General features: G+C 37.0%; 1 protein-coding gene and 1 non-coding gene across 4 annotated transcripts; both read right to left on the bottom strand.

The window, feature by feature from the left end:
- Positions 1 to 28,600: 28,600 nt before the first annotated feature.
- On the bottom strand, positions 28,601 to 52,365 carry Tmx1 (thioredoxin related transmembrane protein 1). 3 transcript variants are annotated; one of them, XM_058584528.1, is made up of 8 exons: positions 52,155 to 52,365; positions 49,167 to 49,282; positions 47,891 to 47,936; positions 45,887 to 46,015; positions 43,330 to 43,375; positions 43,143 to 43,244; positions 42,978 to 43,044; positions 28,601 to 28,851 (listed from the first exon to the last, which is right to left on the bottom strand). In XM_058584528.1, the coding sequence occupies exons 1-8, from the start codon at positions 52,304 to 52,306 to the stop codon at positions 28,616 to 28,618; spliced, it is 894 nt and encodes a 297-aa protein (XP_058440511.1). In that variant the 5' UTR covers positions 52,307 to 52,365; the 3' UTR covers positions 28,601 to 28,615. The 3 variants fall into 3 exon arrangements, with proteins under 3 accessions (XP_058440511.1, XP_058440512.1, XP_046317345.1); XM_058584529.1 differs by lacking the exon at positions 52,155 to 52,365 and adding an exon at positions 50,978 to 51,258; XM_046461389.2 differs by lacking the exon at positions 28,601 to 28,851 and adding an exon at positions 36,514 to 39,145 and having other exon boundaries at positions 52,155 to 52,361.
- LOC124104890 (small nucleolar RNA SNORA70) lies at positions 48,901 to 49,038 on the bottom strand. Its single transcript, XR_006855566.1, has one exon. It is a non-coding gene; the product is annotated as a small nucleolar RNA SNORA70 (small nucleolar RNA).
- Positions 52,366 to 72,089: the final 19,724 nt, after the last annotated feature.

Here is a 72,089-nt window from a genome sequence, read left to right as displayed (position 1 = left end):
CCAATTGCATGGCTCACTTCCAGACAGCAAACAAAAAGACTATTTACAGAGTTGTGGGCAGGGTTAAGGGAACCAAAAAGGGATGGTAAGGCACCCAGGGGCTAGCTACAGGTAAGGAGTTACAATCAGCACTGAATGGCCAAGGGTGGGGAACAGTCACTGGAAACCAGTGGGAACTATCTGAGAAGCCATGTGAATTGTAGCCTTAAAGTACACAGCAACTGCCAGTAGGGAAAGTGGGTAAATAAATTAACCTCTATCTTTTCAATAAGCCACAGTATTTTATGGTTGATTCCCATTTGCCAGACCCAATGGAATCAGAGCCCAGGTAGGGGTAAGAGGCAAAGAATATAGAAGGGCAAATGGAGACTAACCAACACAAAAAAAGTTTACAATATGATAAAGATGGTGAAAGGGAATAACAAAGGGAACCTGGTCCTGGATGATATCATTCAGCTAGGCTCAATAGAGGCAGCAACTTCCTACATTCATGTTTTAGATTTCATGTTTTATTATGTACATAAGTAACTCAATCAATCAATCAATCATTGGGTTAGGCACTACTGGTCAAGTTTTCTGTTATGTGCTGCCAAATCCACCCCATATTTACGTCACACCTCTAGCAAGCATCTAAACCAACACTAGATCTCAGGGCCAAGAGATTTTTTTCTATATTCCTCCATCATTATATCAGAGAAATCTGAATTAAATTTTTATCAACATACAGAATTCAGGAGAAGTGTGAAAGTGACAGGAAGAGGAAGAGAGGTACTTGATAAACTCTTGCAAAGCTAAAAACTATGTGACAATTTTATATATAAATATTGAACCACCTGGGGCACTCTACCACTAAGCTACATCCCCAGCCCTTTTTTATTCTGAAACAGGGTCTCTGGCCTTAAGCTTGTGATTCTCCTGCATTTGCCTCCTGAGTATCTGGGATTTTAAGCATGCACCATGGTGCCCGGCTGAAAATAATATCTTGAGGGCAGTTAGCAGGCTCAGTCTAAAAATTATGCTTCAGCGTGTTTACCCAACTTTTAGAAAGGGAGACAATGAAGAGAGGAGACGGTAAAGAGCACACAGATTTCCATTTTATTAAAGAATCTCCACTGGTCATTTGTAAACCATATAAAACTGATGCAAAAATTTTAAATTAAAGATACAATTTCTGTTTTGTGATGCTACCACAAAATGTCATGTTGATTCATCGATGCCTACAGATTCTATTAATATGGATTTACTGAGTTAGAAAAAATGCATGTATATGTAAACAAGGGTTGCTGATTCCAACATACTTCTAAAAATATCAACGAAATAAATGGTCTAGAATTCATTAAGTCAGAGAAGGCACAGAAGTATATGAAAACACACCCAGAAACTAGAATGTCCTTCCCAGGCCTGCTGGAGGACACAGCCTAGCTGAGCTCACAGAATACTCTGAACAGAATGGTTCAGGATCGGGGCTGGTGTGATAGGATAGCTATATTTCCTTCCCCTGCACAGAAGCCTTCTGAGATGCTGAGGAGTGTCTCATCTGGGTTCCTGCCAAAATCATCCTATCATTCTCAAGAGAGTAAAACAAAAGTCATCAGTGACTAATCACTAATGATAATCTGGTTTTTATAAAGCCACATTTTGCAAAGCAACTTTGAATTCTTGATGCAGCCTTGTCAAGTTGGCTCTATCCCCCATTTTACAGATGAGGAAATTAAGAAAACTTACTCAAGATCACCTATCAGTAGGTTGAAGGGAAAAATAGTAAGCCCTATAAGATCTTATCAGACCTCTCTAACCTCATTGTGACACTCTCCTTTAGATTTCCCCAGCTTCAGCCACCCTGGCCAGGTCCCAACACACCGCTTATCCACACCCTTTATAACCTCTTATTCTGAGCTCAGTTTAGTACTTGCTTAAGAAATCTTTGCCTTCATGCCCTACCCCAGACCAGCCGTTCTTTCATGAGCTCCCACAATGCTGTGTACCTCTTAGCACTTAGGACTGTCACTAACTAATCAACTGACTGAAAGAGTACTTAAAAAGATTAGATAATGAGTTGTTCACCCTCTGATACTAGCACCAAGGGGATTGGGGTTGCGTTGGGTGGGTTGGTATCTTTGACTACTCAACAATTTCCATTAGCTTTTCCTTACTGTCTACCCTAAATAAAACAGATGATGGGAATCATTTTGCCATATAAAATCATCTTCAAGACAAGTCTCTATGCCACTCCATCTCTTAAACCCAGATTGCAGCCCCAATCCCCTCTCCTGTAGAAACTTTGGAACTATGTTTTTAATTTCTTTCACTCTGATGAGCATGAAGGGTTTGTGGTAGCAAGGACTATGTCTTATCCACCCTAGAGCCCTAGAACCTAATACAATGCTTAGACTATGGTAAGCAACAGGGTAATGATAAGTAAATGAATGGATAAATGAATGAATAAAAGATTCAGGACTCCCAAGTTAGTGCTCTTCCACTATACCACTCTATTTCCTCCCAGACAGAAGTCTACAGATACTGCTGCTTTGGACTTTTTCTTGGAAAAGGGTTTGCACAAGCTCAGGCCCTGACAGAAAATTCTTGGTTATGGATTTAGCCCAGATACTGCATCCCACTCTCAATGATGTTTCAAGAAATGCGCTCCCTTGGCTGGAAGGAAATGGTGATGTGGAGGTGACAGAACTGAGCAGGAGCCTTCCAGCTTCTGATATTGAGGAACCAGGGTACCAGGACCTAGGTCAGTGTTAGTCTAGCTCCCACAGCACATCTCTGAGGAAGGAGAAGTAGGCCTAGGGCTTCTCTCTCAAGTCGGTCTCAAAAGATAAGGACAGGATCCAGATCATTTAATGATCCAGATCATTAAAACAAAAATAATCAGTAAGTAATCACTAATGATAATCTTGTTTTTATAAAGCCATATTTTGCAAAGCATCTTTGAATTCTTGATGCAGCCTTGTCAAGTTGGCTCTGTCCCCCATTTTACAGATGAGAAAATTAAGAAAATATGAAGGACAGAATGATCAAGGGTCCAGGTGTCCTTTTTATCCAATTTCTCAACATTTGAAATACCAAAACCCTTGGCAGCCTGTTTCTCAAAATCACCTGAGATGTGTTGATAGAAAAGCCAATTCTAGGACTCCGCCCCAAATCTACTGAATCAGAACCTCTGGGTGTGATCCAAGGAATCTGTTTTGAACAAGCTGTCCAACTAATTCCGATGCTTGCTAAATTTGGAGACATTCTTAACTTCCAAGTCATCTCTTAACAAACATTCAGAGGATAAGCATCAATTTAGGCTAGGCCAGGACTGGAGTAGAGGAATCCTAAGGAACTAATAAAGAATCCATTGGAACTGGACATTTTGCATTTTCAAATTATAGTATAACAGTCACCACCAGTGGCAAGTGGCTTAGGTAGCTGCGGCTACAGCCCTCCCTTCATCTTATTCTTATCACAGTCACAGTATATCTGACCCTGCCAGAGGGAGAGGAACACTAAAGGACTGGGACCTGGGTTTTGTCACTTAAAAAACAAAGTTCAAAGTGCCAGATTAAACCTGGATGACACAAGAATGCTGTGGTTTTTCTTTGTTTATTCTGAGGAACAGCAAGGACATTTTGGCAGCTAAATCCCCAAATGAAGACAAAATCACTAAGCCATTTCTGAGGTGTCTTGTCACTCACAAGTCTCTTTGTTGCCAATGAGTCTAACCCCAGCCTCTTATTACAGCAAAATGTTCACCCTAAGTGCCCATTTTCTGGGAGGGGCCAAGGGCCTAGTCACAACAAATCCAAATGCTCACCCTGATCACACAGATACAAATGCATAGACCCTTTCTTTCTTTAAAACATGGACACTTTTCACTGGGCACAGGGGTGTACACCTGTAATCCCAGCCACCTGGGAGGGTGAGGCAGGAGGATCACAAGTTCAAGGACCCCCTTAGCAACTTAGCCAGATCCTGTCTCAAAATTAAAAATGGCTGGGGATGTAGCTCAGTGGTGGAGTACCCTGGGTTTGATCTTTAGTGCTGGGGGGGGGAAAAAAATCTTGACATTTTAAATAAATATATTTGATAAACAAAATCCTCCCCTCTCCCTAATATTACCAAATAACACATACTACTCAAGATTTTTTATATTATATCAGCGGTACAGGATTTCCTGAAGCCCAATATATGGAACTGTACCCCCATGAGTCCTAATTAAGTACTACCATAAACACAATAGAAAATTAAAAACCTGAAATGTCTAGAATTTTTTTACCCAATCCTGAAGAAAGTCAAGGTGGGAACAGGTATGATGGATAAGGAAAAAAGTTTGTAAATATTCCTTTTACTCATGATCTGTTTGTTCATAGAAATTTGGTAGACATGTAGATATATGCAATAATTCTCTGATGCTTTTATTAATCTGAAGTAATTTTGTTATTTTAGGGACATTAATAATTAATTTATATAGAATTTAATATGCTCATGAAATAATCATGCTTGGTAAATTTAAAGGTATAATCTTGAAGACAATTAAATATTTACTGAATTTACTTTAAAATATTTTTTATGGAATGCTGAAACTACTAGACTTTTTAAAAATCTAGTTGTTTTTTAGTTTTATAATATTTATTTTATAACGCCCAAACTGAGCACTCTTTATTTAAGTAAAATTATATAGTAATTTTTTTAAAAAATCCTTTGTCTCAAGTTCATATGTCTAAGAGAACAGACTCATTCCCCTTCATACTCTTAGACTGGTTCATCTCCTGTTTGTTTGGCCGCAGGGGCAAGTAGGAGTATAGGCATACGGGATACTCCTACTCTCAGTGCCTGGACAACTACATGCCAACTCTGCACTGACTAAATCTCAAAAGAGGAGGCCCCCCACAAAGGAGGGGGGCTTCCACCTTTGCCTAACAGCGAAAACAGCAGTGCCTCCCTGAATGTTGTAAGACTGCATCTGCACCATTTTCCATTGATTCTAAGATATACCTTTTGCAAACAATGTCTTTAAGTATGGAACATGATGCCCTAACCGTGGACCTCCACCATCAGCCTCTGGTTGCTTTCAGGTTTCTTTAATTCACCAAGATGAATTAAATGACACCAGTTTCTGCTGTCATTGGCTGGGCTTGGGATGGCTAACATCATTATGGATCTCAATAACAGTTTCTTCTACCTGAGGGATAGCTTTTATTCTCCTGATTTCCAGAAAGTACTTTGGTTGTCAATTTGCAAAAATATGTACTGTCATGTTCACCCTTCTGATCATGTATATCTACTTCACTAATATCAAATTCAAGTCCTGCTGCTCTGTTTCTGGGCCTTTTTTGCACATATTTTTTTTTCATTGTGCTTTGAAGTCATAGCATAATCTTTTGGAGGACTGTTTAAATGGTAATTGAACTCCATTCCTACAGTCCTAACAATGCACTTAATTCAACTTAAGTGATGACAGTAGGAACTGCTATGATTAACTTTCAACATTAACAACTGCACCTCCACCAAGTGTAGCCAACACCACATCAAATGATCCCCAGAGATGTTGGGATATAGAAAATGAACATTCTAGAATCACTTAAATATGGTTCCAACTCCCTACCCCATCCTGCTTTCTCAATGTCCTAACAGACTACTGTTCATAAGTAAGATGAAGAGGAAAATGGTTTCAACTAAGAAGAGGATAATGTAAAATGAATAGTCCTCTCTCTTTTATAATATTCTGGCTCATTTCCATCATTCTGTCTTTAAGTGAGGAACTCAAAGTTACTCTCTTACCTACTCTATAGTATATCAGGTTTCTTTACTGTGACCTCAATGTCAATATCCCAGTCTCTTTTTTCTCCACTAGTAACCTGGAAATAAAAGCAAGTGACTGACTCTTATTTTATCTATCAAAGCTAGTACAATTTTTGAGTCAGGCCAATTTTTGCCCCTTACCGCCCCACCTTGGGCTCTACTTGCCTTTTTTATAGCCCTTGAGCAAGACCACTAGAGGCTCTTTTTACCACCTGACCCCTTGGGAAGGAGGGCTCCTCTTAAAGAGCTCGGGAGACCCCACCCTAGGGAAATCTCTGACCAGGGCTAAGGATATAAGGAGTTTCTGGTATTTGAGAGTTGACTGGTGGTCAGGATTTTCCAGTCTATTCTGAAAAAGCAACAGACTTTTTAAGTCAGGATGAGAAAGTGTCACTGAAGCACGGGAGACTGACAAATGGAATCACAGCCCTGACTTGGTGGAGCTAGATTCTCTGTATCACATAAGGACACAGACACCCTGGCTTCTTCCCCATATTAACTGAAGAAATGTGAATATGGAGCTTTTTATTCTATTCACCACATCCTCTCTTGGGAAAGGGAACAGTTCTGCTCTTGACTTTTCTTTCTGACCCTCAGGCCTAGGGCTGCAGAGGGTCTGTTGAAGCTGTGAAGTTGTAGCCATTTCTTGTTTGCTATCCTCTCCTTTGGATGTTAACAAAGGGATGCTGCTAGGGAGGCTCAGGCATTTGAAATACAACTATCCAAAGTAATAGTAATAATATAGAGTGCTTTTTAGTTAAAAGTGCTTTCACCTTTGCTTTTATTTTAATTTGATCTTCATTTGATTCCTCCCATCCCAATAATCCCATAAGTATTTATCAGGGTCCCCGTAGGAATCAGATGAATAAAAAGACACAAAGTGTTTAATTGAAATTTATTTAAAAATAGGACTAGTTACAGAGATAAATCAGTTAGAGTCTAATTAGGAAAACAGAAACTACATGATTATTTTAATAAAGTAAATTAAATATAAAGAATTAACTCAAAAGGGTTGGAGATCTTTATATGAGGTACCTAAAGTAATCACAGTAGCAACAGAAAATAGAATGGTGGGTACCAGGGGCTGGAAGAGGGGAGGAGGGGAGTTGCTGTCTCATGGGTAGATTTCCATTTTGCAAGATGAAAAAGCTGCAGATTGGTTACACAACAATGTGAATATGCTTTACTAGTGAATGGTGCACTTAAAAATGGTTTCAACAGTACATTTTAGTTATGTTTTTCAACACAATAAAAAGGGAAAAAAGGAGTGGGGGTTAGAGATTCAAATATGTAAAAGAGTTCATTCAAGTAACAAGTAACCCAGCAAAGAAAAGGGGATAAAACAACTGACACTACAGGCCAGGAACAAATGGAAGACCTCGGGGGACTGCAGATCTGGGACTCAGGTCTCCAAATAGGCACTGCTGACTACTATAGTGCTTGAGAACAAGCACCCTAGGGACAGTTCTAGATGCTAAAAACAAAACAGAACAACAGGAGGCTAGAATCTACTATGCTGTAGGGGAAGGGGCTGTTGCTTAGGGGACAATTACAGAAAGAACAAGCAAAGAGAAGAACTGAGCCTTCCTCCTGCCTCCAGCCTTGCATGCTCTTTGTAGCACCCTGCACTGGCAGATCTGAGAGCGGCTGCTGACAAAGAGAGAGGCCATTTGCAAAGTCCCTTGCACTAGTACTAAACAGCAGGCAGAGAGGGAGCTGAGCAAAATTATCTTAACAATGAACACACACACACACACACACACACAAATGTGGGCAGAATTAAGGGAATGGTCAAACAACCCACCACTAGGAATAGCAGGGTAGTTAGCACCCTTATGTCTAAGGGGCAAGAGGAAGAAATGATGTTACAAGAACCTTGTGAGGATCATCAAGACCTTGGCTGTCTGAGTGGATGGCCTAGCAGGAAAAGCAATGGCCGTCTGCCTAAATTATGGCCAAGCAAAATAAGAATTGGGCAAGGGTACAGGGAAAATTCCCTAACCACTCTCTTCTCCTACATGTTGATCTAAAACTGCCACAGCTTGGCTAAGCCAGACTGGAAGCCAGAGAACAATGTGTTTAATATTTATTTTTTTAAAAATAGAATGTACTATATAGCTTTATCTGCACCTTGATTTTCCTGCCTAAGGACAACAATAACATCAACAACAACAACAACAAAAATGAAATCCCTCTGTGTTAATAGGCATCAGCTCATTCCTTCTCAAAAGTTGAGCAATAACTGATACTGCCACTGATGCAAATCAACCAGGGCCGAGTTCTGTTTGCCAAGATGTGAAGTTTGAACACCTAAGCCCTAACCCTTCATAACTTGGCATGAAGAAAATCTGCTTTTATGTTAAGCATAAAAAATTTGTGATTTTTGTTAAATGTTTAACTGAAGAAATGCCCATAACCGATTTTCATAAATACCTAAAAGTTTAAACAGCAGATTAGATTTTTATCATTGGTTTCTTTTGCAAATTGTTGAGAAACTACTTCGTTTTCAGACTCCTCTAAAATGGGAATGATGGCAATACACATCTCAAAAGATTGTAGGAGGACAAAATGAGGGGAGAAAAAAAAAACAGGTAATAGCACGGCAGAAAGATGGGATTCATTTTCTATTACCTTCAGCTCTCCCTGGATCTGAGACTTCTTTAAAGTACTACCATCCCTGTTATCACTATCACACCATCACTATTATCATCCCCATCATCACCAAGATAACCGTCATCACCTATGTCCTCACTGTCATCATCACCAGCAACAAAATCATTGTCACCTCAGTATAACTAAGATCATTATCTCTTCATAGTCCTAAAGATCCTTGCCCTTGGGACCTTCAAAATTTTATGGAGCAATAAAACCTCTTGGAACAAAGTGAGTAATGGGATTCAAAGTCAGAGACAAGATTGGAATGCTGGCTTTGCCACTGTCTAATTGTGGGATCCTCCTGAGTTTCCAAGTTTTCTATTCAAAAGGAATATCTAGTTGCTTTCTTCTCTGATATGACGTATCCTCTCTGAGGATGTTTTTCTTTTGCCTTGAATAAACTTTGCTATACTTAAAAAAATAATTAAAAAAAACTATTATTCTCCTTTTCCCTCTCCAAATTCATCCTCTGCCTTTTGCTGTCCTATTTTGTGTACTGCAAGGATGACTTTTATAGACAGAATCACCTACTCTCCCTTATGTGTGTACATATTTGTATGAATATTGATAGAAGAGATGGAAACATGCATACCAAGCTTAAATTATGTGATTTAAGAGAGCAAGGGTGGTGACAATAGTGGAAACATTAGTTAAGGGGAAAAAAAAGTAGAATAAAATGAAAAAAATTTATATCTGAAAATATTATGCTAAGTAACAGAAATTATCAACAAAATCATACCTCTGTATGAAATTCTAAAACATACGAACTTATTTGTTGTGATAGATAGCAGATGAGCAGTTGCCTGGAGCCAAAAGTGGAAGGACAGATTGACCACATTAGGGTGTGAAGAAATTTTCAGGGATGATGGAAATATGTTATTCTGATTGTGGTAGTGGTTATAAGGTGAATACATATGTAAAAACTCAACTACTTGTACAATCAATTACCTGTACCTAAATGAGGATAATTCAGTATACGTAAATTATACCTCAATAATATTATATAAAAATATTCATGGCACAATATAAATGGGAGACATATATCACTGAATTCTAACTATGATATTACAACCTGAAAGTGCACGACATGGACCAGTGAGCACACAGTTTGCTATTTTACAAGCAACCATCAGAAAAGAAATGATTTGGTGAAATCTTCTGAAGACAGGACTTTCTCAGCAATACCAAAGACTTGATAAACTTGCTTTTTATAGAAATCATATATAAGAGTCTTAAGAGAAACAAGAGGAAATCATCCAAAACTGTCTATAGAATCCTGATGGGGGGGTCTCATTTTAAAGTCAAAAAATCTCCCTGCAATGGATTGTTGAGTTATAATAAGGCTTAAAGGGAAAAAGAGAGCACTCTCAATGACCTGTGGTCAAATAAGTTCACCATCCTTTCCAACTTCAATTCTTTTCTTTATAAACTAAAACTAATATGAATTTTCAAATGTCAAGTTTTCTTTTTTTTTATATATATTTTTTAATTATCGGCGGACACAACATCTTTGTTTGTATGTGGTGCTGAGGATCGAACCCGGGCCGCACGCATGCCAGGCGAGCGCACTACCGCTTGAGCCACATCCCCAGCCCCAAATGTCAAGTTTTCAAGACCTCAATTGTTGCTGAGAAATACTTTCAAAGACTTGAGAGGAAGCATTTATTAATTCAAACTTAAAATGTGCTTGTCTCATCTGCCTTGTACTAATCATTCAGGAAATTTAAGACAACATAATTAGCTCCCCAGATTCAAAGAGCCCATCCTCTTTAGGCCAGTCCAGTGGCTATCACCCTGGCTGCACTCCTGATGCATCCAACCCTTGGATGCAGTCTGGAGAACTGTGCAAGTTCTATAATGACTTGGGCACTCAGCTCATGCTGGGAACCATTCTGCAAGTGATATTTATATGCAGTCCAAGCAATCCAACACACACAGACCTCTCAGAGCACACTTTCTATTTTCTGGCATAAATGAAGTTTTGTGATATTCTTTTAGCATCATTCCAACTCCATTACCTCATATTTTAAAGAAATGCAAAGCAGCTTCTATTCCCAGCTGAGATTAAACACATCTGAAAAGGGAAAGAAGGAGAGATTGGATAGCATGGTACACCTTTCCATGTTTCCATCAAAAAGGCTTAGTCTGGAACACTGTTATTTTGTATCTTCTTTCTACTTCCTAAGCACTATTGGTTGAGTTACATAACAAACAGTACCTGAAAAGTAGTGTTCAGTAAATTAATGCAATAAAGGTGCAAAGAAATAAATGAACTCCTCACCTACTGGTGACAGACCCACTTAGATCTAGGCTTCTCAGGAGCTCCTCATTCATTTCTTCAAAAACAAACTGATTGCCTGCCAACCATGTACAAGTTCTGGTCTAGGTGATGGGGACACAGCAAGGAGTGAAACAGATGAGGCACTTTCCATTCTTGACTTACAGGCCAGTTAGAAGACACAAATAAAACACAATCAAAAGACAGTGCCAAGGAGGCCCAAGTCCATCCTGCCACCTGCAAACACCTACCAGAGATCATGCTAAGTCCAGACCCACCTCACTGACCTGCATGGGAGCCAGGGTCCACGGAAAGACTGGATCCATCCAGCTACCGGCAGAGCCCCGCCAGACATAGCCCATACCCACCTTGCTGACCTTCACAGGAGCCAGGGCCCAGGGTAAGCTTGGGTCCAACCTCCCCACCCCCCAGGACCACCATCTAGTAGCCCAGTCTAACCCACTTTCATCTGGAGACACTGCAGCCATCCCCATACCTTTCCCCATGTAGTAGCCTCTACCTTAGGACAACAGACAGGGCCTAGAAGCAGCTGCATCTTGGAACAGATATCCCAAAGCCAGTGTAAAGCTCACCCTTTCAGCCCCATCTCTGAAAGACATCGCATCCATTTTGGGGCACCTCCACTGCTATCTCGAGTTACCTCCTATTGCCACCACCACCTATAGTTGCAGGAGCATCCATCCTGGGACACCAGCAGGGTCTGGAAGCCCAACACCAAGGGGAGATACAGATAATCTACACAGATACTATAAGATTATATGGTAGAAACTATAATACCTCAAATCCACATTGCAAGTAAGGAAATCACATAGACAACATGAAAAAGCAAGGAAAGAGTTTCCCAAACCATCCAGGATACTACAATAACAGAACCCATGGATAGCGCAGTTGATGAAATGTCAGAGAAGGAGTTCAGAATGTTCATAATTAAAATGACCTGTGAAATAAAGAATGAGCTAAATGAGCAAACACAGGCAAAAATTGATCACTCCAACAAAGAGATAAGAGAGCAAATTCAGGCAACCAGTGAGGACACCAATAAACAGATAAGGGAGCAAATACAGGCATCCATTAATCACACCAACAAAGAGATAAGGGAGCAAATACAGACAGAAAAAAAAATACTTCAAGAAAGAGATAGAGATTCTGAGGAAAAAACAATTCAAAATCCCTGAAATGATGAAACAATAAGCTTAAATAAAAAACTCAATAGAAAGCATCACCAACAGACTAGATAACTTGGAAGACAGAATGCCAGAAAATAAAGACAAAGTATACAATCTGGAAAATAAAGTTGACCACACAGTGGAGATGGTAAGGAACCATAAGCAGAACATCTGAGAATTATGGGATAGCATCAAAAGACCAAATCTAAGATTTATTGGGATAGAGGAAGGCACAAAGATACAAACCAAAGGAATGCATAATCTCTTCAATGAGATAATATCAGAAAATTTCCCCAAAATGAAGAATGAATTGGAAAATCAAATACAAGAGGCTTACAGGACACCAAATGTACAAAATTACAACAGATCTACACCAAGGCACATTATAATGAAAAGGCCTAGCACACAGAATAAGGATAGAATCTTAAATGCTACAAGAGAGAGAAATCAGATCACATACAGGGGGAGACCAATTTGCATCTCAGTAGATTTTTCAACCCAGATCCTCAAAGCCAGGAGATCCTGGAACAGCATACACCAAGCTCTGAAAGAAAATGGATGCCAACTAAGAATCTTATATCCAGCAAAAATAAGCTTTAGATCTGATGATAAAATGAAAACCTTCCATGATAAACAAAAGTTACAAGAATTTACAACTAGAAAGCATGCACAACAGAATATCCTCAGCAAAATATTCCATGAAGAGGAATTGAAAAACAACAAAGAAAATCAGCAAATGGAAGTATTACATAAAAGGAAAAACTAATCAAAGGAGAAACCAAGTCAAGTTAACAACCAAAAATAAACAAAAATGGCTGGGAATACAAGTCATGTCTCAATAATAACCCTGAATGTTAATGGTCTAAACTCACCAATCAAAAGACATAGACTAGCAGATTGGATTAAAAAAAAAAAAAAAAGAGGGAGACCCAACAATATGCTGCCTCCACATCTTGCTAAATTGTCAAGGCTACCCTCAAATTTGCAATCCTCCTGCCTTAACCTCCTGAGTAGTTGGAATTACAGTCATGCCTCACCTTGCTTGGTTCACTGAATATGGCCTAGAGTAGTAGCTTCTCATGCTTCAATGATCTTTTTGTGGAATTGATGTTACTGGCTCCAAGTGGCTGGAGAGGCAGGCAAGAGAAACCTTCACACACTAAAAGGATTAGTATAGTACTTCCCAAGCCAAAAAAAAATCAGACTCATTCAGGTTGAAAGAAGCAAAAGTGATTTTTGCTTTTATAAACATATTTTCCCTAATAAAGCATGGTATCAAAAAAAAAAAATGCTGCCTCCAAGAGACTCATCTCATAGGAAAAGATATCCACAAACTGAAGGTGAAAGGTTGAGAAAAATCATACCACTCACATGGACTGCGAAAGCAAGAAGGAATTTCCATCCTTGTATCAAATAAAGTAGACTTTAAGCCAAAGTTAATCAAAAGGGATTAAGATTAACATTTCATACTGCTTAAGGGAACCACTAATCAATAAGACATAACAATAATAAATATATATGCCCCAAACAATGGAGTGTCTATGTTCATTAAACAAACTCTTCTCAAGTTCAAGAGTCAAATAGACCACAACACAATAATTCTGGGTGACTTGAACACAACTCTTTCACCACCGGATAAATCTTCCAAATAAAAGCTGAACAAAGAAACCATAGAACTCAATAATATAATCAATAACTTAGATTTAACTGATATATATGGAATATTTCATCCTTCAATAAGCGAATATACTTTCTTCTCAGCAGCACATGGATCCTTCTCTAAAATAGACCATATATTATGCTACAAAGCAACTCTTAGCAAATATAAAAATATAAAAAGGTAGAGATACTACCCTGCATTCTATCTGACAGTAATGGAATGAAATTAGAAATCAATGATAAAATAAAAAACAAAAGCTACTCCAATACCTGGAGACTAAATAATATGCTACTGAATAAACAATGTGTTGCAAAAGACATCAAGGAGGAGATTAAAAAATTCTTAGAAGTGAAAGAGAACACACATACAACATATCGAAATCTCTGGGACACTATGAAGGCAGTACTAAGAGGAAAGCTCATTGCATGGAGTTCATTCCTTAAAAGAAGAAAAAGTCAACAAATAAATGACCTATCATTACATCTCAAAGACCTAGAAAACGAAGAATAAATCAACACCAAAAGCAGTCGAAGGCAGGAAATAATTAAAGTCAGAGCTGAAATCAATGTAATTGAAACAAAAGAAACAATTGTATAAATTGACAAAACAAAAAGTTGGTTCTTTGAAAAAAATAAATAAAATTGACAGACCCTTAGCCATGCTAACGAAGATGAGAGAGAAAATTCAAATTAATAACATACATGATGATAAAGAAAATATTGCAACAGACACTACAGAAATACAGAAGATAATTAGAAATTATTTTGAAAACTTGTACTCCAATAAAATAGAAAACATCAAAGGCATCAACAAATTTCTAGAGTCATAGGATTTGCCCAAATTGAATCAGGAAAATATACACAATTTAAACATAGATTTTATAATAGAAGACACCATCAGAAGCCTGCCAACCAAGAAAAGCCCAGAACTGGATGGATACACAGCCGAATTCTACAAGACCTTTAAAGAAAAACTAATACCAATACTCTTCAATTTTTATAAGGAAATAGAAACAGAGGGAGCACATCCAAATTCATTCTATCAGGCCAATATCATCCTGATTCCAAAACTAAGCAAAGACATATCAAAGAAAGAAAACTTCAGACCAATATCTCTAATGAATATAGATGCCAAAATTCTCAATAAAATTTTGGCAAATCAAATACAAAAACATATAAAAAAGATTGTGTAGCATGATCAAGAGGGGTTCATCCCAGGGATGCCAGGTTGGTTCAATATACAGAAATCAATAAACATAATTCATCACATCAATAAACTTAAAGATAAGAAACGTGATCATCTCAATAAATGCAGAAAAAGCATTTGACAAAATACAGCACCCCTTCATGTTCAAAACACTAGAAAAACTAGGTATAATAGGAACTTATCTCAACATCATAAAAGCTATCTATGCTAAGTCCCAGGCCAACATCATTCTAAATGGAGAAAAATTGAAAGCATTCGCTCTAAAAACTGGAACAAGACATGGATGCCCTCTCTCACTACTTCTATTTAACATAGTTCTTAAAACACTGGCCAGAGCAATTAGAGAGATGAGAGAAATTAAAGGGATACACATAAGAAAAAAAGAACTCAAATTAGCACTATTTGCTGACAATGATTCTATACCTAGAAGACCCAAAACATTCCACCAGAAATCTCCTAGAACTAATAAATAAATTCAGCAAAGTAGCGGGATACAAAATCAACACCATAAATCAAAGGCATTTCTATATATCAGTGACAAATCCTATGAAAGGGAAATGAGGAAAACTATCCCCATTTACAATAGACTAAAAAATAAAATAAAATATTTGGGAATCAACTTAGTGAAAGAGGTGAAAGACCTCTACAACAAAAACTACAGAATACTAAAGAAAGAAATTAAAGACCTTAGAAGATGGAAAGATCTCCCTTGTTCTTGGATAGGAAGAATTAATATCGTCAAAATGACCATACTACCAAAACCACTATAGAGATTCAATGCAATCCCAATCAAAATCCCAATGACATTCTTCATAGAAATAGAAAAAGCAGTCATAAAATTCATCTGGATTAATAAGTGACCCAGAATAGCTAAAGCAATCCTTAGCAAGAAGAGTGAAGCAGGTGACATCACTATTCCAGACCTTCAACTATACTACAGAGCAATAGTAACAAAAACATCATAGTATTGGCACCAAAATAGACTGGTAGACCAATGGTACAGAGTAGAAGACACATAGACTAACCCACAAAATTACAATTATATTAGACAAAGGTGCCAAAACATATACTGGAGAAAAGATAGCCTCTTCAACAAATGGTACTGGAAAAACTGGAAATCCATATGCAACAAAATGAAATTAAACCTCTATCTCTCATCATTCTCAAAACTCAACTCAAAGTGGCTCAAGGACCTAGGAATTAAACCAGAGACACTGCATCTATTAGAAGAAAAAGTAGGCCCAATATCCATCATGTTGGATTAGACTCTTATAGAGTCTAATTTCCTTAATAAGACTCTTATAGTGCAAGAATTAATATCAAGAATCAATAAATGGGATGGATTCAAACTAAAAAGCTTCTTATCAGCAAAAGAAACAATCAGTGAGGTGAATAGAGAGCCTACAATTTAGGAACAAATTTTTACCACATGCATGTCAGATAGAGCACTAATCCCTACAATATATAAAGAACTCAAAAAGCTAAACACCAAAAAAAAAAAAAAATAGTCCAATCAATAAATGGGCCAAGGAACTGAACAGACATTTCTCAGAAGATGATATACAATTATTTAACAAATATATGAAAAAATGTTCAACATCTCTAGCAATTATAGAAATGCAAATCAAAACTACTCTAAGATTTCACCTCACTCCAGTCAGAATGGCAGCTATTAAGAATACAAACAACAATAAATGTTGGCAAGGATGTGGGGGAAAAGGCACACTCATACATTTTTGGTGGGACTGCAAATTGGTGCAGCCAATATGGAAAGCAGTATGGAGAATCCTTAGAAAACTGGGAATGGAATCACCATTTGACCCAGCTATCCCTCTCCTCAGTCTATACCCACAGGACTTAAAAACAGCATACTACAGGGACACAGCCACATCAATGTTTATAGCAGCACAATTCCCAATAGCTAAACTGTGGAAACAACCTAGATGCTCTTCAGTAGATGAATGGATAAAGAAAATGTGGTACATATACACAATAGAATATTATTCAGCATTTTGAATAAAATCATGGCATTTGCAGGTAAATGGATGGAGTTGGAGAATATAATGCTAAGTTAGCCAATCCCAAAAAACAAAATGCCAAATGTTTTCTCTGATTTAAGGATGCTGATTCATAAAGTGATAGTAGAGGGAGGCTGGGAGTACTGGATGAATTCTAGATAGGGCAAAGGGGAAAAGGGAAGGGAGGGGAAAGAAGCAGGCATGGGGATAGGAAAGACAATGGAATGAGACAGACATCATTATCCCAAGTACATGTATGAAGACAAAAAAAAAAAAAAAAAAAAAGTGCCAAGGGGCTGGGATATAGCTCAGTTGGTAGAGTGCTCTCCTCGAATGCACAAGGCCCTGGTTTAAATCCTCAGTACCACACACACACACAAAAAAAAAAAAAAAAAAAAAAAAGAAAAGAAAAAGAAAGAAAGAAAGAAAGAAAAGACAGTGCCAGATTATCCCAATTGTAATGCAAAACATTCCAAATACATTGTTAAAAAATAAGTGCTGGCAAGGATGCTGGAAAAGAGGAACTCATACACTGTCAGTGGGAATGTAAATTAGTATAGCCACTAGAGAAATCAGTATACAGGTTCCTCAAAAAACTAAAAATAGAACTACCATATGATTCAGCTATACCACTCCTTAGTATTTATCATAAAAAATTAAAGTCAGCATACCTTATAGATAGACGCATACCTACGTTTATTGTGGCACAATTCAAAATCATCAAGTTATAGACCCAGTCTAGGTGTTCATCAATAGATGAATCGATAAAAATGGATAAAGAAATGTGGTATATATACACAATTAAGTATTTATTCAACCATAAAGAAGAATGAAATTATGACATTTGCAGGAAAAGTAGATGAAACTGTGAAGTTAAATAAGCTAGACACAGCAAGACAAGTATCTTATGTTTCTTCTTATATGTGAAAGCTATAAGGAAAAAGATATCTAAAAGATAGGAGATGATTAGGGTAGAGGAAGGAGATTATGGGCTACAAAGGGGAGATATTGGGGGAATGAAACTGATCAAATTATATTGTATGCATGCACACGTATGCCACTAATGGAAGTCAGTATTCTGAATAATTAATATGTACCAATAAAAAAAGGTCTTCAAGAAAAAAATTGTTATAAAGAATAAAATGCAGACTCACAGAAAGACAAGTACTGCATAAATTCACTATTTATGAGACATCAAGAATAGCAAATACACAGAAATAGATAATAGAATGGTACTTACCAGGAGCTGGGGAGGGGGAAATAGGGAGATGCTATAAAACAGGTATAGAGTTTCAGTTATGCAAGGTGAGTACATACTAGAAATATGCTGTACAAGTGTGCCTACTATAAACAATACTGTATTGTACACTTAAAAATGTGTTAAGAGCATTATTCTTACCACAATTAAAACAATTTTAATTAAATAAATAAAAAGTGAAGGGCAGAAAGCAGGAGTCAGGATATAGGAGTGGACAGTGAGTTGGTGAGTAGTCAGGCAAGGCCTCCCTGAGGAGTTGACATTGGAGCTGACACTCACGGAAATGAAGGAAACAGCAATGCAGAGAAGCCAAGAGGGGCCTGCGAAGGAGTAATGTGAGAGCAGAGGTCTGTCAGGAAGCAGAAGACTCTCAAAGGGACTATGTACAAAAGTACAGAGAGCTTAAGCTAGCTACAGAGGTCCCTGGTGAAAGCTGTGGTCATTGGTAAAGGGATGCAGACAACCCCAGGTAACTAGCCAGGAAGAACGGGGAAGTTGACACCCTGAGTAAACATCTCCTCCCCTGTCTCTGTCTCTCCATCTCTTCCTCTCTCTCTCTCTCTCTCTGATCTACCAGTGCTTCCCCTTAGCCAATTCCAACAGGAGGCCAGGAGGCAAGAGTAAGCATCTATTGATGCAGTTCTTATCATCATCCTACTGACACACAGAACAAGATGAGAAAGAGAAGTGTCTGAAGAGCAAATAGAAGGATCAGCATAAACACCAAGTACAAAGGTACACGATGGGAAATAGCTCAGCTTGTTCCAGGAAGAGAAGGGCCATTGTGCTTCAAGGAGCTTCACAGACAAGGTACATGACGAGGGCAGAGAAGACACTGAACACTGATCACTTGTGGCCTTGTATGCCAGGGCAAGGTGCTAGTATATCATTCTGTGTACAGTGGAAAGTCTTTAGAATGTTGGGGTGGGAAATCTCAGATTCTCACACTTTAAAAGACCACTGTGCCTGCTGTGTGGAGGGTGTACCAGAGGAGCAGTAAAGGCGTAGCAGGAAGCAACCAGTATAGCGGAGGTATAGTGAACTCACCCTGGAATTCAAATGCACAAAGAAATGAGACGTCTGCTTTGTCTACAAAAGATCTGCTCTTATTCATTAGTTCCTATCCAATATAGGGAGATGTTTTAATCAGCTTTTCGCTGCTGTAACCAAAAGATCTGACAAGAACAACTTAGAGGAGGAAAAGTTTATTTTGGCTCACTGTTTCAGAGATTCAGTCCATGGTCACTGACTCCATAGCTTTGGGCCCAAGATGAAGCAGAACACTAAGGCAGAAGGGCATGGTGGAGTAAAGCATTTCAGGAAGCAGAGAGAGGTCTGCTCTTGAGTTTCAAAATATAAACCCCAAAGGCATGTCCCTTTCTTCAGCCACTACTACCCTACCACAATTACCACCCATTTAATCCATATCAGTGGATTAGTTCACTGATTAATTTACCTCATATCTAAACCATAAGAGAAAACAAAAGGGACAGGGGAAATCTTTAGAACAAAGCAATTTAAATCTGCCTCCGGTTAATTGTGCTTCATCACTAGATTTTGGCATCTTCCCTGCTCTGACAGCAGGACAGGGGCAAAAGAAATATGGATGACCTGATGTTAAAACACGGGGAAAGAGTCCTCAAAACTAGGCAGGGTCCTCTGGTTGTCCAGCAGCATCCATGTCCCCCTTGTTGTTTGTCCTTGGTGGTATCAGTAGGATGACAGCTGAAGCTGTGGCTAGTGTACATCTTGGTTTGTCCTCCCTCTCAGCTCAGTGGGTCCCTGGAGCTGCCTAATTCACCTCAGCTCTCACTGACTTTATGGGCCTAACTCAGCGCTTCTAGTCCCCCATCTCAACAGGCCCAGGTAGGCCCTGCTGGCTCTCAATTCTGCATCCATGTCTTGGGAAAAGAGAGGAAGACCTGGGGATAGACTGTTATTCTCCCAAACCACATCACTGAATTTATTTCATATGGTCACCCTCCAGCTTGGCCAAGAAAATTCCTCAGGGAACTTCCTGGTGTCCACTTCCCAGTACACAGACTGAAAAGCTAAGAAGCCCCTCTGCCCTATTTTCCTCCATGTACTTATCAGAGTCCACCCTCTCTCTAGGTAACCCAGAGGGAAGATCAGAATACCTAAATGACTTTCTATCTTCCCTGTCTGTCTCCCTCTGTCTTCTGTCTCCAAAAACCTATCCAGGTTGGAGAGTAGGTTTCATTATCACAGCACTTATCTCCTGAACTCCAATCTTATTATTGAGCATTGATGGTTGTTATGGGAAAATTTTATAACCTTTCAGGTTAATCCTTGCCATATAAATGGAAACTAAAAACATTTATGAAATCCTTTCTCTCCCTATAAAGACTAGCTTTCAAGCCTTTTGTCTTTTTGCAGAACCCATGTTTTAATATCTGGAGAAAAGTTTAACTTTTTGCCTTGTATTCTTTATCCACTCTTGGAGACAGATATATTCAGGAAAAAGAGAAAAGCATATTAAATTTTTCCAAAGATGGCCATCATTTCACCTGTCAAGACTCTATCTGAAAGTTCTGGGAGAAAAAACAACCAAAGCTTGCTATCTGGTAGAAGTGGAGTGGAGAGCAAGAGATGGGAGAGAAGGCACATTTAGGAAATATTTCAGAGGTAGAACTTCAGAATTGGCTGATGGACTGATCAGATGGTAGGGAGTGAAGAAAACAGGGGAGCCAAGAATGACTCATAAGTAAGCAGTAGATTAGCCAGAGGGTGGTCTACTTTACTGGAATAAGAACTCCTAAAGAAGAAACAGGTTTGATGTGGGAAACAATGATTCCCTTCTATCTAGTAAATTTGAGATTCCAATGAGACATCTAAGTACAAATGTCAAATAGGTCACTCAGAAGAGAGGTCATGGATGAAGATAAAAGTCTGGAATTCATCACCAAATAGATGGGTTCCTTGAGGCCCAACACACAGCACAAAGAGTGTTATCTGTGCAGAAAAAGCACCAGGCAGGAAGCCTCTGTAAGCCAGCCCATGGCAGGACAGGGAGGAAAAAACCCAACCAATCCCAACCTACCTCAAGACATGCTCCCTCCAATATAGCAGAGCATTTAAGATCCAGCCACTACAAACCCATCTCAAATTAGCAATATCCAAAAAGAAGAAATTGCATTTGGAAATGGGTCATCATCATTGTTTAAGCTTTTTTTTCCAGGGGAAGTTGTAAGTACTTATTTGATACCAGTATCATATAGAAAATACCCTGTGAAACAAGAACCCAATAAGAAACAGGGCTTTCTCTACCAGCCTTGACTCTGCTATCTACAAGGGGGCTTGTAACACAGACATATCAGCCCAGAAGTAACCTGGAGGGTAAGCTCTCCAGCTGTTCAAAATCACCTGTGGTGTGGGTTTTCGCCATGCACTCTAGCACATTTGTTGGGTAGGAAAAGGTGAAAAAGAACCCATAAGCTTCTCTACCTTAAGGCAGGTAAAGAGACAACCTAGAGAGGCGGACAGAAGAACAGGTCTGAGAACTGTAAGGACAAATACTATTCCCAGTGAAACAGCCCCACCTGCTGAACCAAATTTCCATTTGGAGTGAGGAGAAGGAAATAAGATTTGAGTCCTTTTTCAGGAATTGTTTTTACATAACAACTATAACCTTCTTACTCCCTCTAGAGGTCAACTGGATAAATAACATGTCTGTAAAAGAAATAGAAACCACAGCTTCATATTTTTCAAGGCACCTTTCTTTATCACTTTAAAATAAATATTAGAGCAGAAGGGCAAAATGAGAGCAAGACATTAAAAGTTATCTGTCACTTTCCACATACCCTGAAATTTGAAGCCAAGAAATTGGGAGGTGGGGAGGGTGCTCTGCAGGCAAGGCCAAACCTATAACATGAATGAAATGCTTAAGATTGACCTCATAAGATGGGAAAAGATGCTATACTGCATTAGTCTCCACTAATATATTTTTCCAAAAAGCTAATTGCTTATTCTGAAAATGAGAAGATGGTGTTGCTCTTCAGATCAATGTGGTCTTTCCAAAAGGACAATGTCTGGACTGTTTCAGGTTTTCTGAATTTGAATGAGGACACCATTGTTGCCAGGCAACTTTGTTCTCTAGATGTAGGTGCACATGAAAAATAAAGTACCTCATAATTTCAATGAATCTATTCTGGCAGTAATCATGATATCACAATTTGTCTACCTAGATCCAGCATCTGAATAAAAGAAACAAGTCCAGGAGCCAAGGACAATAAACTAATTAAGCCAGTGCTCATGAGGCCATTCTTCAGTGGTTCAAAGTAGCACTGAGACTAATTTTAGAAAGCTTCACTTCAGCCTAACAATTTTACAATAGAACAGACACTGATAACATTTGGACAGAAGGAGTAATATCTCATAGCTGTGGGTTCAATTTGGGTAACAGCCTTTTATAAATACATAGCCAGAAGGTAAATTTCTCTAGCATTCAAGATTATTGCTGCAACAATTAACTATTCTTTCAGAAGAACAAATACCAACCCAGAACATTATTTGTGGCCATAGGCAATGAACAGATAACATAAATTCCTCTGGTATTTTCCACATACTCTTAAAAAGTACACTATGACAAAGTACAAAATGAGCAAAAAGGAAATTTTAAAGGTGATTCAGTGCAATTTATTATATGATAAAAATGGCATCTCAAGTCACTGGGGCAAAAATGGACTTTCAACAAAGGATATTAGGACAAGCAAAAGGCCATTTAGAGAAAAAGATAAAATTAGATCTGTATTTCAACTGCACAAAAGAGTGAATTCCAAATGCATCAGAGGTCTAAGTGCAAAAATAAATAAAACTTTACAAGTGCTAGGAGAAAACATGAAAAAATGCCTCTTCAATCTCAGTATACAGACTAAGACTTAAACTACAGAGGCTTTCATTAAAGTCCTATAGGATGTAAAATATTGATAAAATTATCAATAAAAGACTGACAATTTGACCACATAGAAATAAAATACAATTCAGAAGAAAAAAAAAAAAACCTGACATAAACAAAAGCAAAAAGGACAACTGACAAAGCAGAAGTAAAATATATTTGCATTAGACATATCCCTTATATGTAAAAGCTCTTGAATACCAAGGGAGAAATTACCAAGAGCCCCAATATAAACAGATAATTTCCCCAAATTATATCAGTATCCCTAAAAATAGATAGATAGATTGGGGCGGGGGGAGACAGAGAGAGAAACGTTTTAGGTTTAAATTTATAAAAGAAAACAACACTGAGATACCATTTCTTATCTATTAGATTAGCAAAAATCGAAAATGATAATACATTCTTTTGACAAAGCTGTTGGGGAAATGTTTTTATTCATTGCTAGTAGGAATGAAGATTGGTACAATGTTTTCTGAAAGAAAATTTGACAGCATTTAATTAAACTAAACTAATGAGATGGTTGCTTACAGAAAATAAATGGGTACAGGACAGAAAAAAAACTAGGAAAGAGAAACAGGATAGTAATGACAATGGGAAAAAAAGAAACTTCCATACAACATTTCACATAGCCACCAAAATAAATAAACTTCAATAAAGCAGGTTTGGGGTAGTTGGATCTAACACATGGACTTAACTGTAGTACAGATGAATAATAGCCTCCTAAAAGATGGGCAGGAGAATAAGCAACTCAGTATTATGACTACTATGAAAGGAAGTGAAAACCCAAGGAACTGTGTGTGAGTATGTTTGGGGCTAAGATACACACATAGACTTCCAAGCTCTATCTTATGAAAAGACTAGCTCTAAGATCTTAGTTTCTAAATATCCTTCTCAGTAAATAGAACCAAAGATTATAAGAAAAATGGTTGATTCCAGGCCTGAGACAAGAAAATTGATGCCAGAAAGGAAATGCTCAGAATGCACAAAGGAATAGACACTAACCAGCAGAAGTTCCCTGTGGCTAAGCTAGAACCACTTTGAACAATACGGTGGAATGACAGCAAAGGACTGCACCCATAAGTGCAAACTGATAAAAATAAATTCACCTTCCAGTTAATAAATAAGGAAGGAATGATGAAAAGAGAAAATCATCATTAGGAAAATATATTGAATAACTGTTGCAAAGAACCATCAATGGACAAATGGGCAAAAGTAAAATGAGAAGCAGGATATTTTTAAGCATCTCTCTACAAGATACTTACTAATTACTAAATGAAATGTAATCACCTTACAGTATAGAAATATGGCATACAATATCTCAATAAAGTGATCAAAGTATATATCACCAATAACAAGACAAACTGAAACCAGGTACTCCTTGACATCATCACACACTGAAAAGGGCAAAAGATGCATGATCTCACTCTACTCATGAGAAAACATCAGACAAACCCCAGTAGAGGAATAATCTATAAAATAACTGACTAGTACTGTCCAAATATGTCAAGGTCACAAAAGACAAAGATTAAAGAGAGTACAGAGATGTGACAATTAATGTACTGTTGGATCCTGTTGGATTCTGCTAGAAGGAGGACATTGGTGAGAAAACTGTTGAAATCTGAATAATTTATAGATTAGTTAATAGTATAGCATCAATGTTAATTTCCTTATTATTCTGTTGAATAAATATAAGAAAATGTTGGGTTACAGGTATGTGGGAACTCTGTAAGATTTCTGCAAGTCTTTTCTGTAAGTCTATAAACATTTCAAAATAAACTGGTTCCATAAGGTGAAAATATCTCCATGTAGCACACTTCTGAAGGGGGTGATCATGTGGCATACCTTTTAATTATTATTGGACTTAAGTTCTGCAGATATTGATGTGTTAATTATGCAGGAAGATTATTAAACACAAAAAATCAAAATAATATATTTTTTAAATATCATAAAATAAAATATAGAGAACTGGAGTAGAGCACTTACCTCACATGCACAAGGCTCTGGGTTTGATTCCAAGAACCACAAAAACAATAATAAAATAAAATATAATCCATTTGTATAGCAGTCTAGGAAAAAATAAGAATAATATTGTGCTACTTATGATATTTCTACTTTCAGAGATATTATTCTAACTTTCAAGTCCATAAATAGTCACTGAATGTATAATATGTGCTCTAAACTGAGTTGGGTCCTATTAAGTTGTGAAAACTTTAATGGACATCTCTTATGCACCACAAATAAGAGGTATAAATCCTTTTGGTCCCACCTCTTGGAATTAATGCTTGTATGGCCAGCCTTAACCAAAAGAAGGCAAATACCAATGAATAAATATTTCCCTTTTCTGTTCCCCAGGCAAAGCAGTCTGAGACAATATTTAAAATAACACCCCCTCAAGAATGAACAACACTCATCCATAGGGACAACTCAATTCTACATCACACTACTTCCCCCACTTGCTGTTCCATTGCCCTGATGGCTTAGTCTAGCTTAATGGGATTACTTTCAGAGAAACTATGTGCTCACCAGCCTCAAAATACTGATAACAGAAATCTATAAATCTGCAAATGTGAACAATGTATCCCAGAGTAGATTGACTGTGAGGTAATCCTTGGGGGAATAATAGAATAAACCAAGAGAGCATTTTGTATTCATGGAGAAAGAACACCAGGAAATAAGTCAAGTTGGGTTGTCTTACTGCCACATGGAAAAAGACTGAAATGACTACATCTGCCCTGCCCAAGGACTTCTTATGTACGTGCACCCTCAAAGTAGTCAATTAGCAACAAAGATGAAAAATAAAAGCATTTTGATGAGAAGAAAATGGAGAGGTATATCAAGTTTGTTTATATCAAAGCCAAGTCCTACTTTTTTTTCTTTTAAAGAAAGAGTTCCCATGAGAAATGCTGGAAAGGCAGTATTTATAAAAAGAAAAAGAAAAGAAAGAGAAATCTAATAGAAGTCTAATGAGCACCAATCATCCACAGGAACAGAAGAGGAAAAAAAAAGAGAAGTCTAACAGAAACAAAATCAAAGCAAAACTTCAATTTGTCATTAAAAATAAATTCAACCCTATTGCTAATTTAACAAAATAGCTACCTACCTAATAATTTATACCAACAGTCACATTATTTTATATTTTGCACACAAAACTTTTTTTTGCTGTTTTTTTCTTCTCATACGTTTCCCCCCACTGCTTGTGTGTGTGTGTGTGTGTGTGTGTGTGTGTGTGTATGTTGACCCAAGACCTCATGCATATCTCTACCAATGAGCTATACATGTCCACAGGACCCCCATACTTCCTTTCTTTATGATGATGTTTGTTTGTTTAAAAGATCTAATAGCTGTTTCCCTTAAGAAGGAAAGAGAGGAATTATGAAGTAAGGCTGTTAACCAGTCTCCAAGTTCCTTGTTGCTGTGAAAAATCATCTGGAGATAGCCAAGCACTGAACATAGTATGTCTTCAATCTGGTCTTCAAGAAATAAAGCAAGGTTTTGAGGCTAACTGGACAAGAGGGCCCCTTCTAAGATGAATGACCCCTCCCAAGTATTGTAAACACACACAATTTTAGTGTAAATGGAAAGAATAAAAGTACTGTTTGACTCAAATGAGTTCACGTTAATCACCTTCACATTTAATACTACTGAGAAGGATGATGTTTAAGTTTCTAAATGCCAATCTCTTAAGGCATGTTTCCTCAATATGTCAAACCATATTGCTTCAATTTATCTTTTCAGTTTTTAAACTATGGGATGCAAGTTGTTAAGAAATGTAAGTCTCCTAAAATATTTTCTAAAATAGTAAATCCCACTTCAATAAGACCAAGATCATCACATCCAGTTACACAGCTTGTGCACTGCACAAACATATGCAGTCAAAGGAAACCTAAGGGCCAAGAAGGGTTGGGCCCCCAAAAATGCATGAAAGAAATTATATATATATATATAAATCTGTACATAATTTCAGGGGATTCAAGCCCTATGAATCCCAGATCCTGGGATAAGAAACACCTGCTGTTTCATTCTATCCAAATAACTGGGGTGTGCATTTTACCATATTGACTGAGAATTTCTTAGAGTCAATCATGCCTCAGGCATAAAACTAATTACAAAAAGACCTTCTTCAAGGTAAAAAGAAAATTTATTGTACCAACTTAATTAACTATATTGTACTCTGATACAAAACAAACTTTTATTTTCTCTACAATTTCTCTTCTCAGAAATGACGGAAAAGGTCACTCTAACATTGCCTTATAAATTTAAAGACAAACATTACAGAAAGCATATCCAGAAGCAAAGTCCTAACATTTGTAACTTTAAAATATTTGTATCATTTTAAATTTTCACTAAAATGAGAATTTATCCATTGTGACTACAAGTTATAACAGTTTAAATGAGTGAAATGACATAGGAACACATATACTCAGCTGCAAAATCTAACAGATTTAACAGTAATATTTGACATTAAAAGAGGAAAACAAAATTGCCACACGATTTCAGGATACAGCTATAAATTTAAATTTCAATTCTGTATTTGTGACATCATCACTTCTATGCTTCAGTGTAAAGAGGGCCCCAAAGTAACAACTGAATCATCTTTTATAATAAATAAATTGTTACTCTTTAACTTTCTCAAAATATCACTAAAGTAATGATAGTAAAGAGATTTTTTTTTAATTAAGTATAAATCCATAATATCAAAAGAATACTTCTGTTTCAGGCAATTTAGTGGAGTGGATAACTTGAGAAAAACTCCTTTGATAAATGCCTAAAAGTTTTGGGTAAATATATATATTTTAATGACTAAATTCACAGCTAGGGCCAGTTACCATGGAGCACACCTGTAATCCCAGCAACTGTGGAGGCAAAAATAAGACAATCCCAAGTTCAAAGCCAGGCTCAGCAACCTTGCAAGGGCCTAAGATATGTAGTGAGACCCATTCTTAAAATAAAAAATGAAAGGGGATGGGGAGGTAGCTCAGTAGTAAAGCATACCTGGGTTGAATCCCCAGTCTGGAAAAACAAACAAATAAAAAATCATTGAATTTTGAAACCCAATGAAGAGATTAAATAGAAGATTAGGCATGGTTAAAGAATAAATTTGAAAACAGTTCTGAAGAAATTATCCAGAATTAAGGAAACAATAATAAGGAAAAATTCTTTATAAAAGGGAATTTAGTGGAATTCATTAGGCCAAAAGGAGAATGTTTAATGTAACTAATTAAAGAATACAAGATAACAGAAAATATAGGAAAGAGGCAATAGTTAAAGATAAAATAGTTAAAAATTTCCCCAAATTAGTGAAAGGTAAAAATCCACAGATTCAAAAATCTTGAATAATCCTAAAAAGCTTAAATAAAGAGATGTACTTCTAGACACTTTAGAAAACAAAGGACAGATCCTAACAGCATCTGAAGGAAAGAAGGCAGATCGCATAGGAAGAAGTTAGTTCATAATTGGCTTCTAAACTTCAGAGGATCTGCTCTAGGAAAATATTAAATGGGGCCAAAGAGGCCCATGGTACAAGAAACATAGGTGAGCAAAATAAATGAAAAATACATAGGAAAACCTAAACTAATATTAGCTGCATAAGGCAACAACAATAATATCTATATTGTGGGGTTAAAATATAATAAACTAAAAAAAAATTAATAGCATATGATTTGAAAGATAGTTAAAAAGTTAATAACTTTAGAATTTGTTAAGTTAAACATGCTTGTTAGAACTTTTATGACAGGAGAGGCGGGGCGGAGCCTCTCGCAGCCAGAGGGCAACATTTTGGACTTCTTACCAGCTCTCCAGGCAAACAGCAGATCCTCGGAGGTAAGGACACGGGCACAGCAGCAGGACTCACCGCAGTAGGGCTTGGAAAATTCACATGCAGCTTAAAAAAATAAAAGAGATCCCATGGAAACTTCCTCAGCTTTCCCAATGGTAATATCTTGCAAAACTATTGTAGAATATTGTAGCCCAGACATCAAGAGCCAGAACATTTCTGTTACTGGATTCCTAGGACAGATTCATGACTGGCGATCCAACACATCAGATCTGACCACTCTTCCAAAAAATTAAACAAAACAAAACAAAAAAAAGAATTCATCTATGCCCTTATCAACTGAAGGGAGTCTCCTGGCTAGCCCAGCGCTTTCCCTGTTAGAAAGGCTGCATCCTGGCAGGTGAGTTGGGCCTCAGTAAAACCTGCAAGACCTCAGGACAGCTGGTGCCAAAGATGAGCAAGGAGTTTAACCAAACTGGAAAAAGAAAATGGGCCAAGAAAGAAAAGGAACAGGGGAAGAAAAGAGAAAGTAAAGATTTCAGGGAAGGAATGTGGAAGCTGGAGGGAACACTGTGGTAGGTCACCACTCATCAGCATGTGCCCCCTGGAATGATGATGAATGGAGGGCGGATGCTCTGGGGCTAGATGCAGCTGTTCAAAGCAATAAAAACACATGCAATGTCAGCTGGACTGTCAGGGAGAGCAGGGGCTATTTTTCTCCACCTCAGGGACCAGACAATTAACTTCTCCATGCATTACATACCCAGAAAGAGATCAACTTACCAATGTTGCCTAAGAACCAACTGGCCCACCTGAGCCCCATGAGCCTTCTCAAGGTGACCCAGGGACTGATCACACACCAAGCTGCCCCACCACATTTGCCTCCCCCACCTTCCTTGCAGTGACACTACCAATCTGACATATGGGCAGGAGGATTCCAATTGAGGATATCTGTCCTTGTGCTCCCACAGATCCCCAACAGGAGAGAGGAATGAGGCCAAAGGCCACCTGCTAAGAAGCATCCAGACTTCACTTCCTTACCTCTTGCACGGCCTCCTTAAGCCTGGGCAGAGTGTCCACCTGCTGCCCACTCCAAAGAGACTAAAAACAAGGGGGAACACACTATCTTTTTAGTATTTCTTTTAATATTTTTAAAGTTATAGACACAATACCTTTATTTATTTTTATGCGGTGCTGAGGATTGAACCCAGAACCTCACATGTGCAGGACAAGCACTCTACTGCTAAGCCACAACCCCAGCCCTTTTTAATAGATTTTTGTATGTGATTTGCCAGTATTTTGTTCAGAATTTTTGCATCTATGTTCATCAGGGATATTAGTCAGAAGTTTTCTTTCCTTGATGTGTCTTTGTTTGGTTTTGGTATCAGGGTGATATTAGCGTCATAGAATGAGTTTGGAAGGGTTCCCTCTTTCCTATTTCATGGAATAATTTGAGGAGGATTGGTATTAGTTCTTCTTTGAAGGCCTGGTAGAATTCAGTTGAGATTCCATCTGGCCCTGGGCTTTTCTTTGTTGTTAGGCTTTTGATAGCATCTTCAATTTTATTGCTTGAAATTGATGTTTAAATTTTCTATGTCCTCCTGATTCAATTTGTACAGGTCATACATCTTTAGAAATTTAAGAACATCTTCAAGATTTTCTATTTTATTAGAGTATAAATTTTGAAAATAGTTTATCGTCTGTATTCATTAGTGTCTGTTGTGATATTTGTTTTTTCATCTAGAGTTTTAGTAGTTTGAGTTTTCTTTTTCTCAAAGAACCAAAATTTTTAAATTGTTTCAATTTAATTGATTTTTCTTTTTCTCTTGGTTAGCTTGGCTAAGGGTTTATCAATTTTACTTGATTTCTCAAAGAACCAAAAATTTTTAAAATTGTTTCAATTTAATTGATTTCAGCTCTGATTTTAATTATTTCCTGTCTTCTATTGCTTTTGGAGTTGAATTGTTCTTTTTCTAGGGTTTCAAAATGTAATGTTATTTATTTCCTATTCTTTTAATGAATGAGCTCAATGCAATGAACTTTCCTCTGAGCACTGCCTTTATAGTGTTCAAGAGATCGATATGTTGTGTCACTATTCTCATTTATAAAGTAGATTTTTATTTCATCCCTATTTTCTTCTGCTATCCATTGTTCATTCAATAGCAAATTATTTAGTCTCTAGGTGTTTCTTTCTACTTTTTATTTTATTGTTGATTTCTAATTTCATTCCATTATTATCTGACAGAACGCAAGGTATTATCTCCATTTTTTTTTTTTTTATTTGCTAAGAGTTGTTTTGTGGCCTAAGTTATGGTCTATTTTAGAAGAGGATCCTTATGCTGCAAAGGTGTATTTAGACATTGATGGATGAAATATTCCATGTCTTTTAAGTCTAAATTATCAATTGTACTTTTTAGTTCTATAGCTTCTTTAGTTTTTGTTTGGAGGATATATCCAGTGGTGAGGGAGGCATGTTAAAAGTCACCAAGTATTAATTGTGTTGTGGTCTATTTGATTCTTGAAATTGAGAAGGGATTATTTGATATACAGAGATGCTCTATTGTTTAGGGAATAAATATTTACGATTGTTATCTTATTGATGTAAAATGCCCTTAAGCAGGATGAAAGGTCCTTCTTTGTCCCTTCTGATTAACTTTGACTTGAAATCCACTTTTTCTGATTTTAGAATAGAAACCCCTGCTTATGAGATCCACATGAATGTTTTTCCTCACCTTTTTAACATCTATCTGTGGATATCTTTACCTATGAGCTGAGTCTCTTGGAAAAAGTATATTGTTGGGTATTGGATTTTAACCCAATTTGTTGTGTCTTTTGATTAATGAGTTTCAGCCATTTACATTCTATATAATTATTGAGAAATGATTTTATTCCCTGTCACTTTTTCATTTTAAATTTGAATTAGTTTCTCCTTTGATTGACTATTATTCTAGTGTATTTACTCCTTTTGCTGGTTTTCATGTTTCTTTTTCATTCTTCTTCATGAAATATCTTATTGAGTATGTTTTTAGTGCAGGCTTTCTACTTGTAAATTCTTTTATCATGAAAGATTTTTATTTCATCAATTCTGAAGCTTAGTTCAGAATTAAGCAGGATAAATATTCTTGGCTGGAATCCATTTCATTTCAGAGTTTGATATATATTATTCCAAGACCTCCTAGCTTTGAGGGTCTTGATTGAGAAATCTGCTGCGATAAGAACTGGTTTCCTTCTAAATTGTGACCTGTCATTTTTCTCTGGCAGCCTTTAAAATTTATCCTTATTCTGTACATTAGGCACTTTCATAATAATGTGCCATGGTGTGGGTCTTCTATAACTGTATATTTGGGGTCCTATATGTCTCCTGTATATGATTTTCCATTTCATTCTTTAGGTTTGGAGAATTCTCTGATATTATTTCTTTGAAAAGACTGCATTCCTTTGGTTTGTAACTCCGAGCCAGGAACCTTTGGGAACACAGTAAGTCCACAAGGTAGAAACTCTACAGCCTCAGACCAATACTGTTAGATGGGTAGGCACACAAACAACATGAAGAAAAAAAAAATCACCCCAAGCAAATCAAGACACTTCAATAACAGAATCCATGGATGCCACAGTGGAAGAAATGTCAGAGAAGGACATTTGAATGTACATAGTTAAACTGATCTGCAAGGCACAGGGGGATTTAAGGAGTGAAATCATGGAGAAACTACAAGAAGTATTTTCAATAGAGATTCTAGGGGCAAGGGGAGTCAAGTAGAAAACCTCAAAATGAAGGAGACAATAAACCAAATTAAAAATTCCATGGAAGGTATCACCAACCGTCTAGACCACGTGGAAGACATGAGTTTCAGGCAAAGACGACAAAATATAATCTTGAAAATAAAGCTGACCATGGAGAAAGTTATTGAGTTTTTTTAATGAAGGTTCCATTATACAGGTAGAATGGATTAAATCACTGGCATGGGTGACTGAACTCAATCTCCAGCTTCTGTTTTCTTCCAAAGAAGTGAAACTTTAAGTCTCCACCTTCTAAACACACAGTTGGTTCCTTTGGCAACCAGCCCTCATCCTAGCTGGGATTTTTCAGCCACCACTCATCTCACTAATAAACAAAAAAGACATTCACTACTCATTACAGGGATGCCACATGTCTAAGAAGCTCTTGTATTAGGTACCAAGAAAGATATTATAACAAAAGATGGTTAATCCATTCTACCTGTATAACGGAACCTCCATAATAAAAGATGGCCCTATCATCCTATCACTAAGGAAATTACATGATTTAGGAATTATCTCAAGAACCAGGGTCAGAAACCAAATATATATATATATATATATATTTCATATTATGCCACAAAGGGGATAATCAAGAATGAAACCATCTGTACCCACGTGGCTTATTGTCCCTGTTATTAGCAACTTTATCATTCAGCCATCTTCATTCACAAGGCATTAGTATTCTAGGAAAGTTGCCCATGAAGCTAAAGGTGCAAATAATTTTATTATTCCAGAACTTTCTCATTTATCTGAACACTACTGAACTTACCCTAATCAAAGTAAATATTCCGTTCTCAGAACTATAGCTTTGAATGACTATTTAGTTTCACATTAAAACCCTAACCCCAAATTTTTCCTGTCATAAACAAGGATCCAAATCAATGCACCTTAAGCCAGGCTCCAAATAATATTACCTTTGTACCTGGATTTCCTAAATTTACTTGAATATAATATATATTTATTATATTCAAGTAAATATTTATATCACCATAAGTAATATTAGCAACCAATACCAGTCAGTCATCCTTATCCACTTAAAGTTAAGGATCAAAGGTAAAATACTCTTGTATCCATAAAGCAGGAATATAGTGTTTTCACAATACTTCACATTAAAAATAAGGCAAATTCATAGGAATCATGCAGAATGTTATTAATAAAATAACACGGTACAACCAGCAGAATCAGGGCTTTCTTTGTAACTCAAGATCAGTGGTAAACATAGCTAAATGAAAAAGTACATTCAACATATATTTATTAAGTGCTACATAGTGCCAAGATACTATGATCTTCATGAACTTGGGCACTTCTTGTTACTGTTTTATAACCAACATTTAAAAAAAAAAAATTACAGAACCTCAGTATATCCAACTGGTCCTTCTGTTCATAGTGCCAAGCATAAGATTCAAGCAAGCATGCATTGACAAGGAGCTTGAAAAAAAAAACATTTAAAAAAGTAATCATTCTTGACAAGTTTGCAAAATAAGACTTCAAAAATTATTTAAGTTATAATGCAAGTTACAGAGTACTTGGCATTAGGGTTGTTCAACTAGAATCCACTTGCATAAACATTAAATCAACAACCATTCCAGATGACATAAACATACCCCACCATTTCCTTCTTCCTCCCTACAAGGAAAAAATAACAAAGCCTTCTCAGCATCTTCAAACCTGTATTGCTCCCACTCTCAGAAGACTGAAGTTATTGTCTAAAATGATACATACATAAGAAATTTGGTCACAATGCATTAAAATCTAAACATACAAGGATTTTAAAAGCTGAACAAGTCTTTTATCCTGATTTCACACAGAACAGCTACACTTGAACACAACACACAATATTTTTGCTTCTCAGATTTCTCATGATTATGGGACATTAGTGTTATAAATTAAAAACAATTCAAAAAAGTTCCCCAAACTATATTCATTTAACCTTCCATTACCCAGTATGAGTGCAGGACATGTCTGACTTGGCCCATGAGTTAATTTTTTTCTCCTGATCTTGGAATGACCCAGTGAGATGTAAAGCATGGCTTGAAGTATTCTCAGATAATGAAATAGACATGAAACTGAACCAGGTTAAGGTAAATCAAGACACCATTGTTTACAAAGTCCAGAGAGGTGATAGCTATGTTCACATTTTAGTTTCAAGTAACTGAAGAGTCTTACTCAAAATGATTAGGTAATTTAGTATCTCAAGATGTCCAGAGGTAAGCTGTGCTATGCCAGGGCTTGCTAGCTTTCCTTTTACAAGATTATTCTGGCTCTGCCCTCCTGCTTATTGGCTTCATCCCCAGGCTACAGGATAGACACAAAATTCTATGTGTCACATTCAGGTAATACCAAATTTCACTATTATCTAAGCCTCATTTTCTTTGCCCCATCCCAGGGCCTTTTTAAGAAGCCCACAATATCTCAAATCTATTGAGTATTTCTATTACAGTATCGGTAGCCTGTGTCTTCATAATAGAAACTAAAGCCCAGTAGGCCAGAAAGGAGCCAGCTTCTCCTGAAGTATATGGATGGAGGGAGATGGCTTCTTCTGTGAAGGATGTGACATTAGTTCAGTGATTTAATGGTATGAGAATAAATACAAGCAGAAGATTCAAGACCAGGCTGGGAAGCTTAACAAGATTCCATGTCTCAAAAATAAGGCAAAGGGGCTGGTGATGTAGCTCAGTGGTATAGCACTCTGAGTTTAATCCCCAGTACTACAAAAATAAAATTTCCAAGAAATAAATAATTTCATTCTGGGGAAAAAGAAAGACATCCAAAGTTTAAGGGAAGTTTCTTAGGAATGCCCAGGTGGCATTAAGTTGAATCTTCCTAAGTACCTGAGCTATTAAATCCAAGTTCCTAGCATCCTGCCTACTAGTAATATTTTAATATGTTTTGCTAAAAACACTGAAGCCAGGAACGTTTTGAAGAACACACAAAAGCAACAGCAAAACTGACTTTGCTTAAGTTATTCTTCAAAATGAGGTATATTTCCATTGAATTTAAAATTATGACTCGATTATGTTTTAGATCAATCAAACTTCTTTCATCATTTCTTACATCATCATTTCTCATTTTTTCACTTCCAATACAGAATAAGGTTGAGTTGTAGTAACTATGAAAATAGGTTTAAAAGAAATGTCATGGCTAACTGGGTAGAAAGGAGATATAAGCTTATTTCATTAATGGCCAAAATACTACTACCATTTTCAGTAAATGAATGAAACTATTTTTAAATAGAATGTTAGACTTATTCATGTATATAACTTGACTTACATACTACCAAACTTCAAACTTACATTGTTGCTCTAGTTTTGTTATTTCAAATAAAAAAGGTGCTTGATATGTAATATCAACTTATCTAAATCTGCAAAATTTTCAATACAAATTTTTATTTAGAATTACATAATCATGAAGACTTTTCATTTAAATTCCAACTCACATTATCTTGTAAAATTTCAAATCAAAAGCAGTTCTACCTTATAAACTTTGAGAATAAAAAATTCTACCTTACAAACTTTCCTAATGAGTTAAAAGGTTCATTCAAAAATGTTTACCTCATCATATTCAAGTCAAGAACTATGCCTTTATGCATTAGCTTGAGGACACAAGTTGAGAAAAAAACTATCAAAACCATCATTTACTGTAGTAACTTTATGCAGGTAACCACCATCATAAAACTACAAATACTGAATAATTATGGTATTTCTGAATAGCATTTGTTGCTACAGTATGATAGATTTGAGAGAAAAATAGATTGCTGAGTTCTCATGCTCTTAGGGAAAGGTCAAGATTTGGAATCAGAACGGGATTCAAATTCTACCTATTTCTACCATATCTGTGAGCCTGTTCTCCCGAAAGACATGTGATAGTTGTTAGGGCTAACTGAATTAATAAAGAAAAACAAAACTCCATAAAGTACTCTTTGTTGGTATGGGTATTTAATTGTTAGTCAATTTCTTTTTAGTAGTGTGATTAAAATATCTGACAAGAATAACCTAGAGGAGAAAAAGTTTATTTTCAGGTCAGAGATTTCAGTCCATCATAGGCCAAATCCATTGCTCTAGGCATAAAGTCAGGTGAAATGCCATGACAGAAGAAAGCATCTCAGGACATGGCGGCGTAGAAGCAGAAAGCAAGGGAAGAGCCAGGGGACAACACAATCCTCAAAGACTTGCCCCCAGTGACTCAGTTCCTCTAGCCACACCGCACCTGCCCATAGTTACTACCCAGCACAGTAGTCCTTTCAAATCATTAATCCATCAAATGAATTAATTCACCATTTAAGTTACATCTTTCAGAATCTAACCATGACTGTCAGGGTAACACATCTTATCCAAATTATAATATTGATATACACTCGGGAATCTTCATTAAGACTCTTTTTTTAGTTTTACCAATAAACACTAGGCAATATGTGGAAGAATACTGCATTTTCTCTAGAGACCAGATTATATGATACTTCAGTGGTAAAGCTGAATGATTATGGAGTGAGTGAGCCAGGATATCATTGGCACTGCACATTACTCACTCCTGAACCACTTGTCAATGACTTCATATAGGTTTTGGAAGCCTGTAGTATCAACAGAAAAGCATTCAGATTTCTACAGTGACAATCTTCAACAACTGAGATCATATGTTTATGGAAATATCAAGACCCTACCTGTTTGCCTACATTTAGTTTTCTGTCATCACATTTTCTAGTTAAAAATCTGACAATGTCAGATACAAGAATGCTAAAAAAAGAATGATTAAGAAGCATCATTTTCTTCAATCATGTCAAATAACAGAAAAAGAACCCAGCCTTTGATTGCACATATAAAGTACATATACAGCAACGCACAGCAATTCATCTTAAACATTGTTAAATACAAAGAAATTAAGCATACTTTGAAATGTGCAACTAGAAATCATACTGGTCTTCAGGTTTAATGAAGTGCTTAGAAAAATTTATTTTGTGCTTAGAAATTTTTTCTAAGGCATCACAAATTACATATCCAGACCATTCAATGGCAGCATATTTAATATTTGAAGAGAAGCCTTTAAATAAAACTTGAACACTAAAGATACTGCAAGTGTAATGAATTCACACAGAAAGAGAACCTTAAAATTGACGATTTTACAGAAATAATCTATTACAAAATGGCTGAATTATTCATTCTGAGTATTTATGGGTGTTCCTATTCTTGTTATACAACCCTCCAATAAACCCTCTACTTGATGTAAGGTGAAAACTATGTATTCCTCTTGCTGACTTCCACCTGAGAAATACCACAGAATAGCAGTCAAGAACAATAGAATATGAAGTTTATCTTTTAAAAAGCATAAAAATGTTAAAATTTTAAAACACCAAGCAGAAACTAACTACAAAATCAATTAATTTTCTGAACATAGGACAAAGATACTCTGAAAATATACAGGAGAAGATGTTTTTTCCTGAGTAGAAAGCAAACTTTATTTTATATCAAATTAAGCTTTGCACTTCCCAAGTATAAAATACCAAAGTTTTTCTATCTCAAATGAAAATCAGGAATGTCCACCTTTACATTAATAACAAAAAGAAAAAAGAAAAAGAACAAAATCAAAATATTCAAGACAAGTCTCAACAATAATAATGTAAAATCTGGACTAAATGACTAAAATTTTAAATTATCAATATAGTTCAGTTTGACGGATTTCTCTTAGTAAACTTCAATTTGAAACAAAAAAGTACTATTTACCAACAGTAAATGTAACAGTGATACTGTTCATATTATCCAATTTGAGATGGGAAATTAAAAAATACAAACCATACAGTGACCAAAGGAATAACAACCAAAAAAGCAATTGACCTTATTAGGAATCAAGAGAATACCTACACTTATAAAAACTCCCTCAATCAGTAGCATATTCTGTATATAATCTGCAGAAAAGTATAATTAAAGCAAGGTAGTTTTTTATTAGTTGCATAATTTTTAAAATATGAGGAAATTTTGAACTATGTCTCTAAAAGACCACAGAATTATCACTGAAATATGTGTTTCTCAAGACAATGGGCAAAAAGTTCCCACTTATGGAAAATATGTTCTTTTTTTTTTCACACAGTGAAACTGAGAAAAATCATACCAAATGAGAAATCTTTTTCTCTAATCTTAAATACCCCAATAATGCAAACTTTGGAAAATGTAATTTTTTCAATTCAGACTGAAACAGGTTGTTATTAAACAAACATGTACAAATCTTATTGCTTGGCACCAGATTTTTTTAAATTAAACATTAATTAAACAACCATAATGTTCTTAAATCATATTATAAACTTTTATACCTGCTTTTATTTTCTTAATGAAAACTGTTCAATCCAACAATCTGGATTGAACCCTGTAATACATAAGCAAGTCACAGTTCACATAAAAACAAATGATCAAACCTCAGTTTTTTTAAAATCATGATATTAAGATATCCACAAAAATTAACTAGGATTTATCAGTGGACAATGATGGACCCACAGAGCGTTGTCTTATAGCATTCTGTGAAAAGTCTTTGTTTGTTCCTTCTTTACTTTCAGCTTCCTCTTCTGAAACATCTTCTTCATCAGCCTCTTGTTCCTCCTCCACTTTTTTCAAAGGTTGAGAAAATTCTGGTAATGACTTTTCTTAAAGACAAGGACCAGAGAAATCAATATACAATAATTCATATGCCTGTGACTGCTTTAGCATTTATTTACATCTGGATTTCCAAAAGGAATAAATTATTAGGAAAACAGTGAAGATTATAAACACTAGTAGAAAAATCCATTTTACATGCCAAATTCTTTCTAATTACCCATCTATTTATAAACTGAACTGAAAGTAATCAATAGGCACTAATACTGTGAATGTGGAAATTTTAAGAAAATATACTGCATTAAATAGATCTTATATTAATTCACTATTAATATTTTGGTATATAAGCATACTAAAACTTCAACACTATCCTGTTTGGGTTCCGGGGGTGGGGGGTGGGGGGGAATCAATCACAAATTTACAGTTAAAGATCATATTCTTTATGGGGTTGTGGCTCAGTGGTAGAGCGCTTACCTAGGATGTGTAAGGTGCTGGGTTAGATCCTCAGCACCACATTAAAATAAATAAAATAAAGGTATTGTGTACAACTACAACTAAATATATATATATATATTTTCTTTTTTTAAATCATATTCTTGTACATTTTGTAGACAAGATGTGCTTTCCCTTCCAAATGTGCCTTCCCTTCATCATCTTATTAAGGTATAATTACAAACAATAAAATATACACATTTAAGTGTACAGTTAATGAATATTTAAGTATGTGCACATACACACTTGCTATTTGTTACAGAGCCAATTGCTAGTTAAGCTCAGAGCACACCACATTACTAAGATGAAATTAGGCCTCAGTTTTATTATGTTCACTCATCCTAGACTGCTGAGAATTCTAGGCAACCCAGAACCAGGGGGAGGATTAATAAGTAGAGCAAATAAGTAGAATCCTAGGCAACCAGAACCAGGGGGAGGATTATTAAGTACAGCAAGAAATTCCTAATCATAAACAACCTATTATTTGGTCTGCCCTTTCTATGCTGGGTTAATAGACCATTGTGCTACATCACATCTTACATGGTTCCAGTAAGTACTACAGTTCATAACAGAGGTTTCCACCAAGAATGATACTGTCCCTCAAGGAACAATTTGTAATGTATGGAGATATCTCTGGTTGTCACACTTGGGGAGGGGAGCTGGGCAGGGAAATTAGCAACTACAGAGATACTGTTGAACATCCAACAATGTACAAAAGGTAGTCCATCACAATTAAAAATCATCTGCTCAAAGTGGAAAAGTACTGTCAAGCTTGAGAAACCATGGTTTACAGCCACTCTTCCAAGCAAGCTCTTTACAAGTGGAATGCACCAGGATTTCTCTAAAAGTTAGGTGAGTATGGAAGAAAGTGGGTTTCCTTCTTCCTCCATGATTGTGAGTGATGGCTTTCTTTGATCATCTTGTGCTACTTACTACACAGAACCAAGCTGAGACTGGAACAAGATATGGAGAATTGAACTACTAAGAAACACACAGCACCTTAATAACATCATCTGGGTCCCAAGGATCCAGTCAATTCTGTCCTTGGACTTTCTTGCTACATGACCAATAGGTATACTGAGTGGCTTTTTTTTCCCCCTGAGCAACTCAAAATCTTAGACAAACACTTACACTGGAAAACAACTCAAATCACGTGGCATTCTCCAGAAGGGGCATCATCACATTAAAGTCTAGATTAATATTTATCAATTATCTCAATAAAGGAAAACAAATTACCTAAGCCTATGCACAGTGAAGATTAAGCACTTATTATGCATCATCAGGATAATGTATCCCAAACCTATCTTTTTAAATGATTTGAAAAGATATTTAGAAAACCCATTACTTTATACTTTTTAATCTCTCCAGATTAAAATATATTTTAAGGCATAAGTTTTTCTAATAACTTTTTACTATGGACATTAGTAGAAAAAAAAACTTAAATAGTTTGATATGAATTAGTTGTCATTTTTTTAAATTTCTAAAAAATTATTTTCCTTGTAACTTCCTAAAAGTATCATCTCTGCCATTTCCTTTGGTTCATCTCAGAAAATTTTTAAAATTACACTTATTCAGTATACTGTCCTCTTGAGAACACTTACCTCCTTAAATGTATACCAAGTACATATCTCACAGTTTATTCCATAGAAGGGAGCCTACCAGAGTCACTATTTTTTTTAAAGAGTTTGTATGTCAATACAAGTTCTTTCATGGGCAAGGACCTACACAGCTTCCTATTGGTAGCCATTTTCTGCAAGACAGAATTTTTCAAAGAGTAGTCTTCAGACCAGCAGCATTAACTTCTCCGAGAATTTATCAGAAATACAAATTCCCAGCTTCATCACAGAACTTGATTCCAAAAACCAGGGCAGGGACCAACAATCTTTTTAAACAAGTTCTCCCGGTGAGTATATGCCTTCAAGTTTGCTCCAATTAATAAAACAACTCTGACTCCAATACTTATGGTCCCAGATACAGAAATTAATCTATGCAGACTACCAGAGCACTCTGTCAGCAGATGACTTTGATGGGGATGAGAATCTGGCAACTGTCCCAAAAATGATTCAGTCTACGTAATATGATTCAGCATGAACTTTGGTACATTTATGGGATCTAAAGTCAGTTGCACCCTATCTACCTACAGATTTTCTAACAGCTGTCAGAATAAAAATAGAGAATAGTAATCAATAAAACTAATAATAGAATTGGTGAATGAACATATTATATTCATTTCACTTCAAAAACCTTAAACCTGACAATGAATTTATCTTTTTAAATAATCTGTGCTTAACATTTCCCCCTGCAGATCAGAAGTCCCTGGCATATAAAATTATTATTTCTTCCATAACTGCCCCTTTCACTGTCAATACAACTATGTACAAAGGATAGGTACATCACTGTAAATGAAATATCCACTGATTTCATTTCAGGAGTTTTGACCTCAATAAATCCTAAGTCAAAAAGGCAGCAACATGCAGGCAATACCATGATGGTCACAAGTTTGATTTAAGTCTGCACTCACCTCTGTCATTTCTGTGTGACTTTGGGGGAAATCCTTCATCTCTCTGAACCTTATTTTCCTCAACCAAAAAATGGGAACCATATCACCTGAACAGTCAACTAACAAGTTGCTGAAAAGCCAATAGATAACAAAGTCCAAGTTCTTTACTAACTGAAAGTATGAGGGCTTCGACCACCAGCAAAATTTTCCAAGATCAAAAATAAAAGATTAAGAAGTATTTGTATTACAACAGGCAGCAAGAAATACTTTGAATAATATAAATTCATTTTACAATATAGTTCAGGTCAATGCCCATCCAAATCAGCTACAGGAATTGCATTTTCCAATATTCTACCAAAAGAATGAAATTTGGCTGAAACAAAGAAAAATCTTCAAATATGGTCACTATCATAATGAATGACTTTAACAGTGAAGTATATTCACCTAAAAATTGAATTTGGACTCAGGTATACTGAAACAGATCCATGAGTAACATGAAGTATTCAAATACACTGATATCAGATCAATGTCATTAAATAGCTACAAGCTAAATGCAATATTGAAATTCTCTATGAGTCAAGAAAATAACAATGTTCTAAAGCACACTCTCACACCAAGTACACATTTCCTCCCCCTTCATTTATATCACAACTGATAGAGACCACGTAGGAACTTAGGGACCAAACTTAGGAACCAAAGCTGACCAGGAACCTATTAAGTGTGTAATTGTGTTTACAGGAACAAATGGAATTATAGTGAATACAAATATAAACATTTTAGGGCTGGGGATATTGCTCAGAGGTAAAGAGTGTTTATTAGCATGTGCTAGGCCCTGGATTTGCACAGCAAAAAATAAACAAACAAACAAAAAAATGTTAAAATATACTTACTTAAAGGGTATGGCTGTGGTTTGTGCCGTTTTGAAGGACAAAGGCAATCTGCCACAAATATCATACACTGTAAAAATAAATAGAATCATAACATATAATACAACTAATGCAAATGTATCATTTTAAAATATTTTCTTTTTAGTGCTCTAAAAATGAAGTACTCACAAGTCCTAATAACAGTCCTGAAAGCAGAGTTGCTAAAGCAAAAAGTGTGTAAGATCCCCAAACTGGTAACCCAAGGTCTTCAATAAAATAGTTGTGGCAAGTCTGAAATCAAAAGGAAAAAAAAATGAACTAAAAATTGTTTGTTTAAAAACATGACAGTTTACAATAGAAATATTTTAATACATACCCTGATGTACATAGACAGCCGAAAGAGTGCTGACATACTACTCATCCTAAAATTAAAAAAAAAAAGAGATTCGAAAACTGAGTAAGATACACAACATTGTCTATATTTTCTATTTCTACTCCATAATTTCCCAACAACAGATATTACTGCTACTGTAAAGTAATCACTCACTCACTCTCTTTGTGACTGTAATAAGGTTTTTTGCTCAGAAAAAGTAAGTTTCTAAATTGCTGTCACCATCTAATCATCTCATAAACAAAATACTTGGTAATTTCTTTTTTTTTCTATTTATAATTTTGATGATGGCTTTTACTTTTCCTTTTTTCTTCCCCCAGTATTAGGGATTAAACCCGGGGCCTTGCATATGCCTAGGTAATAAGCACTCTAATGCTGCACTACATCCCCTATCCCTTTTTCTTTTGAGACAAGGTCTCACTAAACTGCTGAAGCTGGTCCCAAACTTGTGATCCTCCTGTCTTAGCCTCCCAAGTAGCAGGGATTACAGGTGTGCACAACTGCTTCCAGTTCAATATTCACTTTTAACTTTCATCTGATGGTTTCTCAAAATACTGACCAACTGACTCTGAGCTCTATTAAATCAGATGGAAATGGCAATTCTTATTCACCCTTAAAATACTTCAAAACATGAGCACAGAACAACGGGAACACTTGTTAAGATGATTTTTCCCAATTAAAAATCACCTCTCTCCAGGGATGTAACACAGTGGCAGACTACTTGCCCAGCACATACAAGACCCTGGATTTTATCCCCAGCACCTCCAAAACAAAATTACTTCTCTTATTATATCAAAAATTAAAATTTATAATAGCACAGTTTGACAACTTCCAATAATACATAAATGACTATGTAAGAAATAAACCATCATAAGTAAAAATAATTATTTTTACATAATTAAATGCAGGTAGTTTAGATGGGCAGTTTAAAAAAAATGCTTCAAAAAGAAGGGTTTGTGGGTTTCCAAAAATATTCCCTCTAGCAAAAAGCAGAAGTTGGTGTTGCCAAGGGCTTTTTCACACACAAGTGAAAGGATGGCTTAATTCAATGCCAGTTGAAACTGCCAACCTTACACTTGCAGTGCCCCCTGTACGCAGTCTCCAAATAATAAAAGCACAGCCTGCTACCTTTAGGATTCAACAGAAACTTACAAACAACTGCTTTTTCTACCAGAAAAAGGTAAGATTCACTTAAGAAGTTTAAAGAACAAAAATCAGTTACTAAGTTCCATTGTTTAATAGGCCAAGTGGGAAGCTAGGTGTAGCAGTGCAGGCCTATAACCCCAGAGACTTGGGAGGCTAAGACAGGAGGATCACAAGTTCGAGGCTAACTTCAGCAATTTAGCAAGACCCAGTCTCAAAATAAAAATAAAATCAGTTGGGGATTAGCTTAGTGGCAGACAGCCCCTGGGTTCAATCCCCAATATGGGGGGAAAAATACACAAGCACAAATAACAAGGAGCTAAAATTTCTGTGTGACCTCACGGTTGTCTGCACTAATTAAACTATATCAGGAATACTAGGTTCCACAATTGCACTGGACATGGTGGTTCAGTGAGAAGTTCTGACAACTAAAGAATAATCTGGCCAGGTGTCATGGTACATGCCTATAATTCCAGCAGCTCAGGAAGCTGACAGGAGGATCTTGAGTTCAAAGCCAGCCTCAGCAAAAAGCAAGGTGCTAAGCAACTCAGTGAGACTCTATCTCTAAATAAAATACAGAATAGGGGTGGGGATGTGACTCAGTGGTTGAATGCCCCTGAGTTCAATCCCCAATAGCACCCCCCACCAAAAAAGAATAATTTGGAAGCACAAAAGGAAAAGACACACTTCAATTTCAAAATACTGCTTAGAGTAGACTTTTCCCCCACTCCCAGAACCCAAAGCATTTTTTCTCTGATGGTTGGTGATCCAATACCCCATCTCCCAAGAGCAAGTATGTTGAGGAGACCAGAATAAGAAGAGAACACTGATGACCTCCACAAACCTCACCATTCCCAAATCTCTCGAATGACCAGTGAGGCCTTGTACTCCAACAATGTAGTAAGAAATATGCTTGCCACTCCCAATCCTAACTGGTATCTATCTCCCAACTAAATTTTAGCTCAGGGATTAATCATACCATTAGTTATTGTTCAAACAACTATTTATACAAATCAGATGGGCAGAATAATCAAGAAATTTAAAGATAAAATATGCAGGTAAATGTTTGAGTCTTTCAAATTACCACATGTCCAATTACACTGTCCAGTCTTTGGGGCACTATTAAGTTTTTAATGACACATATCAATCTAAGCATCTAAAAATATTTCTTAAAAAGGACTAAGCTTAATTTTGCAGAATAGCTCCACCTAGTTTAATAAGCACCAAGGTTATTTGTTTGATTTACAAGATCTAAGTAAAAATATCAAATACATAATGAATCTAAATATGCCTTAAGAGTCCAAGAAACAAACTATGTACATATATTTATTTATATGAAATATAATTATCTCTTTCAATTAATTCTGAAGTAAATAAGAGAAAAATCCCTTGTACTTACAGAACAGAACCTGGACCAAACCATGATGAAACAGGTTCAATATTCTTCCACTCTTTTTCGCTTATAAAGTTGATGAAGTCCTTCTTAGTCCTTGGACCCTGATAGCGCCTAAATTCACCATCTTTACAACTAAAGATCAGGATTAAATATTAGTAGCAAAAGGAAATAAATTTTGTATGTTTCCACTATTTCCTCACCTTATTTTAAACAATCCTAATATTCAAAAGCATTAGGAATGCAGAAGCAGCATATTAAATTATTACTGATGATATCACAGCCCAAATACAATCATAAACCTTAAGATTTTGTTGTTACTCTTCCAAGTATGAAAGTTATTATGAAGCACAGTAAGCAGAAAAATCTTAGAAAATTATTTTTATTTTAAAGGAATTGCCATATAAAAAGTTACTAAAATAGTGCCTAAAACATAAAAATTATTAGCTATTTTTAAACTGTAAGTTTAAAGTTGTTTTTTTTGGTTTCCCCTGGTATTTTCCATCATGGTCATCATTTCTGCCATCCTGTTTTAAATTACAGAGAGCATCTGGGACAGTGCTTTCCTCCCAGGGACTTCAGTGATTCTACTTAAAGGCAATTTTGCACTGGTCCTTCCATCTACATCCTCCTTCCCATTCCCAATGTATGTATGGTATTCTGTCAAATAGTCCTAAATGTTCTCCAGTCTTAATGCATCCTCAAGTGCAAAAACTCAATAGTTCCCCACTACCTACCACAGGGTTAAGAGATTCTTTATCCATCCAGATAAAAAGACCACAAAGAAGCTCCCACTCAAAAACACAAAAGTTTTAATAGAAAGCAAACTGTTCTTTGAAGGATGGGTAAGATTGCAACAGGCAGAAATTAGAGAAAAAGGCAAGGTAAATGCCATGGCTAAGAGAAAAAGGGCAGGAAATTCCAGACCAGTTCAGAGGTATTGAGAAGTAAAAAAGAAATAGGAATACTGATTATAGCCAATTAAGGGGCATGTGAGGAAAAGAAATGAGTGAAAAGGGAGGGACAGAAGTACTTATGGGATACAGAAAAAAAATAGATACAAAGGGAGGATGGCTGACTTTAAAAAAAAAAAAAGTTTAAAAAAAATGGACAAGGAAAAACAAGATACAGACATACACAAGGAACTTCCCATTTGTTTTTCTATTGTTGTTCCTTTTTGCAGAACTGGGGATTGAACCCAGGGGTGCTCTACTACTTACTACATCTCTAACCCTTTTTATTTTTTATATCGAGACAGGGTCTTGCAAAATGCTGATTCGCCTGTCTTAGTCTCCTGAGTCACTGGGATTATAAGCACGCACCACCACACCCAACAGAATTGCCACCTTGTCTTCGAAATTTTAAATGAGAAGTACCTCTTAATATTTAGCCGACCACCTAAACGACATTAAGGTACAGAGTAGGTAGATTTGAGATTTCCCATCTCCAGATTAGAATATCAATAAAATCAAACTAAAAGACCTGATATTGCAGACTATACTGTCTTGTTCCTTCTGACTTAACACTACCCTATCACCCACTACTTTCCCCCCAAGTTTAGCTACTTTTTTAAAATAACACACTCCTGTTTATGAGAACGTCCACAGAATGAAATGCTTACCCTGCACTCTTGACAATTCTACTTCCAAGATTTCATTTAAACTCCGTGTTCTCCAGGAACTGCTCCAGCAAACAGCAAGTTCTCCCTTTCACCCTATTTCCCAAAGGATTTACTAGCACTCTGGTCTTACAATCATTTCCTGAGCTGAACAGGATCACAAAATTTCACATGAGCATCATGTTCCAAACAATTCCAAATCTCTAACAAGGACTGCTTCATGGATCATTTGCCTGTCTAAAGGAACTTACGGTATGATAAAAGCAAAATGAGCTAAAATACTTGCTGAATGAGATTACCTCAGCTCTTCAAAAATGATCCAAGAGAGGCCTACTATTCTGATTACACTATAATGCATCCTTCTCAATAACTGAGAATCTTCAAATACTTACTGATAAATAGTAGGAAGAGCAGTTATGATAAACCGTCCACTCAGTCCTACAAATGATAAAGAACATACAGCGGGTTTTATATTGGACAATCACTAAGGATAAGGTGACTCTAAATTATTTAAATACTATTACGAATATGGAAATCATGCCTAATATAAATTATGCACTTAAAGCAACTTTAGAAAACACATTACTGCATAATAGCTCAATTTAAAAGTTTGCCAAGCTTGAATATTGAAGACATTTGTGTAAGCAATTGGTCAATTACACTAATGTATGATTAAAACTACTAATGATGAGTCCAGGGAAAATACAATGTCTTAGGTCTCAGATCAAATCACACCTGATATTTGCGAAAAAAGGCAGTTGATATTTTTGATAAAAATGGAAAACTATGACTCTTTCATAAGACAGGCAATAACAATTACAGATAACATTTGCTATTAACCATGTGTCAAGCACTGCCAAGAATTAACCTGTTTTCTTATCTGTACTATGGTATATTACATATCTCAAAAGATTGTGTGATTAAACCAGAAATACAACTCTTGAGAGCTGCAGTAGGTAAATTATCAATAAATTAATAAGTTATCCTATTATTGCCATTTGGGACAGCACAACCAGGAACACAGGTTTATTGTGACCACCAAGAATAAGATTGAGGCTGGTCAAAACAGAAGCATCAAGGATGAGATCCACCTCTTGTGCAGGGGACCAAGACAAGAGTGTATTTGGCTCTACTACCTTATGACTTTGTAACTAACAGCCCACATTCTCAAATCATATGTATTAAATCTGAAATTCAATTTTAGAGTCAAATCAGAGAATGTGACTTTGACTTTGAAAGAAACATGCCCTTATTTTGAAGCTTGGTAAATTGCAAATGATGACTTGGCCAATGTCTACTTGGACCACGGTGTTCTAAGACTTCTCAAAGAAACCTTACATGCTAGTAGAATGGAACACAAAAAAGATAAGAGAAAATTATATGGGCAGGAATAGGGAGAGAAAGATATCTCAAAAGTCCCTTAGAGCAACAAACAAGGAATGAGTTGTACACACAACCAGCCAATCTGCTTTTTGCAGTCACTGCATGCTGAGCCCCCAACAGAGAGATGATAAGTCAAGTGGGTTTTAACTAGCTGTGGACTAATTTAACTAGAAGCAGAACATTGTTTTCAAAATGTAATGAAAGGTTAAGAGCATCTAATGTGGAAAATAGAATAGATTTCAACACAAGTGGCAAAAAAAACAAAACCAACCAGACTTACTGTACCTGTCTGCTCTGTGACATCTACTTTTGCAACATTAACCTCAAGATCTTCTCCCCATTCAGCAAAACTTTCCCATTCTGGTTGAAGATTTTGACAAGCAGGACACCACGGTGCATAACTAAAATAAAGTTTAAAAACAAAAACTTAAGTGCTCTCATGATCACTCATGTTTGGATTGAAAAAAATTATGAAAAATACTTTAAACATAAAATTCATGAAGAATATTTTATACTAAAAACTGAAAATAACAAAGTAGTTAATTTTATGCATATGAAAACAGTTCTGTGGGCCTAACAATCTGGATACTAAGAAATATGAATTAAGGATCATAACCTTCCATAATAAAGCAACCCTGAGAATAAATTTTTAAAGACACAAGGGCTTTTTCACATGAATAACAACTCTTCAAAAACCCTTGGATTTTTCTACTACAATATAGCCACCAGAAAGCTAGAGACTTTTTTTTTTTTTAAGTTTACCATTTTAACAATTTTATAGTGCAGAGTCAAATGCAAGGTGTTGGAAAAATAGAAAGTACTTTGGGCTATGGTGAATGAGGAAACACAAGTTCCAACTTAAGGCAGCTACTACTATGCAGCAGGATTGCCACAGAAATAGCTGTTCCAGGAAGAAAGGCTAATCATATTAAAAGGAGCTAGACACCTGTGTTTTTATGTAAAAATATTATTTCAAAACCTAATCCCCAAATACTAAGCAGACTAAGCAAATATTTTTTGGCCACCATTTTCCAGGACCCTGGTTTTACAAATTCTATGGCCAACCAGACTAGCATTTTAATGGCATTCATAATCTTCCCAGGTCCTAATTTCTCCCTAGAATTTTGCTTTTCTACTTTATTGTAGATTGCAATTTGCCTCAGCTTATGGAACCAGAACAAATGAAGCCTATACATGTTTAAAAACAAAAATACAGTGTCTGTATTCATGTTTTCTTGATTGTTTTAGGAAAAATTCCCAAAATAAGCACTGTAGAATAAAACAAACTAGTATTTTATATATATCTCAAACTCCTTAACAGTAAGTTATAATGAAAACGTCTCTATAACAACTTCTGATCAGAAATAGAGTAAATGAAAATAATTTACTTGTAATTAAAAGCAGACTACTAAATCCTATTTATTTATTTATTTATTTATTTTGGTACCAAGGACTGAACCTAGGGGCACTCAACCACTGGGCCACAATCCCCAGCCTTTCCTTAATTTGAGACAATGTCTCACTAGGTTGCTGAGGCTAACTTGTGATCTTCTTGCTTCAGCCTCTTGAGGGGCTAGGATGACAGGTGTGTGCCACCTTGTCCAGCAATCCTTTCTTTTTTCCAATGTGTTGCATCCTGTGTTTTTTTTAAAGACTTCTTGAACCTTAGGATCTTTAGCCAAGGATAAAGAAGGAAAACACTATCCTATAATTTCTAATAGATGCTCTAATTTGAATTTAGCTCATCATCAATGAATTTGTTCATTATTTTCTCCTTAATACCTCTTCTGATGCTATATTTACAGTTAGACCAAATGAATTAAAAATGTCCTGAAGTAATATTTGACTGTATTTTGCATATAAACTCATAATCACTACTGCTTAACATCCTGTTTAACATTAAATATTTTACAGGCCCAAATCTAAAACAAGCTACTGATGGAAAAAACAAATGCTGCCATTGGTTATACTTCCTCTCCTCCACAGCTTCAACAGTGCCTGATAACTCCTTCAACCATGCTGCAGATTATACGCATACTAAATACTTTCCCTATCTTATTTTTGTTCTTATTTTTTATGATTCAAAAGTTACTGACTCTGTCTTCTCCAATGTCCTTTCCGGATGTCCACCCCCACTTGTCTCCTTAACTGGTAACTCTTCATCCATGATCCAGGAAAATATCTAAGCCTTGTTAAAGAAGCAGGTGTTCTAACAATTACTGCATGTTTTTGGAGGTCCAAAGAAAGCCAGTATAGCAATATCTGGACAGGCCAATTAAGGTACTTAGGCATCTGTTTCTCTTCTGTATAATGGGACAATACTAACTATCATTAGGAAATTAAATATGATAATGTATTTAAAGGTGCTTAGTAGTGTCCAGTATACAGACAATATTCAAACAATAATGATGCTTTGGGCCAGAATTAGTTATACCACTGAAATTATATCACCATCATCAAAAAATTTAGCATCTAAAACAAAGACAGTTATTTCCTACAGCAGCAGAAAGGACTTGAAAGTAGAACCACCACACAAGACACATGAATTCCTTCAAACTACCGCAAGCTAGCGCTCTTAAAAGAGTTTATAATAATCCCAGTAATAATTTTATCTTTCAATGCAATATCACTTACAAAGGTCTAGGAGTCACAACTCAAGGATTCACTACATTTCGAATGCACAATGAAAAAAATGACTTGCAGAAAGAGAATGTGTGAAGGAGGGCACGAATATTTTAAAATAACCTTATTTCAACTTAGCATATGAAACAAAAGTCCCAAATTCCAACACACAAATGGATAATTCTTGAGGATAAACATAAAGCCAGAGATTGTGCTCAATATCCTCTTCTGCGAAGCTTAGCGAAAATAAGTCTAAACGCCCATCTGTAAAGGATCATTCTAAAACAATATTATACGGGAACAAGTCTGAGGCCACCTCCACCCCATCCAGTCCGAATCCCAATCTCAAAGCCAGGAAGAAAAGTTAAGAGCACAAGTCCTTTGGCGCACCACAGCACTAGAAAAGAAACACGGGAGCAGAGCGCAGAAGAAACTTAATATTCCCAGGTAGGAAACCAGGAGGAATGCGACCAAGTCAGCGGCAGCTCCCGGGAGGAGCTGGGGATCCTGAGGAGTTGGGGCGCCCACTCGGCGACTAGAAGGCGAAGTCCGGGGAAAGCTGCGGCCTGCCAGAGGAAGAGTGAATGAGGTCGGGTGTGCGGGATCGGAGGGACCCCTGCCGGCGTCGCGGGACAAACGCTCCACACTCACAATTCTATCATCCATTCTCCTTCCAGCAACTCCCTCCAGTTCTCGTCCGTGATGACACGCACGTCACTCCGCCGCCCGTGGATCCACGGAAGCCCCCAAAGCAACAGCACCAACACTGTCAGAGGAATCACGAGACGCCCGGAGGGCGCCATGACCGCCTCTCGCCCACCCCTCGGACAGCTCCGCAGCCCCGCCTCCCCGCAGCAGTTCCCACTTCCGCTCTGGCCTGCAGCTCCGCTCATGCGCACGGCGGCGCGGCGAAGCGCGCGAGCCCAGGGCATACTCACTGCGCATGACCAGTTCTCCCGGTGGGTGGTGGAGGAGGGAGAGAGGAAAGCGCGCCGGCCGTAGTGCGCATGACAGAAAGTCGGTGCCTTTTCCGTCCACCGTATGTGCGCCCCTGTCTCCCGGGGTTTGGCGAGACCAGGCCCCGGAAAATCCCGAAATGGGGCTAGAGGCGCAGTGGGGCAGGGCTTTACGGAACAACGCTGGCGCCAAAACCGTGGCGCCAGATGGTTGTCTATCTGACTGTTAAGTTTGTACTAAGGCAGTTCCCAATTAAATGTACCTCATGGTTTTTATTTCTTTCTTTGAAAATTTTTGTAATAAAGTTAACAGATGTTGATAGGAGTCAAAATATTGATTGACCTTTCTGAGGGATAATACAATGAGAAGGTGCAGAAGGAATATTATGGAGTACTCTTTCTGTTATCTAAAGCATGATCCTTGTCCCCATTACCAGTCCAAAAAGGAGGACAGGTTTGAGGGGAAAAAAAAGTTTTTTGTTTTGCTGGCGAAACACAGTGAACTACTGTGCCAGAGGCTGTGATCCCCTCTGCCTGCGGGAGCCCAGGGCTTTAAAGAGCAACATTTAAGGGCTGGGATCCAAATATTATTGTTACTGCTGTTGACCGGTGAGGAGTCCTTGCTTCCCCAATATTGAAGAATAACACCAAAGAAGCACGTGGAGGCAAGGTCAGAGTAGAAATTAGAAGTTTATTAAAGGACAGCAGAAAAGACTTCTCCTGGAGGAAGAAGGGGACCCAAGAGGTGGAATCCGTGGAAGGGCTGTTGTCTCCCCATTTTATAGTTCTTTCAGTAATGGAATGTAGGTGGGAAGGCCCGAGGGGTGGGAAACAGGTGGGCCAAAGAAGTAGTCTGAGCAGGAAGGACTTCATTAACACTTCTTTGGGATGGACTTTGGCCTAGGGCCTTTTCAGGACTTCATTAACATTCCATGAGTTGTCCTGCGTTTCCTGGAATCATTCTCAGCACGGCCTCCATTTTAGATTTCACTCGGTATTAGACCCGATTTATCTAACTATACTGACTACCTAACTTTAAATCTGGCTTCATTATCAGTAGATATAATTAGTGAACAGCCACTGGGTGTCCTTGAGCTTGAGTTCTTAGGTTTGGAGTTTTCTTTGTTCTTGGGGGCAATGACACTTTTCCAGTGAAGGGCATAATAGCTTAGCCTGGGACTGGAAAATGTTAGTCTTGTTTCCCTTATGTTAGAAGGAGAAGGGAAAGAAGAAAAAAACATGTCAGTTTTAAAAAATAAGCCACCTGAGCCCAGCGTGATAGCGCATGCCTGTAATCCCAGCGGCTGGGGAGGTTGAGACAGGAGAATCAAAAGTTCAAAGCCAGCCTCAGCAAGGCCCTAAGCAATTTAGGGAGAACTTGTCTCAACATAAAAGGGGCCAGGGTTGTGGCTCAGTGGTTAAGCACCCTTGGGTTTTATGGCTAGTACTAAAAATAAATACATAAATAAAAATCAAGCCTCCTGAGGTCTGGCAACAAGGTTTATACTCAAAACAAAGTGATCCTGGTTACATTTCCTTGTATCTTGTATGGACAGTGATTAACTAGGCAACACAGATCAGTGCATTGTGAGATGAATGTTGTTTTTTTTTTTTTTTCCAAAAACAATTTTTTTTTAGTGGGTACAGAGATCCTTGATTAGAATTTCAAAATGGTAGGAGAGAGGTAGGACCATAATAAACGAGACTTTTTTTCACCAAACATTTGTGAATACAAATGCAAACCAAAATGTGCACTGCCCCCATGGATCAAATGAAAATAGTTTCCATTACACTTTTCATCTCAACATCTCTCCTAACCTCACTCCACTCCAGTTATGGCCCTTCCAGAGAACACTAGTGATCTGTATGTGTTACTGTCTAGGGGTCTTGGACTCGTTGCTGTTCAGCAAAGAATTGAACAGGACACAGAGGATTATTGCAAACTGTAGAAATAGACTTCTCTGAAGAGAGGGGGCTCCAGAGCCACAAGGTTTGGATCGTTTTTGATAGTCTCTGGATTTCCTCCTTTTTTTTTTTTTTTTAAGAGAGAGAGAGAGAGGAGAGAATTTTTTAATATTTATTTTTTTAGTTTTCGGCGGACACAACATCTTTGTATGTGGTGCTGAGGATCAAACCTGGGTCGCATGCATGCCAGGCGAGCATGCTACTGCTTGAGCCACATCCCCAGCCCTCCTCCTTTTCTTATCTTCTCTATTGTCCATGTTCTTCTGTTGTTCATTGGTGCCTCACCATGCATCCATTTTAGTTGGTTTATTGGATCCCCCACTTAGATGCATGAGTACAGAAGTGACTATCTGATTGGGTCCTCTACTTGTGTGAGTGTTAGCACAGAATGTTATGGATCAGCAAAGCCTTTATTCAGCAGTGGAGTTTTGCATCTGGTGGACCCACTTTCCTGATGAAATAAGCTACTGGCCAAAGGGGGAATCTGTGCTTATATAGGCTGCACTGAAAGGTGACTTAATTCATGATAAAGTGTGTCAGTTTGGGCATTCAGGAAACAGATTTGTGAGAATTTGAAATCTGTTTTTACTGGGCAATGGTTTTCTTTGGGGAATAATGGAGGGTCTGGGGTCATCATTCAGTGCTTATCTCTTTCACTTCAGGGTTCCATTGTACTGTCACTGGGAAAGGATTTATTTGGGGAAAGATTACTGCTTTGGTTTCCTCCCAGAGATTGCTGTTTTAGGCTTGATGCATATCTCCTTCCCAGGGATTGTCTTGCCATCTGGTGAAGTTTGCTTTCTTCCCAGGGATTGTCCTGTCATTGGAAAAGGATGTATTGGGAAAGAATCAATGTTATCAATGTGTTGCCTTCTTCTTCACTCCCTCTTCCCTGGCCACATTATTTGGGGATTTGTCATTTTTCATATCTTACAATGAGCACTTTCATCAACTTGGAACTTGACCTCAGTGGAGGACTTCTCCATGCTCCTTTGATCTGGACCTATCCATGACTTCTCACTCAGCATCTTACCCTGGCTGGCTACACCTCTTCTACATCTCCCTTGGATGGACAAAGCCAATGGTTTTGATACTGGTCTTGGATATCAGGAATGGGCCCTCCTTCCCCCAGTATTGAAAATAAAATAACTGAGAAATGCTGAGGCAAGTGAAGAAAGCAAGTTTTTTTTTTTAAATATTTTTGTTTATTCTTTTTAGTTATACATGATAGTAAAAAGTATTTTGACATCATATGTTTATGAAGTACAACTTCCCATTTTTGTGGTTGTACATGATGTGAAGTTACACTGGTTGTATATTCACATATGAACATAGAAAGCTATGCCCAAATCATTCTACTGTCTTTCCCATTCCCATACCCCTTCCTTTCCCCCAACTCCACTCTGTCCAATACAGTGAACCTCCACTTCTCCCCCCCTCCACCATTGTGAGTCAGCATCTGCATGTCAAAGAGAGGACATTTGGCCTTTGGTTTTATGGGATTGGCTTATTTCACTTAGCATGGTAGTCTCCAGTTCCATCCATTGAACAAAAAATGCCATAATTTCATAATTTCTTCTTTATGGTTGAGTTATATTCCATTGTGTATATGTACCACATTTTCTTTATCCATTCATCTGTTGAAGGTCACCTAGGTTGGTTTCATAGCTTAGCCTTTGTGAATTGAGCAGCTATAAACATCAATGTGGCCATAACATTATAGTATTCTAATTTTCAGTCTTTGAGGTATATGCTGAAGAGTGGGATAACTAGATCAAATAGTGGTTCCATTCCAAGTCTTCTAAGAAATCTCCATACTGCTTTACAGAGTGGTTGTACCAATTTGCAATCCTACCAGTAATGTATGAGTGTACCTTTTTCCTAACATCCTCACCAACATTTATGGTTAGTTGTTTTCTTGATAATTGCTATTCTGACTGGAGTAAGATAAAATCTCAGAGTGGTTTTAATTGCATTTATCTGGTTGATAGAAATGCTGAACATTTTTTCATATATTTGTTGACCAATCATACTTCTTCAGTGAAGTGTCTGTTCAGTTCCTTTGGGCACTGAGTGGGTTATTTGTTTTTTTGGTGTTAAGTTTTTTCGGTTCTTTATATATCCAGTACATTAATGCTCTATGTGAAGTGCAGGTGGCAAAGATATTCTCCCATTCTATATGCTCTGTCTTCATATTCTTGATTGTTTTCTTTGCTGGGAAGAAGCTTTTTAGTTTGATAGTGTCCCATTTATTGATTCTTGATCTTATTTCTTGCATGAAAGCAAGTTTTATTTAAGAGAGAGACAGATATTGACTTCTCTGGAGAGAAGTGGGGCCCAGAGCTGGGTGTCTGAGAGAGGGGTGTGTCTTGCTTTTTTATAGGCCTCCAGAATCCCCACCTTTTCTTTCTTCTTCATATATGTGCCTAAAGGCAGGAAGGAGCAGCACAGGGGTTTATTGCTCAGGTTGGAAAGTGTAGATCCCCAGGAATTTGGGGTCTGGAGATTCAGAGGTTTTAGCAACTAATTGGTGGGAGGGAGGGGAGATTGCTTTTTGGCAAAAAAAAACATGGGGAGTCATTTTCGTGGGCTCATTTTATAGAATTATTCTCTCAACCTCATGTTCCCACCACCCTCACCTATTTGTCCCCTTACAGTTTCTTCTCTGTATTTATCTAGTTGCCTCCCAGCAGTATTTCACTGACCCACACACTCCTTGAAATGCTATGGGCAGCTTGTTTTACTTCTTCCTCACTTCTCAAACTTCTTGGCTGGTCCTCTCCTAATTGACTTACAGACTTTGTCTGGCCCAGATCTTCTGTTCTTCTTTATATCAACACATTCCTCCAAGTAACCTACTCCTGACATTAAAAACTTTCAATATCCTGTCATTCCAATTTGGACCCTTCTGGGAATTACCAACAAATATATTCAACTCCATGATGGACAGCTCTTCAATACCTAATAGGCAGCTCAAGCATCACACGGCCAAAATACTACTAGTCTTCCATCTCTAATGGCATTGACATACAAGAGATTTACTGGGGAAAAGACCTGTGAAGAACCTGGGATAAAGGAGCAGGAGCAGGCAGGAGAAACATTCAGACTACGATGTCATTCTGATACCTGTGAAAAAAAATAAAGAGAGAAGGATTGGCTGGGAAGATTCTTAGATCACTGTGAGTTCTAGGAAAGTGTTAGTCAGACCAATCAGAAGTCCTGAGTCAAAATTGATTATTATAAGAATCCCCATATCAGCCAGAGAAGACTAGTGTTAGCAAAAAAGGACCAGGCAGGATGTAAACTTCACGGATCATCTCAACCTTTTATTCAGGAATGAAGTTTCTTGCAGCAATGGGGTGGGAAAGAATGGTGTGATGCTGTTGGACCCACTTTCCCAATGGAAAATGAGCCACTAAACAAAGGAGGGGACTGGGCTTATATGGGTTATACTGAGAGGTGACTTAATTAATGACTGTGTCAGTTTGGGCACTCAGGAATTTGGGGTCTGTTTTACTAAGCAAAATGAGAGAGGGTCAGTGGTCAGTATCTGGGATTCATCTTACTGGACCAGATGGAGGGTATGGGATCAGTGGTTGGTATCTGGAAAGGATTTGTTTAGGGAAAGATCAATGCTTTGGCTTCTTCTCAGAGACTGCTTTTCTAGGTTTGATGGACATCTCCCCAGGGTTTGTTTTATCACTTTTTTTTTATGGGAAAGAAAATATTTTGGGAAAGGATCAATGCTCTCAATGTATGGCTTTCTTTTTCACTTCCTTTTCCCAGACCTCACTGTTTTGGGTTTTGTCATTTTCCATATCTAATAACTGGTGCTAGCGTATCTGAAACTTAGTCATTATCTTGGAGCAGCAGATGGAGTCAGGAGAAGGGAATATGGCCTCGGGATTCACAGTGGCAGTAGCTGGGGACTAACAACCAGCCGTAATCCCCACAGCAGGCTCTCTTGAAATCAACTGAGTGGTACCTCTCCATAATCACTACACAGGTATTACACATAGCAAAGACTAATAAATGGTCGATAAATAAGTAAAGAAATAGCTGTAAGGCAATGCCTTTCATGAGAAATATGATGAGAATCATTTGTAATTATACATTTCTAGGAATTAAATGTTTTAAAAGTCAAAAAGTCAAAGAGGAATGGGGGAATGGGAATACGAAAGACAGTAGAATAAATGGAACATAACTTTCCTATGTTTATATATGAATACACAACCACAAGAATGAAATCCTAATTAGAATAAGTTATATCCATGTATATATAATATGTCAAAATACACTCTACTGTCATGTATATCTAGACCAACCATTGTCTTTTTTTCTTTTTCTGGAATCTATAGAGTTTCATTATGTTTCTAATAATAAAATTATAGACATATAATTTTCATATTATACAATTCACTATTTAAAATGTACAATTTAATGTTTTTTTAGTTTATTCTCAGAGTTGCACAATCTTCACCGCAATCAAATTTAGAATTTTTCATCACTCTTAAAAGAAACTCCATATTCATTAGCAGTCACTTCTGTGCAAACATCTTTTCCTCTGGCTTTAGGGAAATGCTAATGTACTTTTTGTATGGTTTTGCATATGCTGAATATTTTATATAAATTGAATCATGCAATATGTGGCCCTTGTGACTAACTTGTTTAAACACTTTAAGGGCAATTTCCTTAAGTTCTTTGAATGAATGTAGTCTCTGTTAGATCTCATACCTCGGTCCTCTCATGGGTAGTTTTTTGTTTTTTGTTTTTGGTACCGGGGATTCAATCCAAGGGTGCTTTAACACTGAACCACATCCCAGCTCTTTTCATTTTTTATTTCGAGGCAGGGTCTGACTAAGTTGCTTGGGGCCTCAATAAGTTGCTGAGGCTGGCTTTGAACTTGTGATCTACTGCCTCATCCTCCCAAGTTGCTAGGCCACAGGTAATTTCCATTGCCTGCTTTTGATCTTCCTGGGTGTGGGTCATATTTTCCTCTTTCTTTGCATGACTCATAATTTTTTGTTGAAAACTGACACTTCAGGTGATATATCACCGTAACTCTGGGTACTGAGACTCCTCTCCTCCCTCGGATTTGTTTTTGGTTGTTATTTGATTATTTAGTGGTTTGGTGAGGCTATTTTATTGAAATCCACTTCTCCCAAAGGGCAAATCCTACGCTGTCACTTTTCAGAGGATACAGGCTTGGACATGCACACAAGTCACCCGGGGAAGGTAGGTGTTTTAGCAGAGTTCTCTTTGACTATATCTTTTCTGGATGTCCCTATTATGCCATCTGCCTCATTTGGTATCACAACCAGATGTTACATTATAACAAGTGATAGATGATTGCTCTATTAAAAAAACAATCCCAGAGACATTACTTGCTCCATAATCTAATCCAATAAAACATATGCAGCAGTAGGTTTTGAAATAAGTCTTTGTGGTTTGTTTTAACTCCAGAAGGATATGTCTTAACTGTTTCTTTTCCTGGATCTCTGGTGAACTAATGACTTACAGTTTCTTGCTCTTAATTTAGGGAAACTATTATATTTGAGAGTGACTTCAGGCTTGCCTGGCCCCGACATACTCTTTCAAATAGTGTCAGTTCCTTAGGGGAGAGTTCAAAACTCTCTTTTTTTATTTGTCTAGTTTTTGTTTTATTGATTATTTTGGTGATATCTAGGATTGAATCCAGGACCCACACATGCTAGTGCCCCTTGCACTCTATCTCTGAGATACATCCCCAAACCTTTTTACTTTAGAGACAGGGTCCCACTAAGTTGTTTAGACTGGCCTTCAACTTCAGATATTCCTGTCTCAGCCTACCAAGTAACAAGAATTATAGGTGCGCACACCACCCCACCCAGACTGGCTGGAGCTCTGTTTTTAGGGACTGCTTCTCCCCTTGGGCAGTCTCTCAACCACTACTCAGGCACTGGGTGGCTTTGTTGTTCTGAGCTTGCTTCTCCTGGAGTAGAACCTCTGTCATGTGAGTAATGTGGGGTGATCATGGTCCCAACATTCTCCTATACCTGGAATAGAATTTTCCTCCTACGTGTGGAGTCACACTCACCAAGAATTCAGCCTCTGAAACTCAAAGTTGTTGCAGGGGATAAAATTGCTGGAGGCCTCTGCTCCTGGTGAGATACTATATTCTCTCCCACATACACATTGTAGCAGGGATTGAACCCAGGGGTACTTGACCACTGTGATACATCCCCAGCACTTTTTTTAAATTTTGTTTTTCATTTTGAGGCAGAGTCTGACTAGGTTGCTTAGGGCCTTTCTAATTCACTGAAACTGGCTTTGAACTTGTGATCCTCCTGCCTCAGCCTCCTGACTGACTGGGGTTACAGGCATGTGCTGCTGAGCCCAGCTTACACTGGGTTTCTTATAGTACTTTGACCAAGCCATATTCTTCTGGGATTTTGCAGAAGACCTATGGCCCTCCTCATTCCAAACTGCCTTGCTCTATCTCCATATAACTAGCTATTCCATTTTAAATATTCCATCTTTGGACTTTACCTGTGTGCCCCCTTTCTTCAGGAAATCTTCCCTGAGATAGTTGGTTTGGGTAAGGTGCCTTCCCTGTTATACCCCTTGAACCATGAATTTCCAACTTCAAATTTATCATACAGTAGTGAATTTGCCTGTCTACTGGTGCCTCTCCCACAGGACTGTAACTCCAGATTATGAGCTGTTATGTTCATCAATGTCTCTTTGGTACCTTCAGGTCATTGGTACTATCAGATTCCATAGGTCAATTAAATCTTCAGCTCAAAGAGTTAGAGGCATCAAAATTACTTAACTCAACAGACACAAATGTGCATATACTGTGTATAAATACAGTTATATGTATATGGGCATAGTACACATATATATTCAGTCAGTGTAATGAAATTTTTCTATCTCTTAACAACATAAAAATAATGAGAAGTATGGATTTCTTTTATGACTTAAGTTTTTTAAAATTAAAAACAGTTGATGCAGTCATTCCTCAGTAAAAACAGGGGATTGATGCCAGAACTCCAACAGATAACAAAAATCCTCAGACACTCAGTCCTTGATAGAAAAGGGCATTATGTTTGCATGTAAACTACACTCATCTCTAGATTATTCATAATACCTAAAACAATGTAACTGTCATGTAAATAGTTGCTATCTTATATCATTTAGGGAATAAGGACATAAAAATGTCCTTTTACTTATTCAGTACATCTGCAATTTTAAAAATATTTTATCCTGAGTTTAGTTGAATCTACAGATATGAAACTTGTGAATACAGAGAGCTGACTGTATTGCAATAGCATAGTCATCAAACGGCAGGAAACCTGATAAATTTAACAGTACTTTTGGAAATAATTTGACAGTGTGTTTTAAGAATTTGAAATATGTTTATGCACTCTAGAACTTCACTGCCGGTACTTCCCAAAAGGAATGAACTGAAATGTCAGACTTTTCCTGACAGTGTATGTGAAAAAAATCTTCATATACATTACTGATGAACTATAGAAAAGATTTTATCTTCCACATAGTATAGTAAATAGCATCACTAATATGGTCAAAGAGAAAAGATTTAATATCAGTGTTTTCAAAAGAAATCCTTTCATATTGTCTAATAGGTGGCAGTGGAAGGTTGTCACTAAAACCAAAAGCAAAAACACTAGAGAAGCATGGGATCACATGTCATCATGAAGGCACATAGCTCCTCAAACAATCTCACAGCTCTGTAGGCCAAGATTAGAGAGATTAATCACATAGTCTCCTCTCCCATTTATATACAGAAAGACAAAAGTAAGGGTCATTCTAAATTTATGAGATTGGCTTTAAAATTTAACTTTAAAGAAACTTATTGAATATTTTATGATATTCTTGTTCACGGATAAAATATTTAAATCTATCTACCTAGAGAAAAATGTAAGTGCCCAAAGAACCCTAAATTATTAGTAGGTTGGTAATAAAGATTTGGCCATCTGAAAGATAACTCATCACTGCTGTAATTACTTGGCAAGTTTCAGGGGATTGGTAGCTCAAGATTAGTTTATTATACATTGCTATAATTGTCCAAGAGACATGAGGAAAGTTAAAAGTATAGACACCATGCTTAAATTCTGAAGTGTGATCAATTTCAGAAGAGGAAAGAGCAGTATGTTCCCTTAGCATTAAAAAATCTCCAAACAGAGTAGCATCTCTTCCCACACAGATGGCCCAAGGCACAGAAAGAATCAAATGCTGCAGAGCCAGGACAACAAGAAATGCTTGAACTAGACCAGCACAGGGATGGTTATCTAAACATTCCTGGCTATGGTTAACACTTTCTCTGCCCCTGAGTATAACAGTTAAATAAAGAACAACATTGCATATTAACATATTTATGTATCATATTATAGTAGATAAATATCAAATTGTTTGAATTTATACTCATATACTACCCTTGCACATAATTATCCCTCTGAAATTCAATAATTATAGAAATGATCACTTACCTTAAAAAAATCAAAGGTGACAAGTTTGTATGCTTTAGGTTTTTAATATTTCCGTTGTACATAATGGTTGGAGCAAATAGTAACAGAGGCATCTGTTTTTACAAAAGCCTGTTCTGTTATTTAGCTATTGCTGCCTCTGCCTCAAATTACTTCAAGATATTAGTAACAAAGTAACAATGGCTGGGCATGCTAATGTACACCTGTAATCCAAACTACTCAGGAGGCTGAGACAGGAGGATTGCAAGTTCAAGGCCAGCCTTGGCAATTTAGTGAGAACCTGTCTCAAAAAAAAAAAAATTTTTTTTTAAAGCATTGAATATGTAGCTCAGTGGTGGAGTGCTTGCCTAGCAATGACTAAGACTGTGGGTTCAATCCCCAGCTGAATAAATAAATAAATAAGCAGACAAACAAATAAATCATCTCTCACAGTATCTGAATCAGTAACTCAGCAGTGGCTTTTCTCCTAGTGGTCCTGGTGTGATATGTTTCATGAGATTGTTGTTAAAATGTCCGTTAAGTCACATTCATCTGAAGGCTTTCCTGGTGCTGGAGAATCTGCCTCCAGAGGGACTCTTATGCAAGTTGGTGCTGGCTGTTGCGGGGCTTCAGCACCTCTCCATATACATCTTTTCCAGGGTTACTTGGTCTCCGTGACCAGCTTCTTCCAGAGTGAGCCATCCAGGAAAGCAAAAGTGGAAGCAGCAATGTTTCCTAGGATCTGGCCTGAGAAATTGCTTACCATCTGCTCATCTTCTACAATATTCTATTGGTTTTAAAGGTCAGATGCCCCATTCATCATTTTTGTTGAGTTTGATCATAGCATTCATTACTACCTGATGTTATACCTACTTTGATTATTGTGACTCTCTCTCTCACTATTATGTCAATCCCACAAGGACTTTTTCTCATTCATCATCATAACCATAATGCCTAGAAATATGTTTCACTTATTGTAGATGCTCCATAAATATTTGTTCAAAAATTTAATAATGCATATAAATCACTCAGCACATTGCTTGATCCAAACCATCATAAGAATTCAATAAATCTTAGCTCTTACCAGTTTCGCTGTCACCACTGTCATCCCCTGACCATATGTGGTACTTTTTGGTTTTCAAAACCTTTTATCATTTAAGCAGTAGTAATACTTTTGAAAGAAAAACTATAATTATGTACCTGAAGTTGGAATACTCTGAAAATTAATGAAACTGGGAAACGCAAGGGAAGATTTGTCTCTTATAAGTGACTTCTTAAAAAGATTGTCCTACAGAAAATGGGTCTTTTCTCATCAGATAAGCAGCTTTCCTTAGGACCAATGAGTTGTCCACAAAGTTAAAGCATACTCATCTGAGACAGTGTAGCACAAATCAGATGCCACAATACTTGGGAAGGAGAGAGATAGATACCAACTACTGTACTATACATGTGAGTGTCTGTGTTGGCTGAATTAAAAGTTTAGTAGACTTTAAGAAGATCTTATTGCAGAGTGAGAGTTTGGTCACTTTCAATGAGTCATTTTGTTTTATTCATTATTTATCCATTGAAAAATTCCTTTATTTACTTGTTTATATTGGTACCTGGGATTGAACCCAAGGGTGCTTTACCACTGAGCCATATCCCTGGACCATTTGTTATTTTTTATTTTGAGACAGGGTCTCACTATGTTGCTTAGAGCCTCACTAAGTTGCAGAGGCTGATCTCAAACTTGAGATCCTCCTGCCTCAGCCTCCCAAGTTGCTGGGATTACAAGCATGCACTATCATGCCTGGCTGAAAGATTCCTTTAAAGATAGTTTCAGAATGGCACCTGCTTATAATTAAAATTATAGTCAGGAATCCAGCATCTTAAGGATAGAATGGAGGTTGGGGTAAGGTAGACAGAAGCCTTTAAAGAAACTTGCCCTAGCTCAAAGCAATTCTGGATGAATTACATGTTCCTAGATATTTCTTGGGTTCCACAATCTTCATTATTATTTGAATTTCTAACTTTTTTAAAGTCAAGATTGTTACCATGAGTTATTTACATAAGATATTGTTTATCTCTTTATCATTTAATATCTATCAATGTACACCTCTAATGCCCAATGTTCATAGAATGTATCAATGTAGAAAACTTGTAATGGTTAAATAATTGATATATAATTATGATTTGCTAGTTTTTTTTTCTATTCTGTCTTGCCCATATAATCCAATGTGGTATTATTAGGAAGAATCCTTTACTCCCTTGACAGTGTTGGGTATAGAAATCAGGGACTCACACACACTAGCAAGCAGTCTACCACTGAACCACATTTCCAGCCCAGGATCTTCTAAATTAACTCCCTGTCTCCATGCTAATAAGATGATTTCTGTTTTCAGAGAGGCTCAGTATTTATTAATACAATCTCTCCCTTTCGATTGTCTCCAAACTGGCCAATAGTTATTAATTAAGCAATCCTCAGGAACAAACAAACAAACATGTATTGTAAACCAGTCCTTTTAAATTCATTTAAGACTTGACTCTCAAAGGAGTCTTTGGTGTTTGAACAGTGTCTTCCATCTTTCAAGGCAAAACTGTGAAAAAGAAGATCATGTTTTATGACTTTCAGAGTTCTGTAAGGTTAGATGTTTCTTCTACATACTTAACTATCCAACCATCAGCCTCTGTCCTTGTCAAATAGATCCCCATGCAAGGCTGAGGATATTAGGAAAAGACATTCTTTCCTCCTCACAGAGGAAGCCTTGCAGGGGACCTGTGTTGGTGGGGACAGTGACCAGAGGACACTGCTTTTCTAGTGGAGCACAGCTGTAATTTGAACTTCTACTTACCCCTTAGCTGGAAGTCTAGGGATACAGTAGCAAGCAATGAACCTCTCTTCCCTGCATGATGCCTGCAGGCTGCCCATGCCCACTATCATCCTCTGTCATATGGCGTAGAACAAGTCTTCTCCGAGAGGCAGTCTCCACAGTGGGGACAACCTAGCAAAATGCTTGAAAGTGAGGGCTTAGAGTAGCCTAGTCAAGTTTATTTTGGCACACAGTTTTAGAGGGGTCAGTTCCTGATAAATTGGACCCCTTGCTTTTAGGCCTTTGATAGGAGTTCCAGATGGCAATTGCAAAGGAGCATGCAGCAGAGTAAACCACTCACCCAATGACTGAGAAGTGAGAGAGAAAGAGAAAGGGTTGGGAGTCCATTATATCCTTCAAATGTGCACCCTATGATCTAAAGACCTCAGCAGGTCTCACCTCTTAAAAGTTTCCATCACAGGGCTGGGCTGTGGCTCAGTAGTAGCACACTTGCCTGGCATGTGTAGGCACTGAGTTCAATTCTCAGCACCATATATAAATAAATAAAATAAAGGTCTATCAACAACTAAAAAAATTTATATATATATATATGTATATATATATATATATATATATATATATATAGAGAGAGAGAGAGAGAGAGAGAGAGAGAGAGATTCTCCCAGGGGACAGAGCCTTTATCACATAGATCTTTGGTCTTTGGGGGATACTTAAGATTAAAATTATAGCATAAAGCAGATAATTTTGCTTTGAATCTTGCTTCTACCAATTAATAACCTGTGACCTTAAGCTATACAATCTTTCTGTGCTTCAGTCTTAGATAATTGTGAGGCTTATATTAGTTAATATGTATAATACATACTCAGTGCATGTTATTTATTAATGTGGATTAGCCCAGTAAACTTAAGGCAGTTATTCACATATTGTCTTTTTCGGTCATGATGACAACTGGATGAAGGTACAGTTCCATCCAAGAATGCTTCACCTTAACACCTCCCACTCACCCTTTCCAGAATCAGAAGCTGGCAGAAAATATTGAGTCATATGGCATGTACCTAACTAATTACTGTGCACAATGTTATCAAAAACATTTTAAGAGATAACCTCCACTCCCCAAAGTATGTTCTCTAATTCACAAAAACTGAATCAAAATAACATAACATAATTTACCATCATAAAAAAAATATGACCATCTCAGGAAGCATTCCATAGGCCTTCTGGTTTACTAGAACAGACATGTGCTCTGGAGACAGATCATCTTTGAATTTTCTCTCACTTATTATCTGTATGATCTCAAGTAAGTTACTTAACATCTTTGAGCCTCAATTTCCTAATAAGTAATATAAGTTAAAACAAGCAAAAAAAGATTATCATAAGTATTGAGGCAATATTTGGAAATAAAAAGATGTGTGGCACATAGGAAGTAATTAATCAACGGTAGCTTTTGTCCTTATCAAATTTCCTATTATTGTCTATTTTTCTATGTAAAGACCTATAGTGGCTCCTAATATTTCACATGTTGAAGTCTAAACATATCACATTTAAGCTCTTTGAGAATCTAGCCCCCACTTAACTTTCTATTCACTCTCCTTACCCTGAACCCCATAGGCCCTAACACATGGAATTACTTGCAGTTTCCAGAACCTGTTACATGTCCATTGCTACCTAAGTGTTTCTGGGAGGATGTTTTTGATGAGATTAACCTTTAAGTAAGTGGACTGAGTAAACCAGACTACCCTCCCTGAAGTGGTTGAAACTTATCCAATTAGTGGAAGGCCTAAACAGAACAAAAAGGCTGGCCTTCCCTTTGGGAAGAGAGAATTCTTCCTGTTGGATGGCTTATGGCCTTCTCAGTAGAACACAAGCTTTTTTACCCTGCTTTTGGACTTGAATTGAAACTTCCCCTCCTGAGTCTCAAACCTGCCAGGCTCCAGACTGGAGCTACCCCGTCAGATGTCCTGGGTCTCAGGCCTTTAACCTGGCTGAACTATTGTCTTTCCTGGGTCTCCAGCTTACCCATCCACTCACTCTGATTTCAGGACCAGCCACCTCCAGAATCATATGAGCCAATTCTTTGTAGTAAGTCAAAATCAATCTCTCCCCTGCCATTTACCTACCTACCAACCTACGTACCTACACACACACACACACACACACACACACATACACACACACTCTTAACTGATTGTTTCTCTGGACAACCCTGACTAATACATCTTCCTTGACATCCAATGTCCCCTCTGTGTCAATGGCACTTCTTGCTTCTTTGGTCCAGTGGACTTCTGTAATTCTTACATAAAACATATGGTAGACAGAAGCAGGCTTATCTCCGCACATTAAGAAACAAATAGAAGGCCCTGAGAACTCTGCATTTTTTAAAAAAAATCAGCTTCATTCTACTTTTATTTTCAAAGCACAGAGCAAAACATTCTCATATTGATATTTTGCCTCTGTCACAAAGAAACCAAAAAACTTAACTGTTGCCAGAAAACCATAAAGGATCCCAGTTGCTCTGCATTTGAATATTCAGATGAAATTTGATCAATATTCTGGAGAAAAGCAATAATAAAATTTTAGTATTTGAAATGTAATGGTTTTTGTCTTCTATATATTGCTTCTTTGGAAAAACTGACAACATAGGTCTTTTGTTTAAAATCAACATGAGTTTCATGAGTTTTATTTGTTTGGGGGTTTTCCTCGCTGCTTTTAAGAAGCCACTAGGTGGCAGAGGATACTCCTTTTGATTACAATAAGAGATTATCTTAAAAGAATTCAGTAAAAACAGATTTTAGAAAACAATTTTTTAAAAATCACATTATTGACATGATAGAGCAACATGATGTAAGAGTATTCCATGGCTCCACCATGAGCTAATTTGGCCTATCAGCTGCATTATAGTAAAATGATAACAACAACAATGATAATAGCAAGAAACATTTATGTAATGGTTGTCAGGTACCAGGCGACGGACTGAGAGGGTCATACACATTATGCTGTTTTTCTGCACAGTGGGGAATGAGGCACACACTCTTAATCTCCATTTTGCAGAGAAAGAAGCTAAGTCTCGAAGAGGTTTGAACAATGTGCCCAGGTCCTCAGATCTTCTGCACTTTCTTAATGTCCATATGAAATTAAAGTGTTAATCAAGAATTTTGCAACCTCTTATTTTTATTTGACCCATTTCCCCAGAAAATCCTTTCTATCATCCTGGTATTCCCAGCAGAGGTAATTCATCAATGAAAGACAATTTTTCCCATAGACTTTTCTCTAGCCCCCCAATTTTTATGTCCCCTCCAACAGTGTAATTGGCAAGAATAATAGTTTGATGGTGTCCATGTACACATGTAAAAATAAAATGCAATCAATTTCAGAGCTGTTAAAATTTTGTTTTCTCAAGTCCGAATAACTTATCTTCAGAAAATTACACCATATACTAAACGCTCTACCTAACTGAAGGCATCCATAATCATGAAAAGGCAGGTTGTCTTTATTTTCTAAGTGTATTTAAATAACTGTTTAAAGGCTATGATGGGAAAAGTGAGAGATCATGGAGACAATATTGGTTAATGTCGAACCCTTTGTAATATGTGACTGTTTTATAAATGTGAATCAGGATGATGGTGATCATGTAGAAATTTCATAGCACTACATGACTAGGAAGTCTCATAGGGCTGCTCCTGTTAACTGTTTTACATATTGTTTTTACCCTTGTGTTTTATTTTTATTTATCTTCTTTGGAAAAGTGTGTGTGTTTGTGTGTGTGTGTGTGTGTGTGTGTAAGAGAGAGAGAGAGAGAGAGAGAGAGAGAGAGAGAGAGAGACTAACGTCATTTAAATTAGCAAAAGAGTGTCTCTCTAAACCTTTATGTTCCTAGATATTAAAGTGGGAGTATGGAATTGAAGAAGAAAGTCTAGGTCTCTATGACTTAATTGCATGTTAAGCTATGAAATTGTCTCAAAACATCTAAATTAAATGATGATATTTTATGACTACATTCATATAATTATTTATAATTTAATAAGTGCTTTCAAAAAACATCCACCTTTTTTGATCTTTAAAGCCATGTTTTGAAATAGACAAGGAAAGAAAAGGACAGATTAGAATAGTATTGTATGTTGGTAGTTTATTGGATGTTAAATGTGATAGTTATTTGTATTAATACCTAAACTATATCTTAGGGATTTTTAATGTTTCACTAACATTTTAAAATTGTGTTAGTATAATAGGCAAAATGAAAATTCAGAATTCTCCTCGATTTGGTTGCCTTTCAAATATTGAAACTTTACGTTGGTCAAACTCAAATGTCTAGTATGACTCTACATTTTAGATGTGCTGATAAATGTAAATTTATATAACTAAGAATTTTTCTAAAAACAGAACAAAAGTAAATAAATAAAACTTTCAAGAATCCTGCTTCTTAGGTATGTGAAAGAAAAAAATCACAGCCTCATTGTGATTTTTACTGACAAGTAACTTCTTAACACCATCTCCTTGAATTACAGAAGCACTTCAGGGATTGGCAGCTGAAAGCCACTAACTGTCACATTATCAATTGATTTATTTATCAATTATTTATTTATTCTAATTTGTTATACATGATGGCAGAATGCAATTCATTTCATATTACACATATAAAGCACAATTTTTCAAGTCACTGATTATACACAAAGTATTTTCACACCATTCATGCCTTTATACATGTACTTAGGGTAATGATGTCTAACTCATTCAACCATCACTTTTACCCCTATACCTTCTCCTTTCCCCTCCCTCCCCTTTGCCCTATCTAAAGTTCCTCCATTCCCCCCATGCTCCCCCTGCCTCATCGACATTAGGAGTCAGCATCCTCATATCAAAAAACAAACAAACAAACAAACAAACAAACAAAACAATCGGCCTTTGGTTTTTTGGGATTGGCTTGCTTCACTAAGCATTATATTCTCCAACTTCATCCATTTACCTGCAAATGCCATGACTTTACTCTCTTTTAATGCTGAGTAATGTTCCATTGTGTATATATTCCAAAGTTTCCTTATTCATCTACTGAAGGGCATCTAGGTTGGTTCCACAGTTTAGCTTTTGTGAAGTGTGCTGCTATAAACATTGATATGGCTGTGTCCCTGTAGTATGCTGTTTTTAAGTCCTTCAGGAATAAACCAAGGAGTGCGATAGCTGGGTCAAATGGTGATTCCATTCCCAATTTTCCAACTGGGAAACAATTTGCAGTCCTTGTATGAGTGTGCCTTTCCCCCAACATCCTCACCAACACTTATTATTGTTTGTGTTCTTGATAGCTGCCATTCTGACTGGAGTGAGATGAAATCTTAGAGTAGTTTTGATTTACATTACTCTAAATGCTAGAGATGTTGCACATTTTTTCACATATTTGTTGACTGATTGTATATCCTCTTTTGAGAAGTGTCTGTTCAGTTCGTTGGCCCATTTATTGATTGGGTTATTTGGGGGTTTTTGGTGTTAAGGTTTTTGAGTGCTTTATATATCCTAGAGATCAGTGCTCTATCTGATGTGTTTGTGGTAAAGATTTGCTCCCATTTTATAGGCTTTCTATTCACTGAATTGTTTCTTTTGCTAATAAGAAGCTTTTTAGTTTGACTCCGTCCCATTTATTGATTCTTGATTTTAATTCTTGCACTATAGGAGTCTTGTTAAAAAAGGTGGATCCTAATCCAACATGATGGAGATTTGGGCCTACTTTTCTTCTAATAGAAGCACTGTCTCTGGTTTAATTCCTAGGTCCTGGATCCACCTTGAGTTGAGTTTTGAGCATGATGAGAGATAGAGGTTTAATTTCATTTTGTTGCATATGAATTTCCAGTTTTCCCAGCACCATTTGTTGAAGAAGCTGTCTTTTCTCCAATGTACGTTTTTGGTGCCTTTGTCTAATATAAGATAACTGTAGTTATGTGGGTTAAACTCTGTATCCTCTCTTCTGTACCATTGGTCCCTAGGTCTATTTTGGTGCCAATACAATGCTGTTTTTGTTACTATTGGTCTGTAGTATAGTTTAAGGTCTGGAATAGTAATGCCACCAGCTTCACTCTTCTTGCTAAGGATTGCTTTAGCTACTCTGGGTCTCTTATTTTTTTCAGATGAATTTCATAATTGCTTTTGCTATTTCTATAAGAAATGTCATTGGGATTTTGATTGGGATTGCATTGAATCTGAACAGTGCTTTTGGTAGTATGGTCATTTTGACAATATTAATTCTGCCTATCCAAAAATAAGGGAGATCTTTCTATCTTCTAAGGTCTTCTTTAATTTTTTTTCTTTAGTGTGTTGTAGTTTTCATTGTAGCAGTCTTTCACCTCTTTCGTTAAATTTATTCCCAAGTATTTTATTTTTTTGAGGCTATTGTAAATGGGGTGGTTT

Source organism: Marmota monax, unplaced genomic scaffold (assembly GCF_021218885.2).
Source record: "Marmota monax isolate L192 unplaced genomic scaffold, Marmota_monax_Labrador192_F-V1.1 WCK01_AAM20220418_F8-fsc00001, whole genome shotgun sequence".
NCBI classification, from domain to species: Eukaryota; Metazoa; Chordata; class Mammalia; order Rodentia; family Sciuridae; genus Marmota; species Marmota monax.
Note: the sequence above shows the minus strand (reverse complement) of the source record. Positions and strands in the feature narration are given on the sequence as shown.

Excerpts from the sequence above, each read along its gene's own strand:
- Tmx1 (XM_058584528.1), bottom strand. The coding sequence starts at position 52,306 with ATGGCGCCCTCCGGGCGTCTCGTGATTCCTCTGACAGTGTTGGTGCTG. Across the intron at positions 49,283-52,154 it reads GGAGAATGGATGATAGAATT|TTATGCACCGTGGTGTCCTG; the intron begins GTGAGTGTGGAG and ends ACTTTATTTTAG. Across the intron at positions 43,376-45,886 it reads TTTGGTCCAGGTTCTGTTCT|GATGAGTAGTATGTCAGCAC; the intron begins GTAAGTACAAGG and ends TTTTAATTTTAG.